We start from the raw sequence: 51,353 nt of genomic DNA, 5'->3' as shown, positions 1-51,353 counted from the left end.
ATTCTTTCTAAGATTTTATCAACAACATATTTGATTGTTCAATTAGATTTCTTTTGGTGTATTAGTTCTTCCATGCTTTCAATAAGTTCAATCATGTTTTTCTTATTGTTTAGAGGAATTTCTAATAGTTTCAAATAGAAATCAAGTTTTAAAGTGAATGAGTTTTTCTGAAAACTTTTCTAACCGCATTATTAATCGAGGTTATCATGCGTTCTTGAAATATCTCAGTTCAACCAAATCATAAGTTTTTAATTGTATAAGAACAATCAATTATGAAATTTTCTTAGATCACAAAGAATTTCATATCAATATAAGGAAACACCCCGATGCCCTAGTATTTATATTATTGATTTAAATAAGTTTTTATTATTATTCTTGTTAACACTTACCAAGCAAAAGTATTTTTCTTCTTCACCCAAATTGTTATTTAATTATATTGTCTTTGAATTTACCCTGCTCCTTGTGGTTCGACCTCGGTTTTTTGAGAATTATATTGCTACGATCTTCTGCACTTGGGAGTGAGCAAGCAATGCTGATGATTTATCACAAGATTGATTGATTCACCCTATTTGTCTGGCCTACACAACGGCCAAGTTGCTACTATTCTTTCCCATGCTAAAGATGCTACTGTTGTTTCCCATGCTATAATAATGTCCTGAAAAGAAGATTCCTCATGTTTCCAAGACTGCTTTCAAGTATTCCAAGTCCATTTTCGGCATGCTTTGGTCAAAGATTTTACTGATCACTATTTACTTTTACTGTTCATGTTACTTTTACTTTTACTGTTTAATCAGAACTTTGCCTATTTAAGGGGGGTTGTCCCTTAAGTTTCATTCAGAATTTTCTTCTCAAAATTTTCTTTAGAATTTCCTCCTTAGAAGTCCCTTCTTTTAGAGAGCCTTCTTTGTGAGAAAGTTCACTTGTTTCTACTACTACTACCTTGTTCCTACTATTTCTACAAACCTTGTAACTAGGACTAGCTCAAGCTTTGTAACTGTTAACCTGTTCTGAGATCTTGTATTTACTACTAGTACTGTAAGTGTTTTGCTCTACTTTCAATAAGAAGTATTTTTAGTTTTATGTTCATTATACTACTTGTCACTACCGCCACCTTGGACGGATTACCACCATACCGGACGGTTTTAAATTGTTTTCATTTACTTTAAATTGTTTTGATATATATACTGCTTGGCTCGTTCTACCGCCTTACTATTATTGTTCAATATTACTTGCTTTAGTATGTATCTCTTAAGGAACAAGGTAACAGAATTTGAATAGTTTAAAACTATTTACATTGTTCATTTAAAAATATCATAGGACTATTTGCTTATATATATAATTTAGAGAAAATTCAATTAGATTCTACAATTAAAGTCCAATTTTGTGCCATGTGTCATAAATTATTTATTTTTAGAGAGAGTTTTATTTCTTAATTTTGGAGTTAAGTGTGGGACCACATCATAAATATCCATCTAAGTGAGTTATTGCGTACAAAAACCAAAGGGCCTAAAATTAAAGAACATAAAAAAAAATTAAAAATAAGAATAAAAAAAATGGGCAATTTACATTTTCTACCTAATAATATTCTTACAAGATTTTTTAAAGAGTTAACAAAAAAAAATTAAGAATAACTATCAATAATATTTAAATTATATTACAATAATAATCTAAAAAGATAAAAAAAAATTTAAGGATGAAGTGGACACAATAGGGCTCCCACTCCCACCAACCCGAACGCCCAAAATAATGCAAAACTAGAGTCACGGTCACGAACAGAAAGCACCTAGCAAGTACCAAGAGCCATGGTGTGATTGTTTTAAATGTTGAAAGTGAGTTGCCTTACACCTTGCCACAAAAAATATCCGAAACGTTGTGGTACTGAGTAACTACTAACTATAACTAATGCCTTCTCCAAAAATAAAAAAATAAATACTATGACTAATACAAGAAAAGTTGAATTAAAATTTATCAAACTTCAAGCCTCCTATTGACGACAGGAAAATTGCATTATCTATTAAGTTTATTGGAATCTACAAAAATTAATTACTGTTTTTGCTCATCACTGATTGGATACATGCTAAAGATTCGGGTTCTATTATATTTAAAATAATAATGAAAATAATAATAATAATAATCTAAGGATGACGTAGACGCAATAAGGCTCCCACTCCCACCAACCCGTACGCCCAAAATGATGCAAAATTAGAGTCAGTCACTGACAGAAAGCACCTGGCAGCTACGAACAATCATGGTGTGATTGTTTTAGAGCATCTTCATATGCCTCTTCAAATTTTTTTCAAATTTTTATTTATTTAAAACATAAATAGTAATATTTAGATTTTACTTATATATTTTTTTAAATACATTTTACAACATATTTTCTATTATTTATTTATTTCATTTAAATATTAATTTTTCATTCATTATTTATTCTTTTTTAACAACTATATTTTTCAATGAGAAGTGCTATGTTCACAACATTTTACGCAATACTTTTACAACAAAATTTATGTGGAAAGTTATTACTAGTTCTAATTTGAACTTACCACTGAAATTATTTTTTTACTTGCCAATATTAACTAATATTGTAAAAATTTATTGTAAAAATATTATAAAAATTATTTTTTTACTTGCCAATATTAAAATTTATTGTGAAAATATTATAAAAATATTGTGGTAATATTTTTCAATTAGGATTTTTTATTTTTCCCTTATCTTTTTTTTTTACATCCACACGTTTGTTTTCTTTTCTTTTTTCCTCTTTTTTCTCCTCCACACCTTTCCCTTTATCTCTATCTTTTCTTTCTTTTTTTTCTTTTCTTCTCTCTAGCACTTTCTGGAGCCCTCTTTTTTTTTTTTCTTTTTTTCTTTTTCCTTTCGGCTGGAGCTCTGGGAGAACTTTACTTTTTTTTTCTTTTCTTCTCTTCGGCTGGCTGGAGCTCTAGGAGCACTTAGCAACACCTCAGCTGAAGCTCTCTCTCACACATGAAGATCGTCTGCTTGTCCTTCTCCCACCACCGCATATCCTCCTCCCAACGGAGGCTCAGATGGGTTAGCTTTGGTTTTTTTTTTTTGGTTCTAATTTGATTAGTTTTAAAATTATGATTTGAGTTTGTATTTTGATTGAGACTGAGTTTAGAGATGTTTGAGAAAAAAGATTAAGAATAGTTGTTTTTTTTTTCTCTTTTTTTTTTTTTTTTTTTTTCCTTTTATCTTTCTGATTTCATTTGGTTTATGAGAAAAATTATTTTCATGTTTGGATTGTATTCTGCGTTTTGTAGCCGTTGAGATAAAGAAGAGAGACGGAGTGAAGAAGAAAGAGAAAGGAAGGAAAGAATTTTTTTTTTTTTAATTCAACCGGTATTAGTTTAATGAGAAATAATATTTGCATTAGCTACAGTGATTGCTACAGTGCTCTCCAGGCTTGGAGAATTACTGTAGCAACTCTAAAAAAAAATTTGGAGATAAAGAGGCTGTTGGAGGGCTGTTTTTCTATGAACAGTAGCTTTTCTCTCCAAAATTTGGAGATGGCCAGCCCTATTGGAGATGCTCTTAAATGTTGAACAATCATGATGTGATCGTTTCCTCACGCCTTGCCATTAATGCAGATATAATGTGATTGTTTTAACGTTCCTTTTTTTTTTTTTTTTTTTCAATACTAAAGGAACGCCAAGTTGTTCTTTGCTTTCGACTCCATTCGATACTATTTAGAGCATTCACATTAGAAATGATATATATCATATATTGGTTTAATTTAGCATTTTAGCCCAAATCAACCTTTGCATCCGGACTTCTAAAAAGCTATTATTATAAAAATATTTGGAATTATGCTATAGTGCAATTTTAAATTTAGAATCGCACTGTAACTCAATTTTAAAACAAAATATAATATTTTATTTATTTTACTTTTTGCTTTATCTAACTCCTCTCTCTCTCAATTTTTTTTTTTTTAAAGTTACACCTTATATAACTCTAACCAATGTTACACCACTCAATATTTCTAATTAGATTCAAATTTTGACAAATCCACTGTTAGATTACATTATCTTCGTATACTCTTTATGCTTGCAAATTTTCATAGTCATTAAAGATTAATAGTCATGTCATCAATCAATTATTAAATTTAAATTTTTGTAGTTTAAAATAATGCATAAAATATGAGTTTATGGATCAAATAGTAAATAACATCTAATTGACATGAAAATTGGCAAAAATGTTAAAAACATATAAAACATGTAATTCAACGGTGAGATTTTCAAAATATGAATTCTATAACAAGTTATTGGGTGTTGTAACTCTAAACAATGTTACACCAAGTGTAACTTGAACCTAACCCGTGTATATATATATATATATATATATGTATGTATGTATGTATGTATGTATGTATGTATGTATGTATGTATGTATGTATATATAAATCGTTTAATTAAATAGCTATTATATATATATATATATTTGTAGTTTTAGTCATTTTAGAGTAATTAAGTTTAGAATTTTTTTTTTTTTTTTTTGAGAATGAAGCTGTAAATATTATTAAGAAACATAAGCCAAGTTGGCTTGAAGTATAGTTAAGATGTATGGTGGGACATCTTCCATCCACACAAGAGAACTAATGACATGATTTGCATGCCTGGCAAGGTTGTGAGTTATAGAATTTTCATCCCAACGTACATGAGAAAAACTAATTCTATGTAAAGGCTCGACAATAATTTCTACATCCCGAATTAAGTGGCCAAAGGAAGCCAATGAAGAAAAATCCTCCTTAAGAGCATTAATTACTATCTCTGAATCACCTTCTAAAATAGCAGATCTAATGCCCTTATCAAGAGAGAATTCTAGTGTCCTACCAGTAGCAGGGGCTTCTAACTTCACAACAGAATGAGGTAAATAAATATTTTGGGACATAGAAGCAATAAACATACATCTATCATCTCTAATTATAACCCCAACTCCAGCTCTATCTTCATTTTTTTAAAACAGTACTATCAAAGTTAATTTTGTAGTGATTAGCTATAGGCAAGGTCCATGTAATTAGGGCTTTGTCTTGAATGAGTTGAGGCCGTGGTTGGGTGGTTGGGAAGTTAGAAGTTGTTATGGCAGTTAGAATTATTTATGTATTGTGAAATAAAATTAAAACATTTAAATAACACAAAAAAGCTCAAGTGAAGTTGTAAGTGTCTGTTTGAAAAAGTGAGAAAAAACAATAAAAAGTAAGATTTTAAAAAGCTGTACGTAAAACAATAAATGTTGTTGACAATTTTTTATATTTTACATAAAAGTGGTATCAAAACTTTCCTATTATAATTTATTAACAATTGTCTTAAGAACATTCATTAATATGGCCTATGCGCAAAAGATAATCATATATTAGCAATATCAAGTTGTAATGATATAAAACTAAAAGACGAATAATAGACTTAGTTACTGTTCCAATGATAACTTTTGGGCAAAATTTGCCAAATAGTACATTTCTCAAAAAAAAAAAATTAGGCATATGGCATGCGTTCAAAGTTATTTAGTAAGTTAGACTATTTTTGAAAGTCGAGTTTGGCAAACTCGACTTTGGGCTGGAAAACGAACACTATAGTAGCGCGAATCACTACCAGCTTGAACGTAACGAACACTATCCGAGCATCGAACGTAATGAAATCTTGCGAACCTCCATCAGCTGGTAAGTTGGGCGCGAATCACTACCAGCTTGAAGGGCAGGCATGGACCTCCCTCCTAACTGCTAGACATGATACCACTAGGATGACGCCCAAGCCTTGCCACACTGAAAGTCTGACGCGAACTACAACCGCTACGGCTCTTGATTGAGGAATGAGGACCTCCTTTTTTGCTCGGTTGAAAGGTAGGAACACCTTTGGCTTCCTTGCCCTTACCCTCGTCTAGGGCCGTCCCATTCCCCTAAGCCCTGATCACAATCCTAGCAAGGTTCGATAAGGTGCTTAGGGTTAAGGGCTTAGGAATGGGACGGCCCTAGACGAGGGTAAGGGCAAGGAAGCCAAAGGTGTTCCTACCTTTCAACCGAGCAAAAAGGAGGTCCTCATTCCTCAATCAAGAGCCGTAGCGGTTGTAGTTCGGCGTCAGACTTTCAGTGTGGCAAGGCTTGGGCGTCATCCTAGTGGTATCATGTCTAGCAGTTAGGAGGGAGGTCCATGCCTGCCCTTCAAGCTGGTAGTGATTCGCGCCCAACTTACCAGCTGATGGAGGTTCGCAAGATTTCATTACGTTCGATGCTCGGATAGTGTTCGTTACGTCAAGCTGGTAGTGATTCGCGCTACTATAGTGTTCGTTTTCCAGCCCAAAGTCGAGTTTGCCAACTCGACTTTCAAAAATAGTCTAACTTACTAAATAACTTTGAACGCATGCCATATGCCTAATTTTTTTTTTGAGAATGTACTATTTGGCAAATTTTGCCCAAAAGTTATCATTGGAACAGTAACTAAGTCTATTATTCGTCTTTTAGTTTATATCATTACAACTTGATATTGCTAATATATGATTATCTTTTGCGCATAGGCCATATTAATGAATGTTCTTAAGACAATTGTTAATAAATTATAATAGGAAAGTTTTGATACCACTTTTATGTAAAATATAAAAAATTGTCAACAACATTTATTGTTTACGTACAGCTTTTTAAAATCTTACTTTTTATTGTTTTTTCTCACTTTTCAAACAGACACTTACAACTTCACTTGAGCTTTTTGTGTTATTTAAATGTTTTAATTTATTTCACAATACATAAATAATTCTAACTGCCATAACAACTTCTAACTTCCCAACCACCCAACCACGGCCTCAACTCATTCAAGACAAAGCCCTAATTACATGGACCTTGCCTATAGCTAATCACTACAAAATTAACTTTGATAGTACTGTTTTAAAAAAATGAAGATAGAGCTGGAGTTGGGGTTATAATTAGAGATGATAGATGTATGTTTATTGCTTCTATGTCCCAAAATATTTATTTACCTCATTCTGTTGTGAAGTTAGAAGCCCCTGCTACTGGTAGGACACTAGAATTCTCTCTTGATAAGGGCATTAGATCTGCTATTTTAGAAGGTGATTCAGAGATAGTAATTAATGCTCTTAAGGAGGATTTTTCTTCATTGGCTTCCTTTGGCCACTTAATTCGGGATGTAGAAATTATTGTCGAGCCTTTACATAGAATTAGTTTTTCTCATGTACGTGGGATGAAAATTCTATAACTCACAACCTTGCCAGGCATGCAAATCATGTCATTAGTTCTCTTGTGTGGATGGAAGATGTCCCACCATACATCTTAACTATACTTCAAGCCAACTTGGCTTATGTTTCTTAATAATATTTACAGCTTCATTCTCAAAAAAAAAAAAAAATTCTAAACTTAATTACTCTAAAATGACTAAAACTACAAATATATATATATATATAATAGCTATTTAATTAAACGATTTATATATATACATACATACATACATACATACATACATACATACATACATACATACATACATATATATATATATATATATATACACGGGTAGGTTCAAGTTACACTTGGTGTAACATTGTTTAGAGTTACAACACCCAATAACTTGTTATAGAATTCATATTTTGAAAATCTCACCGTTGAATTACATGTTTTATATGTTTTTAACATTTTTGCCAATTTTCATGTCAATTAGATGTTATTTACTATTTGATCCATAAACTCATATTTTATGCATTATTTTAAACTACAAAAATTTAAATTTAATAATTGATTGATGACATGACTATTAATCTTTAATGACTATGAAAATTTGCAAGCATAAAGAGTATACGAAGATAATGTAATCTAACAGTGGATTTGTCAAAATTTGAATCTAATTAGAAATATTGAGTGGTGTAACATTGGTTAGAGTTATATAAGGTGTAACTTTAAAAAAAAAAAAATTGAGAGAGAGAGGAGTTAGATAAAGCAAAAAGTAAAAATAAATAAAATATTATATTTTGTTTTAAAATTGAGTTACAGTGCGATTCTAAATTTAAAATTGCACTATAGCATAATTCCAAATATTTTTATAATAATAGCTTTTTAGAAGTCCGGATGCAAAGGTTGATTTGGCTAAAATGCTAAATTAAACCAATATATGATATATATCATTTCTAATGTGAATGCTCTAAATAGTATCGAATGGAGTCGAAAGCAAAGAACAACTTGGCGTTCCTTTAGTATTGAAAAAAAAAAAAAAAAAAAGGAACGTTAAAACAATCACATTATATCTGCATTAATGGCAAGGCGTGAGGAAACGATCACATCATGATTGTTCAACATTTAAGAGCATCTCCAATAGGGCTGGCCATCTCCAAATTTTGGAGAGAAAAGCTACTGTTCATAGAAAACAGCCCTCCAACAGCCTCTTTATCTCCAAATTTTTTTTTAGAGTTGCTACAGTAATTCTCAAGCCTGGAGAGCACTGTAGCAATCACTGTAGCTAATGCAAATATTATTTCTCATTAAACTAATACCGGTTGAATTAAAAAAAAAAATTCTTTCCTTCCTTTCTCTTTCTTCTTCACTCCGTCTCTCTTCTTATCTCAACGGCTACAAAACGCAGAATACAATCCAAACATGAAAATAATTTTTCTCATAAACCAAATGAAATCAGAAAGATAAAAGGAAAAAAAAAAAAAAAAAAAAAGAGAAAAAAAAAAACTATTCTTAATCTTTTTTCTCAAACATCTCTAAACTCAGTCTCAATCAAAATACAACTCAAATCATAATTTTAAAACTAATCAAATTAGAACAAAAAAAAAAAAACCAAAGCTAACCCATCTGAGCCTCCGTTGGGAGGAGGATATGCGGTGGTGGGAGAAGGACAAGCAGACGATCTTCATGTGTGAGAGAGAGCTTCAGCTGAGGTGTTGCTAAGTGCTCCTAGAGCTCCAGCCAGCCGAAGAGAAGAAAAGAAAAAAAAAGTAAAGTTCTCCCAGAGCTCCAGCCGAAAGGAAAAAGAAAAAAAGAAAAAAAAAAAAGAGGGCTCCAGAAAGTGCTAGAGAGAAGAAAAGAAAAAAAAGAAAGAAAAGATAGAGATAAAGGGAAAGGTGTGGAGGAGAAAAAAGAGGAAAAAAGAAAAGAAAACAAACGTGTGGATGTAAAAAAAAAAGATAAGGGAAAAATAAAAAATCCTAATTGAAAAATATTACCACAATATTTTTATAATATTTTCACAATAAATTTTAATATTGGCAAGTAAAAAAATAATTTTTATAATATTTTTACAATAAATTTTTACAATATTAGTTAATATTGGCAAGTAAAAAAATAATTTCAGTGGTAAGTTCAAATTAGAACTAGTAATAACTTTCCACATAAATTTTGTTGTAAAAGTATTGCGTAAAATGTTGTGAACATAGCACTTCTCATTGAAAAATATAGTTGTTAAAAAAGAATAAATAATGAATGAAAAATTAATATTTAAATGAAATAAATAAATAATAGAAAATATGTTGTAAAATGTATTTAAAAAAATATATAAGTAAAATCTAAATATTACTATTTATGTTTTAAATAAATAAAAATTTGAAAAAAATTTGAAGAGGCATATGAAGATGCTCTAAAACAATCACACCATGATTGTTCGTAGCTGCCAGGTGCTTTCTGTCAGTGACTGACTCTAATTTTGCATCATTTTGGGCGTACGGGTTGGTGGGAGTGGGAGCCTTATTGCGTCTACGTCATCCTTAGATTATTATTATTATTATTTTCATTATTATTTTAAATATAATAGAACCCGAATCTTTAGCATGTATCCAATCAGTGATGAGCAAAAACAGTAATTAATTTTTGTAGATTCCAATAAACTTAATAGATAATGCAATTTTCCTGTCGTCAATAGGAGGCTTGAAGTTTGATAAATTTTAATTCAACTTTTCTTGTATTAGTCATAGTATTTATTTTTTTATTTTTGGAGAAGGCATTAGTTATAGTTAGTAGTTACTCAGTACCACAACGTTTCGGATATTTTTTGTGGCAAGGTGTAAGGCAACTCACTTTCAACATTTAAAACAATCACACCATGGCTCTTGGTACTTGCTAGGTGCTTTCTGTTCGTGACCGTGACTCTAGTTTTGCATTATTTTGGGCGTTCGGGTTGGTGGGAGTGGGAGCCCTATTGTGTCCACTTCATCCTTAAATTTTTTTTTTATCTTTTTAGATTATTATTGTAGGGCCCGTGGGCCTGATAGCCTCAGCCCATCGCGTAGTAGGCTCAAGGCCGGCGCCGAAGAAGACTGACCATCCAAGGCTAAGTTGGGAAAAGCCTCTTTTTTGACCCACGCCGAGGACCTCTTCGTCCTCGGCATACTAAGGATAATTTTTGGGAAGGGACAAGCCCAGAGCAAGCTGTCACATTCACACTTAATGCATTCACCTAACCCCTCTGGTCGCATTAATGGGGATATAACCCCTTAGCAGGGCAACGTTGATCAGAGTGAACCACTTGAGTACTGATAAGGCCTCTGATGGGACGGACGGCCAGAAGAGAGGCGAATGGATGATCAACAGACAGAAGAAGGAGATAGGAAGATGAAGACTATATAAGAAAAGCAAGTAAAGTAAAAAGGGGGGGGGGGAAGAAAGAAGAAAAGGGTCTCCTCGGCCATGGGCCGAGGAGCATCCCCCCAGTTGTAAATAAACCCTAAGTGTTTTCTTTTATAAATGAGAGTTCATGCTTGATGAACGACGGCCAGCAACTAAACCTTTAACCCATTCTCTATAAATTTATTGTTTGGGCTTGATTGGGCTGAAAACCCATTCATACTCAGGGTCAATCCAAATTGAGTCCCTACAGTAGTAATTTATGATTTTGCACATCTAAAGAAGTGGAATATATAGAGTTTACTTAAGGTATATGTAAAGATTCACATTAAAAAAAAAAAGATATGTAAATGTTAAAAAAAGTATATTCTATAAATTTAAAATACTTCGTTATTAATATTAACAAAATGGGAGAGTGTTATTACTTATTACCCCAAATATATTTAATAAGATTAGCCTAAAAAAAATTATCTCGCGCAATGCGCAAGTCTGCGACTAGTTATTACAAACAATAAAACTACAATGAAAACACTGACATGAAACTAAAAACATCACCCAATTCAGCTGCAACTTTCATTAGCTACTGCCTTGAAGAATATTCAATGCCGCAGCTGCATTTTCTACCCAGCTGCTGCATACATGAAATTACTACTGGCCGCAAATTTTGATTGTAATTCAAGCTTCATGATGCAGATGCCCTTTAAAATTTGCATATAATCTACTATACCAAGTTTGAAAAACCAAGAGAGCTTCGAATATATTTAGATCCAACAAAGCATTGACCTTGCTTTAATCTTGTTACTCACATCAAACATTAAAGACACTTGACTAGAAAAGACAGACAACCATTAAGCAAGAATTTGTATGAATAATTCATCAATTCTTAAGTTTGATAGGAGAAAGGATTGCTAACATATTTAAAACAGTCCCTGAAAAATCCCACGTTACACCCTTCAAAAGAGTACAATCCTAACCAATACACCAAGATGCGATTCTATAGTTATTATTAGCAAATAAGAACTTCTTTCAACAGGTGGCAATCTAAATTCTAGCTAATCAAACAGCTGCCATTTTATATCAACGAAAGAGAACAATTCCCAATGTAAATGCTCACTTTGTGAGATCCCCTTGGAGAACCCAAGAATCATCTCTCACATGCTCCAATTTCATATCTCAATTTCCATAGCTAATGGACATATAAACGTCTTACGGTGTCAATCTCAACACAAATTAGCATGCACCCTCTTCTAATGTAATATTAAGTCTGTAAAGTTGTTATTTACAACTATGTATTTTGTTGGCTTTTATTCCGTGCCAAATTTGATTGTAATTATTATCAATCGTTTATACCCTGTATTTGTTGTGGGACTTGTTGTAAGGGTTGTGTGATAGAGAGTGTGTGAAGACTCAAGCATTTGGAGGCTGAAGTATTCTCGCGACTATGTCGCGACCTAGCTTCCCGCGAAGTGAAGCATGTGCCCTGCACGTGCTGGAATGCGAAGAGTCACGGTAGGTGGAAACAGCTGTCTCTCGCGAGTATCTCGCGGGTAAGGCCTTCCCGCGAGACATCCGCGAGACAAGCTGTTCTGCCAGCCTGTATTGACTGACTCACACATTTTGCACCTATCCTATATATACCCTCATTACCCACAAATGTTGAGGAATGCTTCAGAGAGAAAACCCTAGCCAAACATATTGGGAATTAGAGATTGTCATCCCCACTTTTCTCTATGCACTTGCTTGTGGTATCTCCTCAACCCTTCCCTCTCCATTTCCATACCATTGAGAAGTTGATAGCCCAAACACTTACCTCACCCTTTGAGTGTGTTCAGTGACGTTTTGGTGCTGCTGGGAAGCATTGGAAGAAGCCTGGAATAGCAGATACAACATGGAGCTTGTTGCGGGATCCGGGGTGCTAGACAAGACACGGTTCCGAGAAGCCTTGTTGGAGTAGGAGCTTGGAGGGCTTAGGTACATCGGGTAGATTAGGCTTGGAGGGTCTCTTGCTAACCCATGTATCCCAACTGATTGTCTAGTGGATCGATTTCCGCTTGGAGGGCGGCGGAGAGGTTTTTCGCCGAGTTCTTTGGTTTCCTCTTCGAGAACACGTCTCGGTGTTTTCTGTATTTGCATCCTTCTTCCCTACTCTTGTTTAATTTCATTATACTGCTGTGTTGCTTAGTTTATAGATTAGAGTAGCTTACTTGTTCATCCGCTCGCTTTTACACTATTCCGCACTTTGTATTAAAGTTGTGTAAAATCTATCGAGCCGTANATACTTACAGAAAAATAGAAGTGGTAGACAGAGCCAAGGTATTGCATGGTCCTCGGACCCAAGCCTATGGTAAAACTATTCACACCATTATACCTGGGTACTAGACAGAACCAAGGTATTGCATGGTCCTCGGACTCAAACCTATAGGGAAACTAGATACTTACAGAAAAATAGAAGTGGTAGACAGAGCCAAGGTATTGCATGGTCCTCGGACCCAAGCCTATGGTAAAACTATTCACACCATTATACCTGGGTACTAGACAGAACCAAAGTATTGCATGGTCCTCGGACTCAAACCTATGGGGAAACTAGATACTTACAGAAAAATAGAAGTGGTAGATAGAGCCAAGGTATTGCATGGTCCTCGGACCCAAGCCTATGGTAAAACTATTCACACTATTATACCTAAGTACTAGACAAAACTAAGGTATTGCATGGTCCTCAGACCCAAGTCTATGAAAAACTAGATACTCACAGAAAAATAGAAGTACTAGACAGAACCAAGGTATTGCATGGTCCTCGGACCCAAGTCTATGGAAAACTAGATACTCACAGAAAAATAGAAGTACTAGACAGAACCAAGGTATTGCATGGTCCTCGGACTCGAACTTATGGAGAAAATAACTATCTGGAGAAAAACCAAAGCTTTACCTAGGATTGAACTATAATACAGTCTTTAGATTTATATTTGAAGGATAACAGATGATTTCATGAGACTAACTCTAGAATAGAATACCAATATCGAGCAGAATATTATAGTAAAGCAAATAAAAGAAAATATCTGTAGTTGGAAGCAAAGTATTAAGCATTCAGTTCAAACAGAAAGTATACAATTTCCTTACAACGTCACCGAGGCAAGAAATAAAATGAAATAAAAGAGAAAATAAAAGAGAAAATAAACAGACTTGTCCTATGTCGTATACCAGTCTCCCCAACTCAGTAGACAAATTAATTCGATAAGCAAATCAAAAGGCTTTAGCCAAGGCCTAAGGGCTTTGTATCGAAGGGTCCGCAGGAGGCCTCGCCACGTCTTGTGGTATTTCCTGACCCTCGGTTCTAACTCCCCCCAAAGTTCTCTGGGGTTCAACCTCCTCGGACGGTTGGTCAGTTAAAGATATATCCTCGGCGGTCTTATCGTGACTCTCAACCGCTGGTAATGAGGACCCTTCCTCGGGAGCAACAGAGGTAGTCTCGCGAATTGCAATAGGGTAATATACCCATTCCTCCCTCCTAAGGTCAGATGAGGCATCAACCCCTGCTTGGTTGAGGGCTTCATGCCAAGTCTGAGAACAGTAGTGCCTGCACACCGCAGGAACTTGAGCCCGAAGGGTGGCTTCAGTCTTAGCCACCCCATCTGCGAAAGCCTCCTCCTCTGCCTGTTCTATAGAGCGCTCAGCGTCTATTTTTGCAAATACCGCCTCGTCTTTGGCTCTCACAGCCTTGTCCCTGGCATACTCAGCAATACCTTTCTCATGGATTGCCATGGTCAACTTTTCCTTCATATAGGCAATGTCCCCTTTGGCAGTCTATAGTTGACCCTCAACGTCTTGCAAGCGATTGGTTTGATCCTCAGCTTGCTTCCTAGCCACGGCTAGGTCGGAGGCAGCAGTGTCCCTGGCCTTTGTCATCTCCTCCAGATCCTCGGTCGCCTTTTTTAGGTCGGCCTCAGATCTCTTGAGGGTATTAGCAGCTTCCAAGAACTTGTCACGCTTTTGCGCTAAGGCATTGCTCTGGCCATCGACCTCCTCGTCTAACCTGAAAAGAGCCTGGATAGCCTGCCAATAAAAACAAATAACTCAGTAAAGAGAAAGGAAAGTACTAAGCGACAAAATTCGAATAAAGTAAATAGGTGCCAAAGGACCCACCATGCCTAGATATTTCTTAAGGTCAAGGACAACCTCTGACCCACTCATATTTCTTAGCTCGGCCATGTCAGTGGAAAGAAGAAGAGATTTCTCCAGGGCATTGGCTACGAGAGCCCCCTCGGCTCCTTGAGATTCCCGCATCGATGCGTTATCCATCAGGAGCTGATCATAGAGCATGGCAGTGGGCAGCCAGGCTTGAGCCTCGGACTGTTGGATGGTCTTCTTACCTTTCCGTTGACCACCGAGCTTTAGTTGCTTTGGAGGCTTGCGAAATCTACCCTCCTTGGGTAAGGAATGAGATTTGCTCCCATCCATTGGCTCTTTACCCTTGAAAGGTCTCTTCCTTTTCGGGTCATGAGACTCGGTCTGAGGGTCTGATACTGTGGGGACAGAGGATGACCTGGTTTGCACGGTCAAAATCTGTGGCGGAGGTGCTGGGGGCTGGGGCTGTGACTCTTCCTGTGCACCCTTCTTGGAATCGCCTTCGAGCAGGTCAAGAAGATTGGTTTGGGGCTGTCTTTTTAAACCCATCTCAGCCTGAGTACTAACTCTTAGGGACCGGAGATCGGCTTCGGACAAATGAGGGTCTTCTAGATCACCAGAGGGATCCTCGGACTGATCAGCTAGGTTGAACACACTATATTCGTCCTCAGAAGAACTCAGTTCAACCACCTCCCTTGCCTTCTTAGATAGTCCTTCCTCGGCCACCGTTACTTGTCGGGATGAGGAGGGACCTGCTAGCGGAATGCCTTTAGGTATATAAGACCCCTCGAAAAATGCAAAACCTTCCTTCACCACGGTAATCTGCGTAAGCCGAGGTTCACGAGCTCTAATTACGTGCTTCGGGACTGGGAATGATTTCTGAGCTGGGTCGCATCCGAGGATTTGATGAGCAGCTCTGACCTGGTTATCAGTTTCGTTCAGAAAAAGGTCCGACCTAAGAACGGTTTCCAAATCCGCTTTGTTAACCAGGTGGAAATGACGTGCAAAGGCGTGCGGATCTGCGAAAAGAAAAGTGAAACTCCTGTGGTTAATAAACCAAAGCGGATATACAGTTATAAACATAAAAATACTGAAACCTAGATTGTCTCCTACTTCGGATACCCTACCTGGCTCCCCCTCTACTGTTGGGTAATGAAAACCGTTGTGCCACTCCCCCGACACTATGAGGAAATCTTAAGTCAACCCCTTATTGGAATCAGGAAGACACTGGATGAGACGAACCCTATCGTCCCTTGTCTTCATATAATATGTCTTACCCCTCAGGTGATGAAGGTTATAGCACCAGTTCACATCGTGGTGAGTCAGTCTCAGCCCCATTTTCTCATTCAAGGTATTTACACACCCTAATATCCTAAATACATTCATGGCTCACTAGGTAGGAGCCAGGCAAAAATGCCTAAGGTAATTGAGGGTCACCGGCCTCATAGAGATTCTCATCCCTCCCTCTACGAAAGCGACTATCGGGATCACGACTATCGGGATCACGACTTCACCCTCTCTCCTCTTAATGTACCACTCCCCTTCTTCACAGTACTTCAAACTCACATTATTGGGCATCCCATAGTCAACAATGAATTTGTTCATCATCTCGTCGGACTCAACCAACTTCTTAAACTTACCCATTCCCCAAGGACGACTAAAAGTTCCAGAAGAAGAAAAGGAGGAGTAGAATCAAGGAAATTTGGGGTCACTCGAAGAAGAAGACTTACAGAAATATGACGATTCTCTTCAGGTAGTGTGCAAGTTGAACTAGACTCAAATCATACACATCAATGATTGTAAGCGCGAAAATGAGGAAACCAGGCGGTTCAAACAGGTACTTATACTCCCCCTTAGGTTCCCCAAATGTAACTGCCTGCCCATAAAAGCAGGAGATCCCTACCGAACAATTACCATCACACCGTTGAAAGTGGGAAACGTGGTGCCGCCAAAATTTAATGTGGGCACACATTAAGTCTTGAAACGCAAAAAACGCACATCGGGCAGTCGAAAAGTCGCCAGCATTAGCACAAACCAAAGTGGGGCGATTCGTCTAGAGGGCCCGTAGGTATCAAAACCCTCCTCCCCGTCCGAGGGAACGTGCAGCAGGGTTTTGAGGGGCTATTGTGGGGCCCGTGGGCCTGGCAGCCTCAGCCCATCGCGTAGTAGGCCTAAGGCCGGTGCCGAGGAAGACTGACCATCCAAGGCTAAGTTGGGGAGAGTCTCTTTTTTGACCCACGCCGAGGACCTCTTTGTCCTCGGCATACTAAGGATAATTTTTGGGAAGGGACAAGCCCAGAGCAAGCTGTCACATTCACACTTAATGCATTCACCTAACCCCTCTGGCCGCATTAATGGGGATATAACCCCTTAGCAGGGCAACGTTGATCAGAGTGAACCACTTAAGTACTGATAAGGCCTCTGATGGGACGGACGGCCAGAAGAGAGGCGAATGGATGATCAACAGATGGAAGAAGGAGATAGGAAGATGAAGACTATATAAGAAAAGCAAGTAAAGTAAAAAGGGGGGAGGGGGGGGGGAAGAAGGAGAAGAAAAGGGGCTCCTCGGCCACGGGCCGAGGAGCATCCCCCCAGTTGTAAATAAACTCTAAGTATTTTTTAATAAAAGAGAGTTCATGCTTGGTGAACGACGGCCAGCGCCTAAACCTTTAACCCACTCTCTACAAATTTATTGTTTGGGCTTGTTGGGCTGAAAACCCATTCATACTCAGGGTCAAATCCAAATTGAGTCCCTACAATTATTATTATTATTTTAGATATAATAGAATCTGAATCTTTAGAATGTATCGAAACAATGATAAGTAAAAACACTAATTAATTTGGTAGATTCCGATAAGCTCAATGCAATTTTCCCGTTGTCAATAAGAGACTTGAATTTTGATAAATTTTAATTTAATTTTTGTTGTATTAGTTATAATGTTTTTTTTCTTTTTGGAGAAGGCATTAATCATAGTTAGTAGGATTATTATAAGTCAAAACCTACGTACAATTGAAAAATTAAATGGAACTAATTTTTATGATCTCCAAACTGTTTGGAGGAAAATTCCTCCAATTTATTATATGAAAATTGATAAATCTATTCACACGTACTTGTAGTCACGTGACTTCTTAAATTAGTTATGTGACTTATATATATATATATATAGAGAGAGAGAGAGAGAGTTAAATCTTAGAGAAAATCTAATTAAATTTTAATTGAATTCTTAATTTTGCGCTACATATCCCATTTAATTTTTAATTTTGTGCCAAGTAAATGATTAAGTGTAAAAATCGAAGAGTCCAAATTTAATTATATTCTAAATTGGATTTCAATTAGCGTCCAATTTTCCGCTACGTGTCCGTCTAAATTTTTAAGTTTTATGGCAAGTGAATTATTGGGTGCAAAAATCGAAAAACCTAAAACCAATTAAATTTTATATATATAATGAGAAACCATTACATATTTTAGAAATGTATGATTTAAAAAAAGTTTAAGCTAATACCATGTATAATCCGAACATTTTCTTTAAAAAAAAAAAAAAAAAAACTAATTTGAGCTATATAATTGTGATTATTTTTAATTGTATCCATGCATATACACGAGGCTACACATTAGTATATATTAAAAATCAAAATTCGAGAAAATCCAATTAGATTTCAATTGGATTCTCAATTTTGCGCTACATGTTCCATCTAATTTTTAATTTTTGTACAAAGAGAATTATTAAGTTTAAAAATCGAAAAGTCCAAATCCAATTAGATTCTAAATTGAATTTCAATTAGAGTTTAATTTTTTGCCACGTGTCCATTAATTTTTAATTTTTGTGACAAATGAATTATTGAGTGCAAAATTCGAAGTGCCTAAATCCAATTAAATTCTAAATCTCTCTCTCTCACACACACATATATAAAATGAAAAACTATTACATATTTTAGAAATTTATGATTTAAAAAAGTATAATTTGAACCTTGTAACAGTAATTTTTTTTAACTGTACTCATTTATATGCACAAGATTACACATTAGTTTATATAATACACATGGATGGTTTTATCAATTATCACACAATTGATTATACATGACTTTCATCATCTCTGTAGTCTAAGAGTCATTTCAGCAAGAGTGAAATTTCCTATAAAGCAACAAGATGCATGAAATGATTGAAAATAACGGATCTGCTGTTAGAGACCTTAATTTGCATATAAACAATGGATCGGCCCAGTTCTTTTAGTATTTCCTTGAATTTATGTGTTTTTAACGCTTTTCTAGTAAAACTAAGGTTTTATTATAATAGGGTTTTAAAATATATTAAGATCTTTTTCAACATCTATTTTTTTGTTAATCAAGTTTTATGGAGCATTCAAATTAGATTTAATGGTTATTATCTAAAGATAAACGTATTATGTTTTTTGTGGTTTCCACCTGCGTCTCCAAGAGGCAACGAAAAAAAATAATTGTTTAAAACCTTACATGATCCCTGTTTATTTTATTTGTTTATGTTAAATATTATTCATTTGGTTATAAATAGATTCTTAATAAGAAATTAATAGAATTGAAATATGTATGTTTATCTATATTGGTTTGATGGGGATTGAAATATTGATGAAACATGCGTAAATGGTTTCACTTTTCATAAGACAGAGGGTGTACATAGAAAATGAAGTGGACAAGTACGAGCAACTTTTCGTCACGTTGCTTTAGTATAGGAACAAATTGGATCAAGGTGAGGAAACAGAAACTCCCGTATTTACTCCATTCAACATTTAAAACACGGCCCACTCTTGTAGGCTACCCCATCCCCATGACTGTTGCTTGCCAAAAAGGTGCTTTCTATCATTGACTCTTATTCTAGCTTTATTTTGAGTTGAGAGCCCTATTGTGTCCACGTAATCCTTAAATTAGTTTTGGATCTTTTGTTGAAAATAGTAATGTTGTTAGAAAAGGAATGTATGAAAATATTTCGAGTATGATAGAGTTGTCAGAAATTTTTTCCTTATAATTATCAAACATGATATATAATTAAAATTTGGAAAAGGTTTATTTTAAAACTAGTTTGAAGGAAAATTCTTCCAAATCACCATATGGTAATTGATAAAACTATCTAACACATGAAAATTCTTCCAATCCACTTATTTAAATATATAATACAGATGAATGATTTTATTAATTGAGGTAGTTAAGTGTAACTCTGAGTATCACATCACTTGGGGAAATACATGGTATTGTGCTTATTAGGGGTGGCATTCCTTCAATGTGTATATAAATGCGTTTTTCCAACTGCTATGAAACAAATCTTTGTAGTCTAATGAAGTCAAAAAAGACAATAAATCACGATAGTTGGAACAGGGTCATGACAAATGGTATCATTACCATGCTCCAGTTGAAAGTGCGATTGTCGACCTCTTCTCAAAACAAATCCTTGCCGACTTTACAAAGTTCAAAAAGACAATATCCCTATAGTTGGGATGATCAATCTCTTCTCAAAAAAAATTCTTGTGACCTTACGAAATTCAAAAAGACATCCCTATAATTGGGATGAGATCATGACAGATGGGATCAAAGTCGTGTCCCAACCAAAAGTGTACCTCTTCTTGAGTAGGTTGATCACATAATTGCCTCTTAGACTTCCATGCAAGCACGTATCATTGCAGGCAAGTCCCAACTCCCACAATCCATATCTTTTCGGCTTTCTGCTCATTACCCCCTAAGTGATGGGGCATGTGACCTGGATTGGCCAACAAGGTTGACCATGGTGTTGTGGGGCTGAGTCATTGATGGTAAAAGCTCACCTGTCTAGTGCCTGTTGAAGCTTACTGACTACCATATTACGACATTCAGTGTGAAAGAAGGTGAAAGAGAGTGCTGCATGAAATAGAACATGTTAGGCGAAGAAATTCGTTGATATCATTAAAATTGAAATAAACTTTTAAGGGAAGGGAAGCGCTCATGTCATTGTTGGGCATAGTGTCCATATTTTATGAAACCACCACATTTGGTGCTCAAGAATATGGAATTTTTAATTTATGCGATTTGTCTTTTTTTGCTGAATTTATGCGATTTGTCTCTGTTTGTTATTGCGCATGTTCTGTCCATATATAATTACATAAATGAATAAAGAAAACGTAATAAGATAGTACTGGAAAATTAATAACAACAGATATAGAGTATGGACAGTATAAACACTCACTGAGTATGTGAGAGATGAAAGAAGATGATTGAAGTAATGAATTATAACCATTGAATTGATGTTGAATATAAGGTTTATTGGCTTACAGGACAAAACTACGTCGTTCTGAGTTTAATTTTCTTTTTAGTATTAGATTTGTTCAAGAAAAAACCCTCAAACTGCATCATTTTTTTGCATTTTTTAAAAATAAATCACAATTATATATATATATATATATATGCTTCTGTGTGTTAATTTATATAAATTAACACATTGCCTACAATGGAGCCTTTACTTGCTAGTTCGGTTTAGCATTGGCTAATTTCATCATATCAAATCTTAATCAGGCCTATAGCAAACTTAGGATCTGTTTGGTAAGAAAAGTGAAAAAGTAAGATGATAGACCCAAAAATAAAAAAAGAGTAGAAAAGTGGGAAGATAGAAAAATTTTTACTTTCTCTCGTTTATGTTTGGTTGGATGGTAGAAAAATGGAGAAAAAAAAAAGAGTTTTTATAAATTTAGTTATATGCCCTTGTTAAAAAATGATGCCTAATAAAAAAAAATTACTTAAATTTATTAAAAAAGAAAAATCATGCCTGGAAAAAAAAAATCAAGTCTAGTACTAAACCCAAAAAATAAAATAAAATAAGAATAGCAAAACTTGTATAACGCCAAGATTTTAAAAAGAAAAAAGAAAAAGTCAATAGATCCAAGCCAAAAAATAAAAGAAGTGAAAAACAAGCGTGCATCCACGGCGCCACGCCCAGGAAAGTTAAAAAAATAAAAATAAAAGAGGGATCATTGTCCGATCTTGATAACTTTGTCATTTTACTCACACCACCATCAACTTCGATCTTCAAAGGGGAGAGCCCGTACTGAAGCCCATGAAGAAATAATAACTAACACGTTATGTGAAATTGTTAGGGAAACATGCGTGTCGGTGAAAATTTTAAATGAAAAAAAAAAATTGATAAATTAATATAAATTAGATCCAAAATTAACTCATAAATTTAAGTTTTCGGTATAAATGATTTCCCAATATGTCCTAATATATAACATCATTTATTAGGTCCAAACTCTTGTAGACTCACCTGACTTGTACTATATCCCCTACTCAATTTTCAACTTAATTTCTAGTTAAAAGAAGTTTTTGCTAATTCAAAAGTTGATAGAGGGTGGTGATCCAGGGTGTCCATGGATGGAGAACTGAAGTGTGTTTTAGGTAAATAATTGACTGATCGAAGTGTTTTTTAATTAATGATGATCGAGAAGTCCCGTACGTAAAAAAGCCATGAAGATTAATTGCAGATGGCCTTTCAGGTGAAAAGATCACGTTGTAATACAAATTGGAACACCACTCAAATATATAGTTGCATGCAATGGACAAGAAAGAAGAGAATATAAAAGAGAAGGGAAGTGAGGGGACAGAGAAGTGGCAATTTTTATCCATATTCATGAACCCGTCTATCACCTACCTTATTTGTATAAGTCTTAACTCAACCCATTTGAGTATTTAGGTTAAATAGATAAAGACCCATTTGGTTATTTAATTAGATGAGTCTAAATGAATAAATCCACTAATACTTACTAAACTCATCCAAAATTTAAAATTAAATAAACCCACCAATACCTAATAAACCCTTCTAAAATCTTAAACTTAAATAAACAATATGAATTCAGTCTCACTCTCCCTAAGATTTTTGTCCTATAGTGCTATAGTTGGCATGATGATTCAGCTTCTCCGCATGCTTGGCATGTGAGCATCTTCTGGCAGGTTGCAAGCTGCAAGCTACCCGCGAGATCTAGATGCGAGTCCCTGGTTCATTGTACAATCTTAACCATTTCTTCGCACTCCCTCACACAATACCCTTACATGAATCCCACATAAATAGAAGGTTACTAATTGCTAAATTATAAGCAAATTTGACACGAAATAAAGCCAATACAATGGTTAATTGAATTCAACCTTACAATCTCCCCTTTTGGCTATTCCATGACAAAATCCTACAACAAACTCAAGACTTAACGCGTGAGTTAGAAACAGTTGTATAAAACTCACTCACACCTAACTCTAGAATCTAATAAGCTCTTGAATCATAAGAACAATGTCTTCTTGAAACACAACACACTTTGATCATTGTATGCAGAAAACTTGTAATGCATATGAAACAAGCACAATGCGATCAAGCAAAATGGAATAAAGTAATAAACCATAGCTTGACCAAACAAGCAATCACTATAGAATAGTGATCACAATGCTCATTCAAATAAGGAATGAACATCCGGACATGCAAGTTAATAAGCTCAATGTAAAGTATCATTTGCATGTCCAACACTCAACCAATGCAACAATACTAGGTAATTGCATTAAGAATATAAAATTCAACAAAGGGCACGAGAGTGATGTACTTCGAGAAAATGTATGACATTTAACAGCAAGTACTAAAACTACAAAGCATGGGTACAAAAACTTTAAAAGCTTACAAAAGCAACAGGTTACAAACTGTACCATACACACCTGAAAAATATCATATATAAACTTAACCAAGATATTAAAAACATATCCACACAAGAGTTTATAAGAGCAACAAGTAAAAAGCTATAAACAGGCAAAAAAAAAATGTTAGACTATCCAAAAGTATGTGTGAGTATATATGCATCAGTTTCTTCTTCTTGAGAACATAACTCCCCCTATCAGTATGCACACTTCTCATTATTGTGTTGTTCTCCCCCTTACTATATGCTATCTCTCCCCCTTTTTGGCACGAAAAGCTAAAGACTTTCTTCGATCTTTTGCTGAATAACATCCAACTGTGTTTCAATGGTTGTGAGACGCATTTGAACTTGGTTGTTAATGGAGTAGATAAGCCGTTCTAAATTGGAAATCCTTTGTAACACATTCCCAATCAAAGAATTTAACTTGTCAGCTTGAGAAGTATAAGGTGCAGGCTGAGTGTTAGGTGTTGGCATCTCATACTGAATAGGGGAAATAGTCTTGGTATGCATAAGTGTAGCTGAGTCATGGCCTGATGGAGTGGCATTGGTGAATTCCTCACTCTTAGGTGTTTTAGAGGAGTGACTCTTGCTTGCTTGGAGAGTTACCATGGATATTGGTCGAGGACGTGACACAATTATTCCATATGTTGGTGGACTGACACCTTCACTCAGCATGATCTTCATGATGAGGCTACAAAAAGGAATACTTGTTCGGTCTGCTGATCTAGCTACTGCTTTCCCAATAGTCTGAAAGATGTGGGCACTTATGTCAATCGAAACTTCGGTAATCAGATCACATAGAAATTGTGCACTTCCAAGATTGATGAAAGCAGTGTTAGACAATAGGTAGAGGTTGGAGAATATGATCAGTTTTAGAAACGTCAATTCAGGCATAAACTATGCAGTGCCTATAGATGAACCTTTGCTTCTGACTTCATGATTAGTTCCAAGAACTTAAAGAATTTCTTGTAACTTAGGCTGTCCATCATCATATGGAGTGAGATCCACATTTGCTAGTCTAGTGCTATGGAGAAACTTTGCAATGTAGTCCGCATTGATGGAGAATTCTTTTCCTCTTACCCAACATTTCAACTTTACTCCGGTGTATCTAGCATTAGAGTAGAATTCCTTAACTAATTCATTAACCGGGTCCACGAAATTCCCAAACAAATCAGCCCAATCTCTCGCTTCAAAGATCCTAGGGATAAACATTGTTCCTAAGGTATCAAATTTTACTACATGTTCCACAATGGTAGGAGAATCTATAAAAATGTCTGAGTAAGTCTATGAGTCGACAGGAGTCCTGAATCTCTCATTGTTTGAGTCTTGAGATGACTGAGTTGAACGACGAGTTCGCTTAGCAACAGGGGAGGGATAATCAATTACAATCCCTTTTCCTTTAGAGGAACAACGTGACATCTGCAAAAGACAAGACACAAACATCAACTTGATTAGATTCAGGTTAAAACAAATGAAATTCAGAGATAGAACTCCCTTAATCAAGCATAGAACATCAAGTAAATACAAGCAACACTGATGCATTGTATATTTAAGAAAGTAGAGGTGTCCACAAATGATGATTGAACAATTATACCACAGGGCAAAGTAATCAATGAACATTACACGGTCACAAATAACTGTCAATGTGACACTCAATCATGAACATGATGTGTACAGAGCAATACATTCAAGAAGCACAACTCAGAACACAAGCACCATAAACAATGTGAAAAGCATCTAACAATCAATATCACCAAACACTCAAACAAACTCACTCAACAAAATAAACCAACCCCATATCCGAATCCACTCACATCTCAAATCAAAACCACAAGTCACAGATTCAAAAAAATAAAGCTATAATCATGAAATATGTAGTGAGAAAAAGAAAGCCCATACCTTTTCCTTGAAGATTTGAGAATGAAATGATGTAAAAATGAAGGTTTTTAAGAGTGACACGGTGAGTTCGAGAGAGGTTTGAAATGGGGAAGACAATGTACAGTCACAAAAATTCAAGGGAAAAACTGAAATGTTTTAAAAACTGCCCAATATGCACAAAATACGCGTTTTTCGCGACTAGGTCAAGTCGTGTGCAAGTCGCCAGGCCCAGCCGCCAAAACACTTAAAGACAAAATTTTGGAAAAAATTTTTAAGTATTTTTCGCGACTAAAAGATCTTCTCGCAAGCAAGTCGCAAGGTAAGCCGCAAAAATCTCTGTGTACCCCTCGTGACTGGACCTTCCACCCGCGAACAAGTCACCAAACTGAGCCGCAAGAAACATAAAAACTCAAATTTTGAAAAATAATCAAAGTATCTATCGCAACTGGGACATTGACCCGCCAGTAATTCGCGAATACCCTTTGAGTAAAGTTCGCGACTGGGGCATGCAGCTGGACCAACCCGCGACTAAGTCGCCAGAACAGAGCAACACTGTTTTCGAAATTTTGACAACTTTTGTAAGAACAAAGAACTTTCCAAAAACAAACTAAAATACTCAAAAATCTTTTTGTGATTGATCAGCAAAAATTGAGCATTTGAAAACACATTTAATCAAGTACAATTACACAAAGAAATATGACATTCATTGAACATAAACATGTGTGATGTGTGTGGATAACAAAAATGAAATAGTCATTAGTCTAATGTGAAGATTCAATGATCAATTCAACCAAGACATACACAATTATCACTAGATAATGTGACCTATCTCAATTATAGAATTATACATATATAACCACCCACAAACTTAATAACATAACTTTAAAACTTTTCATTTAGAGATTTACATTTTGGTGAGCTCTTTAAGCAAGAAAAAAAATAAAGAGTGGGAAGATATATAAGCACAAGTTTATGCATGTCTCAAGATCAATAAGACCATTCATTAATCATTCATGACAAGGTTGAAGTTCTATTGACAACAGTCACATAGATTTCAAAATTTCTCCCACAATGATATGAGTGCATAGGAAACAAGCTACGCTCGTAAATGCATAAAGCCATTAGTACAAAGGTACAAGGCAAAATATGCTTTGAGACAAAACTTAACAATGTCGATCAAACTTTTTAGATTTTCTACTTTTTATGTGTTTTTGAAATTTTGACACAAAAACAAGAAAAGATTGATCAAAAACAACATTTTAAAAACAATGCAAACAAAAACAAAACACAATTTTCAAAAACAAGCTATCAACTCAACAAAAAGCACACAACCCAGCAAAGTCACAAAGCATAGGAAGTATTAATGCATGGACATGTTGTAATGCTTATAAATGAGTACCCTCCTTCACCCACACGTCACTTGCGTTTTGGGTGATATCCCTATCGAATTGGGTACGAGAGTTAGGACTTTCAAACCTTCTAGTGAAGCTTTCCAAGCAAGTGGTCAATGCACCAATCATCTTCTTCACGTCCATCACACCAGGATCACCATTTCGACTTCTTGATGACACAACCGCCCAAGTCCTCTTGTTATTTCTTGGTCCTTTTGACCTTTGATCAGTTGTATTCTTCAATGCTTTTAGCTTGTGACGGTTTGTTCTGGTGTCCTTGAAGTCTGCAATGATGGCAAAAGTGATTCGTTTTAGGACCTCATTGTGATCTTAGAAGTGATCTCCCTCTAGCTTCAAGTTTAGCCACTAATCGGTTATAGGGCTTATTCAAAACCCGTTGGTCATCCACATTCTTCTTCTTTTCATCCTTCATTCTCTCACGAGTAGAGGTAGCCACTACTAGTTCTTTGGCATTCATAAACTTCACTTCCTAGATAACTCTGACATCTAAGCTACTTTCTCCGGTATATCCCAGCCTGGATTTGTCTGAGAAATGTTTTTTATGAGAAAGAACATCATCAAGCTTCTTAGTGGAGACCCTCTCTACCTTGGCATTTGCTTGAACAACCTCAAGCTCGAGGAATTTGATTATTGAATAAGTTTCGGTCAGCTCACCATTCAATGTCTCTATCTCACATTTGGCCTCCCTATAACGCACTAAGAGACTTTTATAGTCCTCCTCTGCCTTCTTCATCTTCTTCACAGCTGCCTTAGCCAACCTTGTATACTCTCCTGACTTCTCAAGGAGTGAGTTGAAGTTCTCTTGAAGATCGGCTGTGCTTTCATCTTCTTCAGCATCTGATTCTTCAACAACTCCCATTGATTCTTCAAGACTATGTTCTCCAACCTCTTGTACAAGCAAATTCAAGTCCTCTGAAGACTCAACATAAGTGATAGTCATAAAGGCGAAGTAATTCCCTTCTCTGTCACAGCTTTCCTCATAATCAAAATTGGATGAATCAGAGTCGCTAAGAGTTGTGGCGTACGCCTTGCCCATTGATTTCAAATAATTGGGACATTCTTTCTTGAAGTGTCGATGCCCGTTGCACTCAAAACAAGTGATTCCTTGTGTAGATTGGGATCCCTTTCCATCTTTCTTTTAGAATTCCTTTTTCACCCTTCTTGAACTTTGATATCACCAAGGTCCTTACTCTCTTCAATCGATGTCACCTTGGCATGGAAGCTTTCCGGCAATGACCGAAGGATCTTCCTCACTATTTCGAATCCTCTGTTTTCTCCCCCAAATTGAACTTCCTGACGACCACCTCATTTAGCTTGCTATAGAAAGAGTCAAAGGACTCGTACTCATCTTTTTGAGCTTCTCAAATCGGGTGGTCAGTATCTGTAGCTTAGTGTCTTTTACTTTCTTCGTCCCTTCGTAGGTGGTCTCCAACATCTCCCACACCTCCTTGGCAATAGTAATGTGAGAAATCCTGTGAAACTCATCTAGAGAAACACCACAAAAAATTGCATTCAAAGTTTTACTATTAGCATTAGCTGCCGCAAGGGCCGCCTTATCCCAAATGGATTTTGCGGCCTCCAGCCTATTCCAACCAACTTCTACCGCATCCGAAACACTTTCATTAATTGAAAACAAAAATGCCCGCATCTGGACTTTTCAAAAAGCATAGTTGTTACCATTAAAATATGGTGCAACATTTAAAGATTGAGACCGGTCTATCTCAATACGGGGTCAAGGATCACACTAAGGTATTTAAACCACAAAGAGTGCATCCGCTCTAATACCAATTGAATATTCAAAATGTGTAAAACACCCTTGAACGTTTAGACCCCTAAATTACAAATTACCAATTCAAAATTATTATCAAACAATCTATGTGCGAAATATGAACATAAGCTATTAACAGAATTGATAAACAATTTAAACCAAATAAATCACATTCACAGCAGAAATTAAATGGCAAAGATTAGGGGAAAAGATATGCAAACGCAAAAACAACACAACTATGTGTTATCAAAGAGAAAACCGAAGCCCTCAGCATAAAATCTCTCCATTGCCCTCCAAGCGGTTAATAGTCCACTAAAGAATGAAGTTGGGATATATAAACAGCAGAAGACCCTCCAAACCTAATCTACCCAGTGTACCTAAGCCCTCCAAGCTCCTTGCTCCAACGAGGTTACGCCAAACTTTTGTCCTCTTTAGCTTACAAGATTCCGCTATAGCTCATAACATCAACCAATAATCATTGGTCCCTTCCTAACTACTTCCCAAAGCACCAACGAGGTTACGCCTAACCAGTCTTCTTTAGCTTACCGGATTTCGCTATAGCTCATAGCATTAACCAATAATCGTTGGTCCCCTCCTAACTGCTTCCCAAAGCAACAAATAGCCCTCTCATGAATATAGGTATGGTGAGAAAAAGATTTGAGTATGAACCTCTCAATGATATAACAATGGAAAGAGTGAGAGTAGAGGAATTTGAAGAGTCCTTATGTGAAGACTATGAACGAGTCAATCTTGTTTATCACGATGGTTTCTCTCTCAAAATTCTCTCTGGAAGCTCTCTACATTTTGTAGGTATAAAGGGTATTTATACTAAGGTGAGAAAGGAATGTGAAGAGTCAGATTTTCCAAAACAAGGCTGGCTAGCGGCTTGGCCTTGCGACTTGAGTGAGTCATGAGTTCAAGCCGCGAGCTAACTGAATGGCCAGACTAGACTTTTTGTCCTGCAGTACTACAGCTGGCATGACGGTTCAGCTTCTCCACAAATATGGCATGTGAGCATCTTCTGGCAGCTTGCTAGCAGCGAGCCACCCGCAAGATTCAACCGCGAGTCCCTCCTTCACTGCACATTCTTGAGTATTTCTTCACACTCTCACACACTACTCTTTTTTAATCTCACCTAAATACATGGTTACTAATTGCTAAATTAAAACCAAATTTTGCACGAAATAAAGCTAATACAATGGTTGACTGAATTCAGCTATACACATCCTTTTTTTGGGAAGTTTTTTGGGGGCTATTTTCTCTGGCCACTTTATCCAAGAAGCTTAATATATATACTTCCCATCATGTTTGGTGGAGATTTCAACCTCCTGAAGAACCCACCTTCCCCCGTGTCTTTTTAATAATCTCCCCTAAGTGACTTTTTTCAACCTATCAATTGTCAACTTGTGAATCGGACTTTGCACCGTGCTATAGTGCCTTAGGGAGAATCAGTTAACAATCTAGATATTGTGTTAGTGTAAGTTGCTGGGTTTGTAATAAAATTTGTAGTTGACTATTACATTGCTTTAATGCAAAGCTAATGAGCCTTCTCCCATAACAATTGATTGGAGGGTGAGGATATGGGTTCAAGACATACTTGGTGCGTGTGAAACTTGTCAGTCAAATAAATTTAAAAAAAAAAAAAAAAAAAAAAAAAAAAAAAACCCATTGATGCAAAAGTAAGTTGGGAAGTGAGAATTGAGACTCCACTTTAAGTAGCCCGTCTCATCCTTAAACTTGTGTATGGAGTTCATTTAATTTTCGTTGAACTAGTTATTTGACATCAACGAACAGAGCAGGCCTTCCCTTCTTTTGCCTACACCTTCTCTCTCTTGTTTATGCCTCAGAAAATGTGAGTGTCTTATGAATGAATCTCTTCTAATGCTTCTACTATATTATTTTATTTTGCAGTGAAGGAGATTGCAACCTTAAGTTCAAGAACCTTATGACTGAAATATCAAAATCTCATACGCTATGGGACAAGTACTATTCCATTAAGAATGAGTGATGGACATATCAAGACCTAGCTGTCATAGTGTTATATCAGAGCTTCCCCGCAAGGAATGTTGGAATAGAAAATTGCTCCAATGATGCGTAGAAGATAAGCTATTTTGGTCAGAAAAAGGTTAAAGTGGTAAGGCTCATGCCACCATGTTCTTATAGGGAAGACATGTATAGGCTATGCATTTGTCATTTGGTTGTATGATGGTATGATCGTTGCTCTTCTCCCAGCCCATGATTTGGGTTGAAAACGCAGAATATTTGTTTGCATTTGAGGCAGAATTAAGTTGAGTATGCAAATACTTGTATTGATAAACAGATACAGAAATGCAATCCAATAGATATTTTTGTCTCTTGAGCTTGATTGTGTCAACTTGGAAATGATTATTAACATTTGTAGCCATAATGAATGAACTTATAACCCCTTCTTTTATGTTATTGCTATCAACTTCTTCAGGTTTGGCTCATTTCTTAATTTGCACTGCTTTACCATTATTTTAATATTATTGAGAATGCAGTTTGTGCCGCACTTTTAGCATAAACCAAGCAGTGTATTGGTTTTATGTATTGTTCAACATGTCCAATTAAGTAAATACATAAGCAAAAATCATGTTACTAGTAACTAATTGCAACCAAAATACACATAAAATATACTTATCAAACTGTCGTAATTAAGCTCATCTAGGCACTTAACTCGCGACTCGTTCCAGTTGCGAGCTCGAGTCGCCAGAATGTCCTGTTTTGTTGCACCTGACTCTTCATATTCCTCACACACCTTACTATAAATACCCTTATTCCCGCTCATTGTAAAGAGTTTCTAGAGAAAATTTTGAGGGTGAAACCTTAAGGCCTCGTTTGGAAGGAGGGAATAAAATGGAATGAAAATGAATAAAAAGAATAATTTCAGAATATTCTTCCATTTCTTTGTTTGAGAGTTTTAACGGAGGGAATGGAAAGTCTATTCTCTTATTTGGGAGTTTAAGTGGGAAGGAATGAAATAGGTAGGAGGGAATATTCATTCCTCTCTCTTTCCTTAAAACCTCAAATTTTCTTTTCCCTAGAAATTTGAAAGAATGGGAGAGAACGAAATTAGATTTAATGATTTTTTTGTTAAAACTCCCAAAATACCCTTATATATTCAACATTTTATATTAAAATAAAGGACTAATAGTAATATTATCATAAAATGATTCCATTTCATTCCCTCCATGTTGCTCCTGAACAAGGTTACTAACATTTCATTCATTTTTATTCCTTTCCATTTCTTCATTTTAAAACATCTAATCAAAATTACTTAATATCATTCCATTTTTCCATTCATTTCTCTTACTTAAATGCATTCCATTCCATTCCATTCATTTCCATTCACTTATAATCATTCAATTTCATTCCACTTCATTCACTTATAGACTCCCAAACCGAGCCAAAAGAAAAACAAGATTGAATCCTCTACAATCCTCATTTTTTGGTTCTCCAAATTTCTCTACTCTCACCCTCTCCAATGACATATCCTTGAGAGGTACACTAGTCAAATCTTTATCTCACCATACACATATCTATGAGAAGGTATTTTGGCACTTGAGTAGTAGTTCAGAAGGAAACAATTCATTTTAATTGATGCAATGAGCGATTGCGAGAACCGATAAGCCAAACAAGACAAGATTCGGCGTAACCCTGTAGGAGCAAGAAGTTTGGAAGGCTTAAGTGTACTGGGTAGATTACGCTTGGAGGGTCTCTTGCTATTCATGTATCCTAACTTTATTCTCTAATAGATTATTGACCGTTTGGAGGGCAGCTGAAAGGCTTTTCACCGAGGACTTCGATTTCCTCTTCGATAACAGATCGCTGTGTTATCTTTGTGTTTGCATCTCTCATCCATTAATTTCTAACTTTTGATTACTGCTGTGGTTGTGATTAATTTCGGTTTACATTGTTTTTACCAACTCTGTTTCAACTTATGCTGCACATACATTATTTGATTATAAGCTTGTGTTAGTAATTTGTAAATTGGGGGGTCTAAACGTTCGTAAGTGTTTTATACACTATTTGAACATTCGTTTGGTATCAGAGCAGATGTACTTGTTATGGTTTAAATACCTAAGTGTGATCTTTGACCCCTTGTGTATTGTCATGGACAATGATTTGTATGTTTCCTTCATTGTTGATGATTGTAACATGCCACGTGTTTGTGAAAATAGCTCTATGAGTGTTTATCCTCATGACTGTTATTACATGTTACTTGAATCATTTTTTGTTGTTGATATTCCAAATGACAAACTCTGAAAGAAAAATGTTAAGAAGTTTCAAAGAAATTTGAGCAAGTTATTTTGTGAAAATGATGATTTGAATGCTAAGCTCAATGAATCGAATAAATTGGTAGAAAAATATAAGAAACATGCTAAAAATTTTCTTGAAAAGCAGAAAGAGTTTGACAGTTTGAATATGGACTTCGATGTTGCACTTATTTTGTCTAACAAACTTGTTGATAAGCTAAAATGTGAGAATGAATCTAAAAAATGCATGCCAAGTGTTTGAATGTTGAACCTATTGCTAAAAAAGATGATAATATTTGTTGCAATTCTGTTATGGTACCCGATTTTGTGCCTATTGTGCATTCCACCACAAAGGACAAATCGGTGTACGTTCCTCCACACAAAATAAATCAAAAGGTGAAAAGAAAAGCTCTTAAATTAAAACTTCCGTTTACGACTCAACCTAAAGCTTTAAATGGATCTAAGTTTGTTCCAACTTGTCACCAATGTGGTGTAATTGGTTATACAAGACTTTAATGTTATAAGTTGAAGAAAGAATAAATCCATATTGCTAGATTCCTTCCCAAAAAGCCGAATGGACCTAAACACATTGTGTGTAACTATTGTGGCGCTTCTGGTCATCTAAGACTTAATTGCTCTAAGTTTCATACTTACAAAAGAATCAATAGAAAAAAAAAAAAAAAAAACACATGAGCTTCGTTGAAGTTGTGCTAAAACCGGTAAGCCGAATTTAAGTGAAAAAAGCATATTGTTAAAGAACATGTTTAATGCTCTTAACTACTTGTCTATGTGCATCTCTGGCTCTCATCCTTCCAACCTTTGTCTCACTTCACATGAAGCACACATTTCTAACAATCGTTCCATTTGGATGAAGAAGGGTTCCTATGGCTGAGTTTTTGCCATTTTGGTCCTTGATCTTACTCTGTCAATCTTTGCTAAACCCTTCATGCATTCAATGTCATGTCTTCATGCATTTTGGGCATCTTGCATTTTTTTTATATGCATAGTTTTTGTTTTGACCTTACTTTTATATTTTAGTTTTGTGCGAGTAAAAACCCAAAATCACATAAAAAGTGAAAAAATCAAAAAGTAAAAAGTACCTTTGTACAAATTGTTTAGAGTATTAATGAACTTAGCTTGTTATATATGCACATCCATCTTTGCAGGAAAATTCTTGACATCTTTGTGTGATTGTTGTAAATCGATATTCAACCTTGTCATGAAAAATTAGTCAAAAGTCATGTTGGTTTTGATACATGCGTAGCCTTGTGCATATATCTCTTCCCACTCTTTTATGTTTTTGCTTAAAAAACTCAACCAGTGTATATCACAAATGAAAAGAGATAATGAGCTGCAAAAGCTGTTGCACATACTAGTATTTGACTAGGAAAAAAATAAAGCGACTTTTATGTAAATGTATGATGCCCAAAAAGCCAAAAACTTATTAATCAAATTGAAATACCAAAAATTTCAGGCATTGATCTCAAAAAAAGATATAAAGATAAAAAATGTTCAAATGTTATGAATTGTAAAGAAGCCAAATAAAAAATTTCAAAGATATGTAATCATTTTTGTGTGGGAGGTCATATATGTTCATTTCTATAATTAGGATAGACCATTTGACTTAGTATTAATTGTGTATAACTTGATTGAAATGATCATTAAAAATTCACCCCAGACTAAGAACTATTTCACATTTGAGACACATACACACAACACACATGTCTAATGTTCAATAAATGCCTCATTCATTTGTTCGATAACACTTGTTTAAATGTGATGTGTGTGTGCTCATCTATGTATAGATCAAACCATAAAAAATTTTAATCATTCTATGTATTTGGAAGTGTTTTTTATTACTCTTTGTGTTTATGTTTAGTGCTTACTTTGTTTTTCTTTGTTTAAACATGTTTTGCGTTCAAAAACAAGATTGACTTATCCACCATCTTTATCCTTTGATTCTCCAAACACCTCCACTCTCACCATCTCCAATGATATATCCTTGAGATGAACACAAGTCAAATACTTATCTCGCCATATACATATTTGTGAGAAGATATTTTGGTACTTGGGAAGTAGTTCAGAAGGGACCAATTCATTTCAATTGAAGCAATGAGCGATTGCGAGAACCAGTAAGCCAGAGACAACAAGGTTCGCCATAACCTTTTTGGAACAAGAAGCTTGCAGAACTTAAATGCACTAGGTAGATTAGGCGTGAAGGGTCTCCTGCTACTCATGTATCCAAACTTCATTCCCTAGTAGATTATTTATTACATGAAGGACTTTGGCTTCTTCTTCCATAATACACCACTATGTTATCTTTGTGTTTGCATCTCTCATCCATTAATTTTTAACTTTTAATTACTACTGTAACTATGATTAATTTCGATTTAAATTATTTTTACCAATTATGTTTCATCTAATTTTCATGTTCCGCACAAACATTGTTCCATTATAAGCCTCTATTATTAATTTGTAAATTGGGGGTCTAAGTGTTCAAAGGTGTTTCACACCATTTGAACATTCAAATACATTGATTTAAATATTGTATTCTAATTGTAAAACTTCTTTAAACTCTTTTAAGTATGCAAATAAATCTAAACTACGTATATCAACATAAAATTCCGATGTTTGAAGGAAAAAATTATGGTGCCTAAAAAAAGGTTTGTAAGCTACAGTACCTACCCCTTGTGATTCAAGTTTAATAAGCAACGCCATATATGTTCATTTTCTTTTTTCTTTTTCTTTTATCAATTTTTTTTTTTAAAACATAAAAATTTCACTCTAGTTTAACCTAAGTGTACATGTGTGTAAAGCTCCAATTTGGATAATTGAACCCCAACATTTGTCCCTCACACTCTACAAGCACTTATACTTGTAAAGTAACTATCATACCAAAAGCATAACCGGTGATATACGCATTTGAAATAAATTTGTTCATATTAATTATCTCATGACCATTGCTCTTCCTCATCTCAAACCCACTTGCTTGGTTTGGATAGAAAATGGTATGAAACAACATTGGTCTACGTTGAGCGAAAACCAATCCCCTCACAGCAATTACTTGCTGACTTTTCGTAAGCAATTGCTAAGAGCTATTATTAACTCCATAAATATTCATATATATCACCTTAAAAAAATTGAAAGTGAAATGCAATAGAATATGGAAATGGGAATGCCATATAAGTAAAATTTCTCACCACTCCTACACAATGAATGCAATCCAAAAGCAAAAAACAATCCTACCCAAACTAAAGTAGATAACAATCCTATCCAAGCTTTATTGAGATAAAAAATAGATTACAAACCACACATTGCACACACAGCACTTGCACAAATTTATTGAGAAGTAATCAAACAATAGGCACTATTTGGATGATAGAACATACTGTTTGTACGAAGGTGAACACCAGAAGAATGATAGCAGCGATGGTAGAAGCAATTCTCCAAGGAGTGCTGAAATACTGACGCCTTAATGTTGCCCTCCATTTGTGCCAAGGTTTTTCATAGAAGCAGTTCAATTCATTGAAGATACGATGGTGATTTGGGTGGACACCTGACCAAAAGACGTGGACGTTAAGCTTGTTGACCAAAGATGTTACTGCATCGTTGTCCCCAAGATAATTACGTATAATTCCCTTCTCGCAAAGTAAATCTACATCTTTGGTAGTATTGACAAGGCGATCCAAAAACAAATAGTAATCCCTAATGTATACTTCGTCCCGAAAACAATACTGCTCATAAGCCATTACATTTCGAACAAGAGCCTCGGTCTTCTCATATAACTCTAAGCATGGCATTTCCAACACTCCGCTTCTGAAGTCAAATGTTATGTCAAGTAAACAATTGCTTGGACTCACCCGAAACTTTACACCTGCCCCGTGCAGTTGGGTCGCAGAGTACATAAGCGTAGCCATTCCATATCCCGTTACTCTTTCTGGTAGAGGCTCACTTTCTGGAAGACACTCACCTTCTGGTAGACACTCACCTTCTGGTAGAAGACGGGGTGGTAACTGAAACCCTCTTATCAGAGCAACGAAATGTGCTATTTCCCCTGACTTAGGGCGCATAGCTTGAACATTGTAAGGTTCAAAGAATTCAAAAATTAGATCAATTAACGAATATTTGGAGCTATAGCGATCAATACAGTCGAATAGTCTCTCAAGGACAAAGAACGGAAGCTGGTTTTCAAGCAATACCAAGTCACGTACAATAAAATCCACCTGGTCCCGTATCAAAAAATCATCTTCCACCCGACATTTTTCAACCCTTCTATAGATAAACTCAAGAACGAAGATTGCATCCACCAAAATTACATTAAAAAATTCATCCACACCCATGCCATGCTCAATCTCCGTATAGCAACAATAAATGCTTTCCTCCTTCTCCCTTATGGCAATTACTAAATCCATCAACTTCACATTAGCTCGATCCAAGACAAACTTGAGATACCCCACCTTAAACTCTTCCATGTTTTGTAAATTTTCGTCGTAGTGGTGAATAGGGCCAATTGAAATAACCATAGGAGAGTAGGCCTGTTCATTCACTTTGCGAAGGTGATCTGGAACTCTTTTGATGCGATTCGTAAATGAAAACGAAGGCTCTGGGTTTGCAATCATTGATTTGAGGGCAGTAACCATCAGTTCATATTGACATTTGTCCTCAATTTCAGTGTTTGGCTCCATTAGAGAATCAGCACTTCCAGTTTCACTTCCAACTGCAGCTTCTAAATCTCTACACACTGCCCCTTCCATCTACAAAAATGACTTTCGTAAATATCTTGGTAAAAACAAAACTAGCCGTTACCATTAAAAACACTAGTTGATGACCTGCGCTGTGCAAAAGCTAGCTATAACTACTTTAACTTAAAAAATATTTACAAGAAAATTTCTATTTAATCCAGGTGTAATGCATTGACATATATGGTATAATATGACGTTATGGAATTAAATCCACTTAGATTCATGTTATTAACAAGACCAATATTGGAATCTAGACTTTTAAGCATAACATTTTATTTGATTGATAAAACTTTTATATGATAATATGTGTAAACAATTATATACACGTGGATATATGAAAAAACAACATTGTCAATCCTAAAGTTCACCAAAAGAGCTTTTCTGATCCATAAAGTTTCAATTGAGCACTAACAATTCTTGAAGTTCAAAAAGTAAGAGCATAGTGAGAGCTACTACTACTTTTCCAAATTGCCAATAGTTTTTTTTTATCTTTGTGGCTAATAGAATAATGAGTTAACTTCTTTTCAGTGAATACACCCAAATCACACCCAACCGTCCCCGGATCCAAAAGAAGACACACTTGCAGCAGCCCCAACCCCATCGGGAGCTCCAATAAATTTCCACCCCTCCAGTTGTCAAATAGAAGAAAATCCAAGTTAAAATCTTTATATTTCCCGAGCAGCCAAACACATCCACAAAGCAAACAAACCAACGGGAACAAACGTGCCAACAAATAAGTAACACATAAATGAAACACTCCATCAAAAGAGAGAACAATGTTCAGCATATGACAGTAATTTCGAAACTGGTGAGATTTGAACAGAGCTTTGTCGGGTTTAAAACATACTCGGAAGAAAAGTGCAAAAATAAATAAATAAATAAATAATAAAAATATATATTACCAAGAATTTTATGGACTGGCGTTTATTAATATACTTATTAATTCAATAATTGCTCTAAAAACCAAGGAAGCTCTATAATTAGACAAAATCATTGGAAGATACACACGCGAGAGGGAGAGTTGATTAACAGATTGATTCAAACTATGGCTGTTCTGACGTTTTAGTCCCGTGGATTTCAGTCACCCAAATATTTTCTAAATCAACAATTTAAACAGCCCAGAACAACGCCATTCAGATTAGGGTTAACAAGTATGCGTCGCACCCATAGGGGAAGGGGTGTGACCAACTTTATCGAAAAATGCATAGAACCCGAGGAGCTACCGCAAAAGGCAGGATAGCATGACTCAAGAGTGAGTACGGATCTTGTCTTACAAATAAAACAAATAAAGTCAATAATAAAAATTTTTCCACGACACTAATAAAAAGCTCAGTCGTTATTCCATTCGCCATTCCATTAGCCATGTAAACATATAAACAAACAGCAACCAATATTGGGATCAACAGCACCCACTTTTGAAACTTCAAGACATAATATGGCGTAATTGAAACTTTATGTACTACTAATAATTAGCTTTCAATTGGATTCCTAATTAATTTAATGCCTTGTGTCCCATGAATTCTTAATTTTTGTGCTTAGGAAATTATTGGAGGTGAAAATCGAATAGTCCAAATCCAATTAAATTCTAAATCGGATTTCAATTGTAGTCCACCTATGCATCACTTGTTTATTCAATTTTCTAATTTTCGTAACAACTGAATTACTGGGCGCAAAAATTTAAGAGTTTAAATATAATTAAATGAAGAGTTTAAAACAAGGCTAAAACCTTGAATAATCTGAACCATATAATTGGGCTTTATATATAAATATCCACACAAATTGTGCCACATGCCCCACTTTATTATCTAGTCCATTGCAAGGGATTACACACTAGTCCATATATATAAATAACCAGAGCTTAGAGAAAATCAAATTAAAATATCAATTCTGTGCCACGTTTCTCATTTAATAATCTATTTTGTGTCAACTGAATTGTTAAGTGCGAAAACCAATGAGCCCAAATCTAATTAGATTCTAAATTGAATTTTAATTGATGTCCAATCTTCTGCCATGTGTCAATCTAAGATTTTGAGCTTTTATGTACAAAAAACGAAAAGTCTAAAACCAAGTACATATATTCATATCTATATATATATATATATATAATGAGAAATCATTATATACTTTAAAAATGCATGATTTTTTTAAAAAAAAAGTAAGTTACACAAGTAAACCGTTTAACCGAAATTTTTAAACACTTTACATATGCATATGCCGAAGCTACACACAAGCATAAATCTAAGCACAAACCTAGTCCATAAAAGCTTTTTATTTTAACTTTTATGTTTAAAATAGTAGACCAACTTATATCATTCACTTTACAATAATTGCGCATATCTTTAATTTAAGACACAAATCAAACCATCAATGGAAAACCCTTCAGCCCAAACCTAAAATCAAAATCAAACCCAGACATAATTGATGACAAAACAACCCACCTGCCTTTGAGACCCAAACCCAATGGCGATGTAACACCTAAGCTCAGATGACAGAATTGACAATGATGAGCTCCGAGACACACACACATACACAGAGTTTTATTTGGGCCTCCGATTCTTTAACAGTGCTCTATAGCCATTTCTTTGTTCGCCACAGAGACCTAAGATGAGAGACCTTCGAGAGTGACATTCGAATATAAATCTAAGATGAGAGAGGCATGAGGATTGAAAGGAGAGAAAAGGTTACCAATATAACCAGGGAGAGAGAGAGAGCGAGAGAGAGACGTAAAAGAACAAAAATAATATAAAAAAGAGAAATGTCTATACGAAAAAAATAAAATGTTGAATAAATAATCTAAGATGATGTGTTTTAAAATGTAATTTACGTAAAATAATAGAAGTAGGTTCTTACAATAAAATAAAGAACTTTCGCACGAATTGATGATGCCAATGCTCTAAAAGAAATGTAAGTATAAAACTTGTATTTATACTTGGTTTAAAATTAGAGTAATTTTACAATCCAATTTAAGAAAGTGTAACACAAAATTAAAGCAGATTAGCTTAATTGTTGAACTTTCACTTTAATTATGTATTGATTAATAATACTCCTTCCAATATACAACCAATGACCTAGATTTTAACACCCCATAATTTATTTTAAAGATATTTAACAAAAGAATAATATTTCCAGTGAATTTTATTTTTTCATTAGAGGATTCTCATCAACTCCCTCAAATGTGCCAAATGTCAAATATTTGGCACATTTTGCACCCCTAACACAAAAACGAACCCCCATCAAGTGTGCAAAAATTATGGAACATGAAACAATATGCACTCATTTTTGAGAGCGTACGAATGAAAATACCATTTCTGTTTGTCTTTATGATCACCTGATGCCGATCTCTCCTAAGGTCGGCTTCTTCTTTTTTTTTTTTTTTTTGTAGTGATTTGCTGAGTGGGCTCAGCAATGAGTGTCTATTCTCTCTTCCGTTCAGCCTCTCTGTACCACCTAGTGCCAATCTCTGGTGCTGTGGGTTTGGCTTTCTCTTTTCTTTTTTTCCAGTGATTTGATGGGTGAGTTCGGCAGTAGGTGACTTTTCTCTGTTCCGTTCAGCCCGCCACGCCACCCAAAACTGCTTATTTTGTTGTTGAATTTGTTTTTCTGTAATGGCAGTTTTGGGGTCCTGCTGTGTTGGTTTTAGTGTAAGACAGTGGTGGGCTAGCAACGACAGTGGGTGGATGTGTGGGAGTCAGTTCGAATGTTATTTTCGTTGTTTTTGTTTTTCTGTGGCAGTGGTTTTGTAGTTCTGCTGTGTTATTCTAGTGTTTGACAGTTGGGTCGGGCTTTGATGGTTACAAACGACTAGGGTGGGCTGTGGGTTGTTATGGAGGTGGCAAGTTTTTTTTATTTTGTATTTTTATATATCGAAGGTTTTCTTAACGTTATTTTAATATTAAAATATATTATTTTAATATTGAAAATGTTGTATATGACAACTTGTAAAATGATGTGCAAAATTGATAAAGCAGATTTTTGACATGCCAAAATGACATCTCTTTTGAGAGATCTAATGAGAATGCTCTTAAAGATATTAATTATTTTGTATATGTCTTCTGAATATCTAAAGGAAGTTAGCACAAGATTGAATCCAAGGAATTCCAAGAAACTTGACTAACGTTCATTTGCGCTTTACACACAATCGGTTCCGTGCATTGTTCGCTATACCTCACAGTACTATTCGCACATTTAAAAATTACTTTACTACTATGTTGTCGATTATCACCAATAGTATCATACCAAACCCCTAATGTAATGCTCTGCCATTTAGTTGTGAAAAGCAATGAAGATGACAATATAATGAGAGACAGATGAAGCGTGATGGCAAAAGAGTTAAGACAAATGAAGCGTGATGGCAGAAGAGTGGGTAAACCCACGAGAGAGACTTGAATAAACACACAATCCAAAAATTCAAATCATGTTGGTTGAAGCTCATTACCATCTGTGTGAGTGGTTTTTTTTTGTGTGCACGCATACTATGAACAGTGAGTTTCATTTATCTACTTATATAATTAATAGGTAATGCAAAAAGAAATTATATTTAGTGTCAAACAAGTTAATTTAGTGTAAAAATTAAATTTAAATTAGAATTTAATTTTCCGCCACGTATCTTAACTAATCTATATTTTAAAATTTTTGTGCCAAATTAGTTAATTTAATGTAGATAACAAAGAATCCAATAAAATAAAATAAAAACCGTAAAATTATATTAAATGGTAGAACTCAAAGAAAATTAAATTATAATCTAAAATTATAATCCAATTTTGTATATGTCAAAATTTATGTAAGGACAATACCATAATTATCCAATTAAGCATGTGTCATATGTCTACTCAAGATTTTTAAACTTTGTGTTAAGTGAGTTAATGATTGCAAAATACTTAGAATCTAATATTAATGAACTATAAAATTAAGAAAAAAAATTACATATAATCAAGAAAAATTACCACATTTTTTTCCTAAAAAATTAAAAAAAAAATCAAATTTTTAAGACAACTGTATATATATATATATATATATATATATTAAAACGTAAAACTTAGAAAAAATTGAATTAAAATTTGAAATTATAGTCCAATTTTGCATGAGTCTAAATTTATGTAAGAACTACACCTTAATTATCCAACTAAGCATGTGCCATATGTCTACTCAAATTTTTTAATCTTTGTGTCAAGTGAGTTAATGATTGCAAAATATTAAAAATCTAATACTAATGAACTATAAAATTAAGTAAATAATTATATATAATCAATAAAAATCACCATATTTTTTTCAAAAAATAAATAAAATAAAAGTCACTACATGTTCTACATTATTAAAAATTAGAAAAAAAAAAAAAGATCATAAGTACTATTAAATTTAAGTAATAATTTAATATATGACTAATTATATTTACATTAAAAAAATAATACGACTAATTATCTATATTTTATGATAAAAATTTGTGCTTAATTTTAATTGTATCTAAACGTATGCAAGATTTCGTGATATATGTTTTTTTATTATATAATAATTTGCCTAATTATTTATATTTTTATAATAAAAAATTTTATTTAATTTGAAATGCATCCATTCTTTTGCTTGGAGTTACATGCTAGTTACCAATTAAAGAAGACAAATTAAAAAAAAATTAATTCAATTAGGGTTAGAGGTAGGGCCTTGGTGAGATAACAATTTCCTTCGACCAAAAGTGACAAGTCGCAGTTTGAGATTCAATCTTTAAATTATCTTTGCCTTTCAAAAGTGAGAAAAACTTGCAAGCTAAGTACAAATTCTAAATGTATATAATAATTTATTTTTAACATTTAGATATGTATATTTATAGTATATATAAAAATGATTACCTAAATAACTCGAAAGTTTAGTAACTATCAAGTTTCAATTCTATATATATATATATATATAATTTTAAAAATGTCATAATTTTTTATTTTATGAACTTATATTAACCAAAATATTATAATTTATATAAGTTGTATTTGACTTGAAAAAAATAACATAAAATAACTCTATCATGTGTAAAAAACCCATAACAGATTAACAATAATTTTGTCTCCTAAAATCAAATTCTAAGTTGCATCTCAAATTGCCTTCCAAATAATAGAATACAGACCGGTAAAATTCCCATCTATCCTAGAAAAGGGAAGGGTTCTGACGTTCTGAATAAAATTGTTTTATTATGGAATGAGTGCTCACATTATACTTCACCATTTACATATTATTACACATCATTTAATATAAAATAACAAAAATTTAGAAGCAAGAGAGATGGAGACTAGATACATGACGTACTGATGTCATTGGTATTGGGCGTCTACGTTTTTCAGTTTGTGTTTTCACATGGATGTACTGTACAGAAAACAATTTTCACTCTAGCATCACTGTTTATGTATTTAAAAATATTAAAGAGTCGCTGTATAGAGAAAGGCAAACATTGGATAGAGAATATTATAGAAATTACAAATTAAAAGACACTGACGAATTGGGGGATTCATCATTTTTGTTACAGTGACAAATAATCTGTCTTACAAAACATTTGTAGCAAAATGTGTGAGAGTTTCAGTTACAGTTTGTCTTGCAAGACATTTGTAGCAAAATGTGTGAGTTTATCATACTAAAATTATTATTTTAATTGAGAATCGTTGCAACTATTATAATTAAAGTGTGAGGGGCAACAAATGTTATTGTCCGTTAATAAATATTGGCAGAAAATTCAGCAAATAATTCTTGCATGATGCTGGCATTGAAGATTTAAAACCTAAACACCATCTATCCTAAATGCGGGAAAGGTGGTGATATTTATATCAACTTTTTAACCAAATCAAGGCTAAAAATTAATTCAAAGAATTGAAAAAGACAGGCACTGGGAAAAAAAAATATTGCCAATTAAAATACAGTAAATGAACGCAATGCTCAATATTGATTGAAAATCTCAGGTTCTATTGCATATTTGTGAGAAGCAAGACATGCTATAGTGCACGTTAAAGTTCAGCGACTATATAGTTGGATGGTGCTTTTTGAATTATTAAAAATTTAGGATAAAAAAGATTATTTTAGTTGCTAATTATAACGATAACATTAAAAATGTATATATATATATATATATATAGATAAAGGAACTCAAGTTTTGGAAATGTTATGAAAGTGTACCTCAGTTATAAATTGTGTAGGTACTTAGCAGCGGAAACAATATTGAGCCTGTACCGCTCTGTAAGTGCAAACTATCAAGTATTAACTCTCTGATGTGGTTCAAATGAACTACCCGAATCAATTGAAACCACTAATAAGATGCTTATGAAAGGAACTCGAGTAGCTAAATCAATTGCAGGATGAAGGTCATTCAAGTCAATCCAGAGAAGGAAAAGTCAATTAGTAAAAAGGAACAATCACCACAATCACTACATTTTTTTTACTAAACATAAAGGAAAGCAAAAACCATACCTTAAAGAAATCTGTGTGTGTATGGGATTCGAACTTGAAGGAAGAAAATGCTAGTCAGCTTTCAATAATGTATAAAATTAAAACAGGATCAAATCATCAAAATTGATTAAAAAAAAAACAAAAAAAAAAAAACAAAGAACAAAAGCTAAATATACGGGTCTGTCTGGTACATGCGTTTAAAATTTTAAAATTGTTGTTTGAAAACATTTGTAGAAATCCGTGTGGGTAAAAAAATGTATGAAAATACGTGTAAGTGAAAAAAATGTGTGAAAATACGTGAAGAATACATGGGTTTAAAAACGAAAAATTATTGTTTTAAAGCATTTGTGAAAATAGGCGTCGATGAAAAAGTATATGAAAATTAGTAAGATATTGTTTAAAAACTGAAAATAGTTATTTGAAAACACATTCCAAACACTATCGGGTTTCAAGGCCTTTTCTTAGTTAGTGTTTCATATTTAACCAAAAAAATAAAAACTCATCTTAAACACTAAACATAAAGGAAAGCAAAAACCATACCTTGAACTCGGGCTTGGATTGGAGGCGGCTAGGGCTTGGATTTGGAAAATCGGTTTAGTGAGTGTTGAATAGGGATCCAAAATACAAAATAGAAAAGTGAGACCGTGGGAGTTTGAGAGAGTTTGTGAGAGCCAAGTAGAGAACTGAGACTGAAGAACCGAAAAGGTGAGGAAGCGGGAAGGTGAAGCCTTGAACCTTTCAATCTGAACTCTGAGCGTCTGAAGTGATAACTGAACAGACTCGTTGAGGATATCAGATCTTTGATATGTAATCCTCACCGTTAGATTGGGTCTTAATTTTGGATTATAGCCGTTGATCTAGAAATGGGTTATTATGCTACTGAAATCAGTCATATCACACTGAGTGCTCAGCTTTTACTCTCATCGCCACCGTTGATTTTAAATTTAAAATTTGAGTTAAACGGTTGATATGCATGTTTGGAATTTGTGTGACAAAAATTCATTTTTGGTCTTTGGTTAGTTTACACGTCTTCCCCTCTAAGAGAGCGTTTGGGTGGCACGTTTTGCTGCGTTGCGTTTTGCTTTTTTTTTTTTTTTTTTCCTCACGCGGTTCAGTCCACTGTTTTTCACTGTAGCAGTACTGTAGCGGCTACTGTTCATTGAACAGTAGTCGCAAAGTTTGACTTTTCAGCACAATTTTACTGTTCATGGACCCACAAATTTCACTTTTTAGCAACTTTTTCATTAAAAATGGGTCACACGATACTATTCACACATTTAAAAATTATTTTGCTACAGTATTTTTCAGTTTTCAGTTTCAGTTTTCAATTTTCAGCTGTATCCAAACAGGCCCTAAGTCTCGGATACCAAAACGCGTGGGCTGGCACTGCTGAGCTTCTCCAGCTGGCATGTCAAATCTCATAATATATGACGTCTACATTTCTTTAGTATATTACGTCATCTCTTTTCCTATCATTTTATAAACTTTATCACACTTTGGTCCCGAATGAGAAATTTTTTTTTTTGTCGGCTTAGAAATCTAATTTTGAAAAGTATAAGAGCAAGAGGATGCAATTTATACTTTGACAACGTGGAGGATTTTACAATTAGTTACTGATCTGAATTTAATTGTTATCATCTTAGAAGGAGATATTGGCTCATTCTATTTTGTTTTTTTAGTTTATTTAGTTATAAGGTTAAATGTTTTATAAATTTATCTCATTGTTTTAGGTTTTTACATATTCGTAAAAAAGAAAATAGTGTAGCTCACAATCTAGTTTGACATGCACAACATATCACTGGTTCTCTAGTGTGAATAGAAGATGTCTCATTACATACAATTGCTACTTGTCTGATAGTTTTACTTACAATTTAATAAAATTCAAAATATTAATTCTCAAAAAAAAAAAAAAAAAAAAGTTCAGCGTCTATTCTATTCAATTGCTACTTGTCTGATAGTTTTACTTACAATTTAATAAAATTCAAAATATTAATTCTCAAAAAAAAAAAAAAAAAAAAGTTCAGCGTCTATTCTATATATATAGTTGGATGGAGCTTTTCGCAATATTAAAAATTTAGGATAAAAATATTATTCAGTTGCTAATTATAACGAGCTGAAGAAAGCGTACCTTAGTTATCAATTGTGTAGGTACGTAGCAGCTGAAACAATATTGGGCCTGTAACCGTGTCTGTAAGTGAAAACTATCTCGAGTATCAACTCTCTGATGTGGTCCTCGCAGTGATCAAATGACTACCTGATAAGGATATTTATAGTAAAAAAACAACAAGAGTGCTGCAACTGCAACCATATCTCAAAATATATGACGTCAACATTTCTATAGTATCATTACATCATCGCTTTCCTATCATTGTACTATACAATTGCTACAGTAATTATGCATATATGCATGGTTACTGTAGCTCTTGTATTTGATATTTTATTATTTTTTATTTTCTCCATCTCATTCTCTTTTTTTCTCTCGGGTTGTTGACTCTCACCTCACGCTTTTGCCTCCTCCACTGATCTTTGTTGCTCTCTCAAGTCTCGCCACAGCCGTGCCACCGTCGATCACCTCACTCGCCACTGCTCACGCCGATCGTTGCTGCTTTCGCCTCACTGCTGCTCTAATCGTTGATGGTTTTGCCTTGTCACTACTTTCGCCTTGCCGCTGCTCTAATCGTTGATGTAGCTCAATCTTTGTTTGATGGTTTTGTGATTTTGATCTGTGGATTTTGATGGTTTTTATTAGTGGGTTTTGGGATTTTGATTAGTAGGTTTTGATGATTTTGATTAGTGATTTTGGGATTTTGATGGGTGGGTTGATGATGGAGACTGGCTTAATGGTGGTGGTTGGGTATTGATTCAAGAATGAATATTTTATTGAAGAAATGTGCAGAATAGACAAACTAATGTGAGTGTTTTGTAAAAGTATGTGTGTAAAATAGAAAAAACATGTTTTTTGGTCCAAAATGGATAGAAATTATGCATCTATTGATGCGGATGCTCTTACATTGAAAAGTATAAGAGCAAGAGGATACATACAATTAATACTTTCTTATAAAAAAATCTAAGCACTAGATCTCTATCAAACGATGCCCTATTAATAAGTGCAATTAAACTTGTGTGAAAAATTAGTGTTTTTTTGGGTTTGTTTAGCTAAAAATTTGGGAAAATTGATGTGAATGCTCTTATAACAAACCAAAACCAGTTTGATTTGAAACCTGTAGGGACTCAATTTGGATTGACCCTGAGTACAAATGAGTTTTCAGCCCAACAAGCCCAAACAATAAATTTTTAGAGTATGGATCCAAGAACTAGTGCTGTTTTTTAGGAAATGTTCTACTCATCAAGTAATAAGGGATACTTTAGGTTTCACTCTCTCTTTTTCTCAAAAACCTCTCCTCGGCCCTCTTTCAGTTAGTCTCTCTCTTCTTTTCTCGTTCTTTTTTCTTCAAAAAAGTCCCCCCTTATTTCCTTCGTTCCTATGTTATATACTCCGTTTTCCCCCCGTTTCCATCGTACACGTGTAGTTCTTATCTTGGGAACTCCTTTCTGTCCCATCCAGCATCTACCAGAACTTTCAGCTTAGTGGCCATAAAGCTGCTTAGTTACTGTTCAGGTATCACCTCCACATTAATGCGACCAGAGTGTTAGCTGGAAAGCATTTAATGTGGAGGTGATGGCCTTAGAAGATATTTGCTACCTTCCCCGACGCCCCTTTAAGTTATATCCGATTCCCAGTTCAGATACAACTTGGCGGAGTCTCCCCAATAACATGAAAGTTACATTCACCTCGGACCTTGGTGTCCTCAGACGTGTGTTATGCCGCTGTATATAATATCTACTCGTTTCTACTATATTACCCATTTAGTAATAATAAAACTTTTTTAGACTATCATCGGATAACGAAATGTCCTCGGATTGGGCCGTTGGGCCCGAGCCCACTTATGAGGATTACTATCCCTTTTCAACTAGCAGGCCCCACAATAGCCCCTCAAAATCTCGCTTTTTGCCACCTCGGGAAAAAGGGAGATTTTGATATCCAGCCCTCATTTATTTCATAGGTTTCCCCCGCTTTCAGAATGTCTTTTTGTTTGCCCAAGGCACGCTCCTGACGTTTCGGCGTCATGAGCACGCCACTATTAAGTGATAACTGCTCTGTTGTCCCACACGTTCAACGATCTGATGCAAATCTAACGGTGGGGGATCCTTGGCATTTATGGGCGGGGTTTTTCCCGCTCCCACTTTTTGTGTCATTATAGGGTGCCTTTCAAATCAAATCTTTCTTCAGTTACAAATTACTCCCTCTCAGCACGTATTTATTGAATCTGTCTTTCTCTCATTACTCCACGTTCTCATAAATACCAAGAGCCCGTCCGAGGAGCTTATTTTCCAAACCTGTAAGTTTCCTTAACCCTCCCTAGCTTTCCATCTTTTGTATCAGTTTTTCTCTGCTACTGTTAGAAGATGGGTAGATTTAAGTATCTAGTTGATTCCGAGGAGCAAATAGAATCATTTAGGACTAAGTATAGGATTCCCTCAACAGTGAGTATGAGATACGCTTCCTCCCAAACTTGGTTGCGCGATAGAAAAACGGGGGAGGTAGTTATTCCCATGGTAGCTTTTGTCGAGGGAGGGATGACTATCCCAATGGGTAGTTTGACGAGAGATTACCTTAGGTTTTTTAGGTTATCTCCTATGCAGTGCGCCTCGAATATGTTCAGGGTGCTAGGGAGTATAGAGGCTTTAAACGCCTCATACAATTTAGGTTTGACCCATCACAATGTGAACTGGGTATATAATCTCAATCATTTGAAGGATCAGAGATATTACCTTAAGTCTAGGTACCCTGCAGTAAGATTGATCCAGTGCCTCCCTACCTCAAACAAGGGTTTTAAAGACGATTTCCTTATTTTTTCTGGGGAGTGGCACGATAGTTTGCCTTGCCTGACTGAAGAGGGACAACCAAGTGGGGTTTCTAGGATGTACGTCCCTGATAAGTCAGATTAATTTTTTAATTGAAGCAGTTTTCATTTCTAATGGACATTTCCTTTTATGTTTTAATTACTTTGCAGACAAACGTGCCACTAAACGCCATCTCAGGCTAATCAACAGGGAGAGCCTAGATAGAATTCTGCGGTCCGAGGTGTATGTGAATCCCTCCGACGGCCAATTACGAGCAGCGCACTTAATACTCAAGTATAAACCTGCGTCCACAGCCTTTCAGGCTCCCAAGTGCGTGATAAAGGCCAAAGATCCTCGGCTCCACCGTATCAGTGTAGTTTTTGAGGGATTCATTGTTCCTGAGGGCACCCCTATTCCTATAGGCGAGCCCTTCATTGAACCATCGCCTGAGGCCACTCTTTCTATAGGAGCTTCATCATCACGCTCTGTTTCCCAGAAAGTGAGAGAGGAAGAAAAAGTAAAAGAAGCCGAAGGAGAAGAAGAAGAAGCAGAAGAAGGAGAAGAAGAAGAAGAGGAAGAAGAAGACATCATAGGAGGACTTGTAGAGCTGCCTGATTCTGCCGACGAATTTGAAGTTTTTGATCAACCCCAATCTCCTGAAGTGACTTCTAAGAAAATGATCATCCAAAGGAGAAGTCAGAGGAGTTTGAAAGAAGTAATCGAGGGCCAGCCTGGCAGGGGGGTGGAAAAGCAAGTTCAGGTCCAACCTCCATCTCTCCCCCCTCCGCCTCCTCAGTCACTCCCACCAACTGTAACTGAGCCTAGTGACCCGAAGAGGAGGAGAGAGTCAAAGGGTAAAGAAGTGATGGACGTAGGGAAGACTCACACTACCAGTGAGGGTGAGGACCAAAGAGCTACTAAGCAACAGAAAACAAGTCATGAGACACAGCGAGAGGTGGATAAAACAACCACCCAGTCCTCGGCTCTTGAGGCTTGGCTCCCAACCCCTATGCTCGATAAAAGGCCTCTAAAGGAGGACGCTTCAATTAGGGACTTTAGTGGCGGACTTGGGTGCCGAGTTGCCTCAGCATTGGAGGAAACGCTTCTTCTTCCCAGGGACATGGCTGAGCTGAGAGCGATCAAGAGGGACGAGGTCTTTCAAAACACCAAAAGATATTTGGGCATGGTATGATGCTTTAACCGTTACCTTATTATTTTTATTCTACTCTTATTATATATATATTTTTTTTTATCGTTGCATATTTCTAACTCCCTTTCTCTCTAGGCCGTTCAAGCCACCTTCAGGCTGGAGGAGATAGCCAAATCCTACTACGGTCAAATAGACGAGGAGAAGAAGAAAAGGATATCAGCTGTACGCACACTGAATGCTTCCAAGCAAAATATTACGCAGCTGAAGAAGAAGCTAGCAGCCGAAGAAGAAGCTCGAAAAAGTGCTGATTCGGCTCTAGCGGGGTATCAAAGACAGGCCGAGGACCAAGGGCGGCTTCTGCGAGATGCCAATGCCCAACTGGCAGCCTCTAAGGAACAGGTGCTGATCCTGCAGAAACAACTGGAAGAAGTCCAGAAGCTCAGAGATCAG

The 51,353-nt window shown here is 35.2% G+C and overlaps 1 protein-coding gene and 1 long non-coding RNA gene across 6 annotated transcripts; one reads left to right on the top strand and one right to left on the bottom strand.

Moving 5' to 3' along the window:
* The first annotated feature begins 2,742 nt into the window (after positions 1–2,742).
* LOC136063865 (uncharacterized) lies at positions 2,743–3,628 on the top strand. Its single transcript, XR_010625525.1, has 2 exons — positions 2,743–3,051; positions 3,282–3,628. It is a non-coding gene; the product is annotated as an uncharacterized LOC136063865 (long non-coding RNA).
* Positions 3,629–35,852: 32,224 nt separating this feature from the next.
* Positions 35,853–47,102, bottom strand: LOC112013956 (UPF0481 protein At3g47200). 5 transcript variants are annotated; one of them, XM_065764852.1, is made up of 3 exons: positions 46,977–47,098; positions 44,579–44,636; positions 35,853–37,444 (listed from the first exon to the last, which is right to left on the bottom strand). In XM_065764852.1, exon 3 carries the CDS (start codon positions 37,442–37,444, stop codon positions 36,044–36,046), a length of 1,401 nt encoding a protein of 466 aa, XP_065620924.1. In that variant the 5' UTR covers positions 44,579–44,636; positions 46,977–47,098; the 3' UTR covers positions 35,853–36,043. The 5 variants fall into 5 exon arrangements, with proteins under 5 accessions (XP_065620924.1, XP_065620926.1, XP_065620925.1 ...); XM_065764854.1 differs by lacking the exon at positions 44,579–44,636 and adding an exon at positions 39,871–40,031 and having other exon boundaries at positions 46,977–47,097; XM_065764853.1 differs by lacking the exon at positions 46,977–47,098 and adding an exon at positions 45,389–45,824.
* Between the last annotated feature and the right edge of the window lie 4,251 nt (positions 47,103–51,353).

The sequence above is a fragment of the Quercus suber genome, unplaced genomic scaffold, assembly GCF_002906115.3.
Source record: "Quercus suber isolate HL8 unplaced genomic scaffold, Cork oak 2.0 scaffold_587, whole genome shotgun sequence".
NCBI classification, from domain to species: Eukaryota; Viridiplantae; Streptophyta; class Magnoliopsida; order Fagales; family Fagaceae; genus Quercus; species Quercus suber.
The sequence above is the reverse complement of the archived record's forward strand: the minus strand, read 5'-3'. Positions and strand labels throughout refer to the sequence as shown.

What these genes read in the sequence shown, in the direction of transcription:
- LOC112013956 (XM_024046342.2), bottom strand. Translation starts at nt 37,444, where the DNA reads ATGGAAGGGGCAGTGTGTAGAGATTTAGAAGCTGCAGTTGGAAGTGAA.